At 38.3% G+C, this 72,089-nt stretch overlaps 1 protein-coding gene across 1 annotated transcript; it reads right to left on the reverse strand.

Moving 5' to 3' along the window:
- Nucleotides 1–9,019: 9,019 nt before the first annotated feature.
- nppc (natriuretic peptide C) lies at nucleotides 9,020–13,649 on the reverse strand. Its single transcript, XM_067398506.1, has 3 exons — nucleotides 13,453–13,649; nucleotides 11,589–11,887; nucleotides 9,020–10,238 (listed from the first exon to the last, which is right to left on the reverse strand). Coding segments are annotated over exons 1-3 (393 nt in total). The 5' UTR covers nucleotides 13,546–13,649; the 3' UTR covers nucleotides 9,020–10,237.
- Nucleotides 13,650–72,089: the final 58,440 nt, after the last annotated feature.

Here is a 72,089-nt window from a genome sequence, read left to right on the forward strand (position 1 = left end):
TTTATTATGTGTCTTGTCTTGTCGCTGTTACTCTGTTGCACTGTGGAGCTTCTGTCACTAAAACAAATTCCTAGTATGTGTAAACAACATATCTGGCAATAAAGCTCTTTCTGATTCTACCTTGTTCAGTTGGTATCACTTCCTCGTACAAAATCCTGCTGTATTTTGGCAGTACTTTGGCTTGAAGTGTTTAGCACACACAAGCAGGTTTTGCTTACTGTTTCTGGGGTATTTCCATTGAAAATAAAATAAATTCACTGCTCTCTTGTCTCCTCTGAGGCTGGGGCTTTAAATAGTGTAAATAGTCTAAATAGTTCTGTGAATGTCTGTGCAGCCAATGACAGAACAGTTAGCATGCTTTGCTCAAACTTTTGCCATGGCGTTAGACTGGTAGACTGTTGTCACATGCAAAAACAAAATGGCAGCGCCGTGGGTGTAAATGTGCAGATTAAGGGGTGGTAATATTATGATAAGATCCCCTTCCTACGTCACTAGGGGAGCGAAATCTTTTCTGGGTTGATAGAATTGGATTTGATTATAGCACTTAAACATGGAAAAAGTTGGATTTTCATGATATATCCCCTTTAAACATTATAATTACAAATATAAATAGTTTTATGTTTTTATGAATTGATCGTGCTTGAAGCCTAAACGAACTCTTGTTCTTCCAGGTTCCCCACTGCTCTTCTCCCTCTACACCAACGACAGCACCTCTAAAGACCCCTCTGTCAAGCTCCTTAAGTTTGCGGATGACACCACACTGATCGGCCTCATCCAGGACGGTGACGAGTCTGCTTACAGACTGGAGGTTGAACAGCTGGCTGTCTGGTGCAGTCTTAACAACCTGGAGCTCAACACGCTCAAGACAGTGGAGATGACTGTGGACTTCAGGAGAAACCCCCCTGCTCTTCCCCCACTCACCATCATGAACAGCACCGTGGCAGCAGTGGAGTCATTCAGGTTCCTGGGCACCACCATCTCCCTGGACCTGAAGTGGGACAACCACATCGCGTCCATTGTGAAAAAGGCCCAGCAGAGGTTGTACTTCCTTCGCCAGCTGAGGAAGTTCAACCTGCCACAGGAGCTGCTGAAACAGTTCTACTCTGCCGTCATCGAATCCATCCTCTGCACTTCAATTACCGTCTGGTTCAGCTCAGCTACCAAATCTGACCTCAGAAGATTACAGAGGGTAGTCCGGTCTGCTGAGCGAATCATTGGCACAACCCTCCCCACTCTCCAATAACTGTACTAATCCAGAGTGAGAAAAAGTGCAAAGAAGATCACTCTGGACCCCTCACATCCAGCACACTCCCTTTTTGAACTGTTGCCATCAGGTCGACGCTACAGAGCCCTGAGCACCAGAACGACCAGACACAGGAACAGTTTCTTCCCTCATCTCATGAACACTTGACAAACACAGAACACACAACACTATTACACTTTATTTACTTAACCTGTTAACTGTCACGCCCATTTTTGAGTGTAGACCTGCAAAGGTAATGTTGAAATTCAAATGAATATAATTCTGGAACGCTTTGGAATATAAACCTCATTCTGGTCTTGTTTTAAAGAGGACACTCTTCTCACTGAAGTTTATTACACAAGTGTCTGAAGTTTAAAAAATTAAACAAAAAAGTTATAGCTGTTTAAGTTTATTGTAATAAAAAAATAAAAATATTTTTTATTAAAATAATATATAAATAAAAATTTGGTTCACCCTAAAAATTATATAAAATGAAAGCCATAAGTCTAAAGAAGTTGTGTTCCAAATTTAAGACAGATATCACAAAAAAGATGAGCTTTTTGTGAGCTACTATACCAAGAAACCAATACCAATGATGATTCCTAAGGGACACTTGTCTACCGCTTGACCTCACACCACAACAAAGATTGATATCTTTTTTTTTTATTCAAAACACTGTACTCAGGATGTAAATTATTTTAAAACAGTATAAACAGTGCATTAATTGTTTTTTTTTTCCATGAACATATACAATAAATACAAAAATATACAAATATACTAATAAAAACGACTACCATTACTACTATAACTATTCATACAACTGTACATTGCTATGTATAGCTATTTACAACATTTCAGTAATAAATACTACAAGGTATTTTCATCATGCCAATTGTTGAAACAATATCGATGTGGCAAGAAGCAGAGGGCCACATTACAGAGCAGATGACAGGGGTTTTCTTGTGGCACACTCTGCATTTCCTTCTAGAAGCACGTTTGGCCTGTGCGATGTGCTTTGGTCTGTGGCATGCAGAACGGTAGGAGGCAGGAGCAGCAGGTGGAGCAGGAGCAGGAGCAGCAGGTGGAGCAGGGGGTGGCATCCAGTCAGCAAGCTCACAAACTAGAGCTTCTCGAAATTCTTTCTGATTCTTTGCCCTCTTGTTCTGCATTCCAGCCAGCTGCTGGCGGATAATGAATGCATTTACCACCGCAATGTCCAAAAAGTGGTAGAAAAAAGTGTGGTACCACTTTCTAGTTTTGCGCAGTGCTGTGTAATACCCAATGAGGGCATCGGATACATCAACTCCACCCATGTTCCTGTGTGTAAAGTAAACATACCAATGATCAATACATAAAATATTAACGTTTCTGCATTTCCAGCAAATCTGCAATTCTAGAAAATAAATTTGACTCACTTGTTGTAGTCTGCAACTGCAGCAGGAATGGGAACAGTCTTTTCTGTCCATTTCCCATCTTGAGTTTTGACCCTCCTTTGCATATTCTGGTCTCCATTGGCGGAATGAAAGGAAGAACACATGAGGACTTCTCTTGTGTCCTTCCATTCCACAAAGAGAAGTCTGTCATCCCATCACAGAGTCGTAGCTCAGCCCCTTGTTCTGTTGGCTCTTAGCTATGGGGGATTTGCCTTCATAAATGAAAAAGTCCCAGGTATAGGCATGGCGTGAGTCTGCAAGCACAAAGAGCTTGTACCCCCACTTTGTTGGCTTATCTTTATGGTACTGCTTTAGACCAATTCTTGCCTTAGATGCAACCATTCTCTCATCAATGCTGATGTTCTGGTCTGGATGAAAGAAGCTCTTGCAGCCATCACGAAGCTGGTCATACAATGGCTTTAGCTTGCAAAGGCGATCATAGGCGTGTGTACCTTTTTTATTCAAGTTTTCAGCATCAACTTTTGGATCACTGAGGTGAAGTGCTGAAGAGATGGCATGGAATTTTCTGCATGACATGACTGATGCTGGGAAGCTGATACTATAAAGCCTGGAGCCATTCCAATAATCTGTCACTGCCGGTAGCTTTACCAGACCCATGTAAATGACAACTGCCATGAAGGAGAACAAGTCCTTCTGACTTATGTCTTGCCTTGGTCTCCTTGTGGTATCCAGGTGCTCAGCATAGGCATTTGAATTTTTTATTATGGTCTGGCACACAGATGATGAAAAGAACAATTGAAACAGCTCTAGAGGACTGTAGGACTCTATTGAATTAATTTGAGGCCCAGGAGTTCGAGCTGGTCTAAACAATGGTTCATGTGGTGAAATATCTGGCTCATCTTGGGTATGCCATCTATCTTCAGTGCCAGATGAATCAGATTGGATCAGTCTTCCTAGCCCTCTGTCTCTTCCTCTCTCAGTGCTTCCTCTTCCTCTCGGAGTGCTTCTTCCTCTTCCTCTCTCAGTGCTTCTTCCTCTTCCTCTCTCACTACTTCCTCCTCTTCCTCTCCCTCTTCTTCTGTCACTGCCTCTGCCTCTTCTTTTATTGCTTCTCCCTCTTTCTCTTTTTCTTTCACTGCTTCTCTCGCTTTCTCCTCCTCGCTCACTGCTTCTCTCTCGTCCTCTCCGTTTCACTGCTTCTCCCCCTTTCTCTTCTTCTTTCACTGCTTCTCTCTCTTTCTCCTCTTCTCTCACTGCTTCTCTCTCGTCCTCTCCCTGTTTCACTGCTTCTCCCCCTTTCTCTTCTTCTTTCACTGCTTCTCTCGCTTTCTCCTATTCTCTCAATGCTTCTCTCTCATCCTCTCCCTGTTTCACTGCTTCTCTCTCTGGTTCTGGCTCTCCCACTGTCTCCGAAATTACTAGCTGGTTGGCAGGTTTGTTCAGCAGTCCAGTCCTCATCAGAAGCATTGTCTTCACACCTATTGCAATACAGTATTTCACAATTGCTAAAACACATTTCTTGAAACCATCACTCATTTTCTCAAAACATTAAACACAAATCCAATCTTCAAACTAATTTCACAAAACCTCTGACTCTTATGGCAAAATCAAACAAAGCTTTCAGATCATACACACATTAAACAATATATAAACACATACAGATCATTCATTAGACACTACATTAAAAAATGGAAAACAACATCCAGAACACGGTTACAGAAAAAAAAAGTATATTGTTACACAGTAAACACATTTTGCCATTACATAAAATGTATAGAAATCACAAGTAATGTGAATTTAAAGTATACTGTATGTACTGCAAGTACAGTATTATATTCAATATTATATAGTATTGAATGTCTGTATATACAGTACTTACATACTGCAAACATACAGCAGTCTAAATGCAAATGACTAAAAGGTCAAAGAAAACTCTAAATGAAAAGCATGATACAGTACACACACACACACACACAAAACAAAGTTTAGAGTCAGTGAGAGATTCATTCTGCATCAGCATCACGTCTTCATGTTGGGTCCGGCCTAAATCAAGTCAAGTCACCTTTAATTCAATTGCAATTTATACACAGATACTAGTCTAGTCTAGTCTAGTATAGTATAGTATAGTATAGTTTAGTCAAAGCAGCTTTACAGTGATAACAGGTACATGATGATCAGTAATGCAAAGAGGGTTCATTTTGGCTGTACAGCTCTAAAAGAAAATAATGTCATTGTTCAGCTGAAGTCAGTTCAGTGTTGATTCACTTACATTGTAAAGACCATCAATTATTATGTAAATTACTGTAATTATTTTCCTCTATAAAGCAGAAAACAGTGATGTCATCATCTAGGCTAGCTTAGTTCAGTTCTCATCCTATAATGTCAGTTCTGTCAGATCAATAATATTGTTGAATATTATTGAATATTGTTGAGGACATTTTCCACATCATAGGCAATGTCGTCTCTTGCCAGGCAAAGGGAAAAACCTGTGCCGGATCCAGCCTTGACAGCCTTGTCTCCGCACCCCTTGCTCTTTCTCCTCATCATCCTCTTACACATACTCTTCCTCCTCTACTTTTCAGATTGTTTCCATCTATTGTTGGTATCATCATTCAGCACCTGTGTCACCTGTGCACTCTGAACTGACCTATATTTTATACAGTTGATTTGATCACATCATTAGAAATAAGTGTGAATAATTTTGAGTCATTGTGTTTAAAGGATGACAACTGTGTTGTAGTTGTGTTTAACTTTTGCCACATGTATTTACCATTTTGCAACACAGTGCAAAATGTGTTTTAGTGAGTAAGAATGTGTTTAGGGTTTTGCAAAAAGAGTGGATGAGATTTGCAAACAGTTTCTTAACTACCTGAACTTGTTTAAGGTTTTGCCTACAAAGTGACTGATTCGACAAATGGGTTTAGGCCACTGAGCATTGGGTTCAGAGAATGGGGTTTAGTGTTTTAGCAATTGTGAAATACTGTAATATGCATATATAAATGTTTATATATTATATTATATATATATATATATATATATATATATATATATATATATATATATATATATATATATATATATATATATATATATATATATATATATATATATATATATAGGCATATAAAAAGCAAAAACTACAGCAGTGTATTTCAAGAGACTAAGTATAATACATCATGTCACACATGTGCTTTTCCATAACATACATTAGTAATGACTGTAAATAAAATGTATCAAACTCACCAAAAATACATGATTACACATTTTGTCACATTTACACACTGTTCCCTAACATACTGCATATTAGTAAAGAAAGACTGTATATAAATGTATGACCTTACCGATCTAGAGAGGTGTCTGAAAAATCTTCTTCTGGAAAAAGCATGTCTGGCTCGTCATCGCTGGAATCATCCCGCTCTTCATCCCTAGACTTGCAAAGCTCATTTACAACTTCTGAAAGTGTATAAAATGTCCTTTTTTGCCTCTTCGGATCCATGTCATGACCATAAAGTGTGGAGTGGTGAAGTGCAAATAAAATGGTTGCTCCTAACCCTTGCAAGTTTACTTTTATGATTGTTGATAAACGTTCAGCAGCAGTTTTCAAACCACAGGTGGACATGTGATGAGCAACAAGAGCCAATTTGCTTTTGATTGGATAATTGTTTTTCAAAGTCAGGTTTCAGTGGCTGCTGAATTGCTTTGAACTCATGAGGGTTAGATACAGCTCTCGCTGTTCTTTGGTTGAGACTTACTTGAATGACAACCATGAAAAATATATACTTTCAATATAAATTCAATATAAACTAAAATACATATATATTTTTTCAGTAATATTCTAAATATTTTAGACAAATACTAGAAAATATTTTGTTTGACATTCAATTCTCTTAGCGAGCTCCTCCCCTTGTGTGTGGTGTCAGGTTTCGTATTACAACATTTATTTCAACTATTTTATAATAAAAACCTTTTCTAATCTTGACAAAATGCATATCGTCGGAAAGGTCTGAGTCTCACGGTTACATATCTGCCAACTGTTTGGTGATATTTGGACTGAAATGTATACATTTGTTACAGAAGTATGCATTAAAAAAAATCAACAGAATGTCAGTGACACTCGGAGGCTATTTTTGGTACATCGCCTAAACAAAATCTCATGGGAACTTCAATTTTTGTGATATCAACTTAAAATTTGGAACACAAACTGGCTAGATATATGGCTTTAATTTGAAATTAATTTTAGAGTAAACATTATTTTGTAAAATGTATATTTTATATAAAATATTAAATATTTAGTACAGTACATTTGATTTACATTATATTTAAACTTCCATAACTTTTTCATACTTTATTTTGTAAAGTTGACTTGTAATACACACTTGACTTGTAATCAGCTGATTGTTTTCTTAAAAACGATACCAATCTTATGTCTATACTCCAAAGCATTCTTGAATTACAACCATATAAGTTTGGATAGTGCAATAGTATATTGGATAGTGAATATTTTCAAAAAAGGGGGGTGACAGTTAAGAGTTTAAAGTACCATTTTCATGGTAAAGCAAGGTCTGATTTCAAAAGGGGTTTCACAGCACGGATCTTGAGTTTGTAAGCGTTCAAATGATACATAGATTGTCAACATTAGATCAAGTTAAGTATAGGATATAATTGTTTAAACATGCAGTGGCAAATGGGCCCACCGGTGGGCCAGTGACAGTTAACAGGTTAAAACACTTATTTATATCTCAATTTGCACACATAATTGTACATACAATTGTCTATAATATATATTGTCTTTTGCTTTTTTTGCACTTTGTCTATCTTGTAAATTTGTATATTATTATTTTATTCTTTTTATTATGTGTCTTGTCTTGTCGCTGTTACTCTGTTGCACTGTGGAGCTTCTGTCACTAAAACAAATTCCTAGTATGTGTAAACAACATATCTGGCAATAAAGCTCTTTCTGATTCTACCTTGTTCAGTTGGTATCACTTCCTCGTACAAAATCCTGCTGTATTTTGGCAGTACTTTGGCTTGAAGTGTTTAGCACACACAAGCAGGTTTTGCTTACTGTTTCTGGGGTATTTCCATTGAAAATAAAATAAATTCACTGCTCTCTTGTCTCCTCTGAGGCTGGGGCTCTAAATAGTGTAAATAGTCTAAATAGTTCTGTGAATGTCTGTGCAGCCAATGACAGAACAGTTAGCATGCTTTGCTCAAACTTTTGCCATGGCGTTAGACTGGTAGACTGTTGTCGCATGCAAAAACAAAATGGCAGCGCCGTGGGTGTAAATGTGCAGATTAAGGGGTGGTAATATTATGATAAGATCCCCTTCCTACGTCACTAGGGGAGCGAAATCTTTTTTGGGTTGATAGAATTGGATTTGATTATAGCACTTAAACATGGAAAAAGTTGGATTTTCATGATATATCCCCTTTAAACATTATAATTACAAATATAAATAGTTTTATGTTTTTATGAATTGATCGTGCTTGAAGCCTAAACGGACTCTTGTTCTTCCAGGTTCTTTGGTAAGTTCAATGAATGCTTTTCTCTTCTCCCCCCCCTTTTTTTTTAACTGGATTATCTGTCACAGCATCTCTTCCTTTCCTTTGCAATAAATAGACCCAAATGACCTAGTGTGAGTCATATGAACCTAGCTTTCAAGGACAAAACAGTTTTTTTCTCTTTCCTTGTGTAATTCTCCTTTAAAAGCATATATATATATACAGCATTAATTCAGTGTAATAAATCTGGTACTTTTCCCACTTAGTGGGTCAAACTTAATTGTAGCAAGCAATGTTCTTGAACTCCTTTTTGCCATTTTAGATTTAGTTAAAATTCTGCAAAATGCCTCCCTAATGTTTCAGAGATTTATCTAAATGGTTGTCAGAGCCTCAGTAAGCTACTGCCCTCTGATGCTCCTCCTCATTCATTCTAGCGGCTTTATTAATCAAATCTTCAATGTAGAGGGCGTAGTCTTTTATGGCCCTGTTTCAAATGGCACACATCATATGCACTTTGTAGACTTACAAAGTGATTGTGAAGTCCACTAGATTTAGGTTTCAGAAGTGTGCTCACGAGCACCCCTTTGCGGCCGTTATGCGCCCTCGATATGCACTTTTGCCGAGCCATACTGAAGCGAGCGCATCAAAGCAGCATTGCATCACAAAAGTGCAGACTCTGAGGAAGACCGCAAGTGTTTAGGGTGCCATTTGGGACAGTCACAGGGCCTTACTCGCTTTTCTCAGAGGAAATCTCTTTCTAGAAAATTCGCAAAACAAGATACATTTACTACATTTATTTTTTTAGCGCGTGTGTATTTACAGGATTATTTTCAGAGAATATATGTTTTATTAAGTAAATTGGCATTAAAAAACAAAACAAAACAAAAGATATTATAATTTAATGAGGCTGATGCTTACAACAAGAGAAAATGCATTCTTAAATTCTCTGAAAACAAGTAGTTTTTACACAATTACACAATATTGAATCTCACATAAATTGATCTTGTTTTAAGGATGTTTAGATATTTTCACAGGAAGATGACAACAATGTTTTGCACTTGGCCAGGGATGTGTGTGTGTGTGTGTGTGTGTTTGTGTGTGTACAAGTTTTCTCATCCCAGTTGGGACTTCAACCTGAAGGCACACAGACTCATGGGGACTCGTGCCATTGTAGGGACCTCAATTAAGGTCCCCATGGGGAAACAAGCTTATACAAGCGTATAAATCATACAGAATGCGTTTTTTTGTTTGTTTTTTTGAAAATGTAAAAATTTGTTTGATGGGTAAGTTTAGTGTTATGGGATAGAATATACAGTTTGTACAGCATAAAAACCATTACGTCTATGGAAAGTCCCCACAAGGATAGTAAACCAGACGTGTGTGTGTGTGTGTGTGTGTGTGTGTGTGTGTTCAGTCTCATTTAAAGGATTAGTTCACCCAAAAATGAAAAACTCTGTCATAATTTACTCACCCTCAAGTTGTTCCAAACCTGTATAAAAATTTTGAGTTTGTAACCAGTTGATGTCAAAATATCTTCTTTTGTGTTCAACAGAAGAAAGAAACTGAATAAATGATGACACAGTTTTCATCTTGGGTGAACTATCCCTTTAAGTAACATAATCTGTTATTCAAAAGTAACATTTTGTTGTTGTTGTTGTTTTTTTTTTGCATTTATGCATTTTTTTAATGATTTTTAAAACATTTACAACTATTAGAGACAAAATAGTTACAAACAGAATTGACCTGCAGTTTGCATTCATTTCAAAATGTTACATAAATAAAACTCATATTTATAAATATCTCTTTTATAAACATATAAATAGTTTTTTAAACATAAATACATTTATGCGCAAAATGAAATACATGAATGTACAGCAGCAGCAACAATATACAGCTTTTATCCACATCATCCGCCATTTTTTTTTATTATTTTGCAAATAAGTTTTATCCATTTATTTTATTTCAATTGTACGTTTCATTGTCCTCACAAATGGTTGTCGTAGTGGCTTCGTACCATTAGTCCGACTCTTTATGTTCTTCCGCAGAAGAAGAGCAACTAAGTCTGTTCTGTCCAAAATCCATGACATCCGTGATACGCTCTGAAAAAAAGAGGGCATATTGTTAGATGGATTCACTCAGACATCTGTCACGTCACTGCAGCGTTGTACGCGTGTTTGTGCGGCTGACGTCAGATTCTTTGACGACAGTCCTGCATCACAGAGTCACATACTGTTCTTATCAATTTGACACATGACTCATTCAAATAAAATCGATGCTTTATTGTTAGTTATCTAGTACACTACACAACACACTCCAAATCTATTAAAACAACTATTTCAGAAGTCAAATGAAGTTTTACACAATTATAAAGCTCCCTGTAATCATTCAACTCCTGTTAACGTCATGTAAAGCCTTTGGCATCGATAAACTCAGTAATTGTCAGGCATTCAGTGCTTAATATGATGATAAATAGCATAGACATAAAAAAGAGGATAGCCATGCAACAAATGCAATGCCAAAATTAGGGATAGTTCACCCAAAAATTAATATTGTCTCATTTATGACAGAATATCATCATTTATTCATTTTTTTCTTCTTCTGTTGAACACAAATATATATATAAAAGAATGTCAGTAAACGGACAGTTGATGGACACCATTGATATCCATAGATTTTTTTTCCTAGTATAGAAAAAGTTGATGGCTACGTAACCGGTATAACAACATTCTTTAACATATCTCCTTTTGTGTTCAACAGAAGAAAGAAATTCATACAGGTTTGGAACAACTTGAGGGTGAGTAAATGATGACAGAATTTTCATTCTTGGGTGAACTATCCCTTCACTTTGTTTGATTTCATCCATTTGTTTAATCAATTTGTTTAATTAAGTAGTGAAATTCCCAAAAAGAGTTCAACTACAAATATATATTTATTTTATATTTTTATATATATGTTTAAAATACAATAATGTATAATTTATATATGTATTTAAAAATAATATTTAATTGAAATATTACGTCTACTAATATAAGTTTTAAACAGATACTCTTAAATAAATTTTAAAATAAATGTGATATATATATATATATATATATATATATATATATATATATATATATATATATATATTTGATTAAATTGAAAAAATATTTTTTATCACAATTTAATGTTTAATATTTAATATTTTGTCAGTGTTAATATTTAATATTATTTTATTTTTTAATTTATATATATATATATATATAATATTGAATAAAAATATAGCTGTAATCATTTAATTGAAATGATATTTCTGGAAAGAATATATATATATACAAATATGTCATTTGTATCAATATTTATATTAATATTGATATTAAAAAATATAGCTGTAATCATGTAATTGAAATGTTATTCCCCAAAAGAGCATATCTAAATATGTAAGATGTCTGATCTCTACAGACACTCACCATGAGAGATTATTCACGGAGGGGTAATGAGATGGTTGACAGCCCATTCCGCTCATGGTCCCTATCCTGTCCATCTTGTGTCCGAAACATCCGCTCCTAGCTGTCGTTCCTCCCTTCTTAGATCCGGCTCTGTTTCTGCGTGAGCCGGGCTGCTCATTCAGGATCCGAGCCCAGGGGCCCTTGGCCCGAGTATCCATGCGGAGGTCCCGGAGAAGACGTACTCTGTTCTCCAACCTCCTCTGGCTCTCATCTGATGCCAGGAACTCGGACAGCTCCTCTCCCAGCAGCATCCTCAGGGACTATAAGATACATGGATGCAAAATTTCAAGAATCGAACACAAAATACTCTCACCAACGCTTCGAAATATACTATTCAATTTTTACTCAGTAGTCACATTTGTCCTCAACTGTCCAACTATTAACTGTCCAATGTAAATACACTGTAAAATTCTAAACTGCTAACTTAAAGTGATATTTCTACATGTTTCCAACCTTAAAAATGTTCTTTTATTCACATTATTTCACAACTATTGATTCACAAGATTTTTTTAGGTTACCTGACAAACATGTACCTTCCTAAGAAGCAAAATCACGCATTGAATTTGAATTCCTTGTGGAGGAACTTTAAACTCTTACACGAAGATCCATTTTTACATTCTAAAATGATTTATTAATATCATTACAGAACCCTTTTCATAAGTTTTAAAATGTAATGTGTAACACAGTCTTCAGTAACAGAGTAACACAAGCACATGGAGTAACAGGTTTGGAAAGTCTTGCAGTCCAATATACTAGACTACTAGTTTATTTTATAATGTATTAATCTCATGCTACAAAGTATTTATTAAGGCTTTTAGGCTGTTAATTCAGAGGTTAAGAGATTTCATGGAATTCTCATTTATGTTTAATGTAAATAGCCTATATGTAAAAAAATCATTCTTATGGTTCCATCAGCACTCATGGTTCCATGAAGAACCTTTAACATCAATGAAACCTTTCTATTCCACAAAAAGGTTCTTTATAGTGGAAAAGGTTTTCTTTGTTATCTTTCTTTTTTTAGATTATTAAAATGTTCATACTGAGAAAAAAAAAGCTCTTTATGGAGCCCAAAAAAGTTCTTCCAAGGCATCGCTATGAACCCCCCTTTATTTTTAAGAGCGTGGGAGAAACTAAAACGACACAGATAAATCAATAGTCTCAGATCATTTGATTTCGATATAAGTTTATGTTAAGATCTCTGAGTTTAATTGCAAACTTGGGACATTCGAGCTCTGTTTTACGTTGTCTTCTGAAACTTTCCTCAGAAACGAGAACCATCTGAAAAGTATGAGACTTAAAAGTTTAAATTCGCTTTGAATTGAATCTAGCTGAATTCTATAAGTAACAACTAAGATATCAAAGCGAAGGTTGTATTTATGAGTCTCACAATGTGTCTTAAAAAGCGCGTTCACTTTTAAATGTACTTAATATCTGAGATCGAGAACCTGTTGATATGCCATAAATGTAAGTCACGAAAAAAAAAAAAAGTATTTTGCTAAAGAAGTCCGAAAATCTCCATCTTCTGCGATTTAATAATGCTCGAGTTGCTGATGAGCACGTAGTACTGATAAGATGAACAACAAAAAAAAAAAAATCAAAATTGACCTCAAGGTGATGTTTTTTTTTTTTTTTAATCAAACACTTATACATTTAAAACAAGCATGCGTAAATTTGCGCGTATCTGCATGTCTAAGCTTTAGCGCGTCTTTTCATACAAGTTATAAATATCCTGTAAACCCTGTATAAACTTTTTTATGTATATACATCTGTCTAAATATTAAACAAGCTGTATAATTTGTTATAAACATCTATATACCAGACTCACCCTCTGTTCTTCCTGCGTTAATGGTTTTGCCTCCGCGCTGACTGATATGAGAGTCAGAATAAGTCCACAAGCCACTAGATGCGAGATGATCATCGTGATGATGCTTCAATGCAGTTGATGTCAATAGAGAAGATCGGTTGTTTAAATATGTCAAACGGAGAGCGCGCAATCACAGCCCTTCATTTACTCCCAGAGGTGTCGAGCTCAACTCTTACTCGGTGCAATTTCTGCTCATGATTTTATAGCCAATATGACATCACTCCGGTGACGTCATGACGGCTCCCCTCCCTTCTGTGGTTTACCTTGCCAGATTGTCCGTTGGGTGTCTGCGTCACGGGTTACCGTTCATTATCTGAGTGACCAATACAAACCAATACGCTGTGTTTTTGTAACTGACCAGAGGATATTCGTACTGGATGTTTAGTTTAGTCATCGTTTGCAGTGACCTCTTAAATATAGGTGGGAAAAGAGCATCACATTTAAATTGATTCATGTTAATCACCGGTCAGGATTAAAACAATAACTTTTTAGAGCGGAAGTAACGATGTATGAAACGCCTTTGTTTTTGAATGCCATATGCAGTCGTGTTACATTTATTTAATAGATTAATGTTACTTTTAGTAAGCAAATAGCCTATCTATCTATCTATCTATCTATCTATCTATCTATCTATCTATCTATCTATCTATCTATCTATCTATCTATCTATCTATCTATCTATCTATCTATCTATCTATCTATCTATCTATCTATCTATCATCAACTTATTCAGATAGACAGGAAGAAAAACTAAGTTCAAATATACAAGTATGTATTATTTGCGTTTGGTATAGTAAATTGAATTTAAATATTTAACTAAAATAAAAATTAACAATTATAATATATTAAAATGCCTTTTTTAAAAGTACATCACATAAAATGTTTATTTTAACTTACCCTGGAGGTCAAGCTGGAGGTAAAATGACACATATTTCATAAAAATATTATTATTAATAAGTATGATTATTACTGTATATGTGTTATCAAAGGATGAAGGCATATAGAGCATCAGTTGTAGCATAAGTGAGAATCTCCTACGCTTGACTGCGGCACATTCTGATTTGAGACACTGTGTGGCAGTATATGCTGACTTGAAATGGTTTCAGCAGCAAATGCACCGCTCCATCAGATTTCAGTTTGCATAGCTAGGATAATCATTTACAAATAAGTATTTTAAAATGAATGCTCATACTCTTGTTGTGGTGTGAATGAATGTTCAGTTTTAACACAATAAAAGTACTCGGACATTTAGACATTATTCAACTATAATTAAGGTAGATTAAACCAAAAGATAGCCTAATCTGTGTTCTTAATGTCAGAAAGTTGTCACATATGGAGTTGGGGAAACAAAAAACAAACAAACAAACAAAATTACTGGCAATTCATCTGATTTGTGATTTTCAAAAGTTCAGCCTACCAATAACGTGAGGGTCCCAGAAGTTACATAGCCATCGCATCCTGAAAGAGGAAAGAATTTACAAAAAAAATATTTCAAACCTTCTTTCAGACCATCTACATAATGTGTTTTAGAAAAAAAAAAAAAAAAAAAAAATGAAATGTTTACTTTTCGTAAACTTGGTATACCAATGGAGTCAGTGATGGAGCATGTCCTCTACAGAAACAGGTCAGTGAAATGCAAGGTGCCAGACAACCATGCAAAAGAGATGGTAGCATTTTGTTTGGTGGTCTCAAATGGGTGATTTTGGGGAATCTACTGGGTCCACATACACTACATAAATCTTATCATACACTACATAAATCTTAAACTACATAAAATTATCATTTAAGAGACCTTTTTTTTTTATTTATTTTTTTTACCCAAAGTGAAGGTCAGTTCTTTGATTGTTGGGATACAGTCTAACTGAGGAGAAAAAGAGAGATAGAAAGCTCTGCAGTTCACAGGTCACAAGTCTGAATGAATACCTCTTGAGGCAAGCACAGATGCATTTATGATTGGTTGTCTGTTGCTAAACAACTCATCATAATATTCTGCACCAAATTGTCTCATATTGTGTTGTGTTAAATCTGTTACTATTTTGGATTTTTTTTTTTTATCATGACTACAACATATGATTGCAACTATCCATTTTATAATAGCAGTTATTGTTATAAAAATAGAAAAGGAACAAAATATGGCTTTTAAGGATATGATCGTTTCCTTTCATAAAATAGTTACGACTAAGTCCACTAAAATTTGTGACCTTTCGAAAAAGCCGCTGCCTTATCCGTAAGACAATTTCCCAGATGTAAAAGGCGGTAGAAGCTTTTCTACAGTTTCAAATTGGAAACACAAGAAATTTGGTGGTCCTATTAAACAAAAGGAAATCATATGGGTCACAGATTTTATGTTAAACTGTCATAATATGAAAAAAATATCAGCTTACTTCCTCAGTTCTGTAGAAGTCCTATCAAGCCTGACTGCTCTCGTATTCCATGATGATAATTATCCCTAAACAACATCCAATTTAAGATATAAGAATGCAAAATGCAATTAGTTTATTTTAATTAAAAAATATATATTATTAAAATATAACTTCATGAATTATTAGCATTTTTGAAGAGCGGCAAAAGCATTTGTTGATGATGTATATAATATTAAATATTAAAAACAATTATGATAGATTATAAATATTTTAGTTAACATTTATTTTATTTCAAGTGACAAAAATATTTTATGTAGTTTCAGGTTTAGCTACCTATTAACAAATTTACACAGGTGGCACAGAAGCGCTTCTGAAGTGACATTTAAGTGTCTACACAGAATGTTTAATGCTGCTCAGAGGTGGCATAAATGCATTTACAGAACAATTTTAACTGCAAAAAATGCATATTGTTATACTAAGGGCTGAGGTGGGTCAGAGTAGGCATAATTTAGTCTGGCTTTTATGCTGCATTGCGTCTTTACGCAGAATTTTTTAATCTTTAATTACTTAATAATTAATATTAATATACTAATCAAAACAAAAACAACATATATATATATATATATATATATATATATATATATATATATATATACATATGTATAAATATATAAAAAACTATATATATATATATATATATATATATATATAAGAGCAATAAGGTACAAGAGGCTGTGCTGTATCACGAATAAGTCTACAGCACTAGCCTCGAGTACCTTATTGCTTATATAAAACGGTTACCACACAATACAAAAATTAAAGCCAAAAATGTATATCAATGCAACTTTCATGAAGTAAACTTTCACTAAAGCCTTCCTTGTGCCGGAAAAAATAGTCCCTGATCGTGAACCGCAACATAAGTTACATTATTACGCCATTAGATGGCGGCAAAGACTGTCTTTATGAGTGTGTCAGACAGTAGCGAAGACTTTTACATTGAAAAGACTGAATTGTTGTGAACATGGAATAAGACGCAACTGACAAATGCTTTGACTAGTGCTGTCAATCACGGGAAAACCCCTTAAAGTCGTTATGAAATTAAAATTGACACTATTTACTTTGTTAGCGCATATTACTAGTCTTGTGGTGAGCAATTAATCAGTGCAAGTTAATACACAGAAAAAAAATGTTTGTCGTGGTAATCTTTAATCAAAATCTGAAAAGTTACTTCTGTTCTGGAATGGCGTTTCTTCTCTGATGACGTCGGTTTGATGGATTAGGTTGAAAATGCTTAAAGCAAATGCTCCAACCGTTAGTCTCCTATGAGCAAGAGATGGAGAGGAGGAGCGTTAAAGTAAAACTCTGCCCTCTATTCAATATTCCGTTTCACTTGGAAATACGTCACAACACTGGAGAAAAGTTGCTTGCAACTTCTGGTTCACGGGGACTTTAATTGTTAAAAGGACAGGATAATAGATCGGACATTTAAACAGATTTTTTATTATGAACAAAGGACTGACTTGAAAATCTTAAATCTGAATGCAGGTAATAAAGTCACTCACTCAATCTCTTTCTCACAATACTCTTCTACATAATACAGTAAGCTTCAATGAACAATATCAATCGAAAACATACAGTTTACATTGCTAAGAGCGGTTGCTAAGGGTGTTGTGTAGTGATACACAGAACTGTTGGGTCAAGCGGTCATAGCCGTGTTTTATCATGAATAAGACACAGCTATTAACCAATCAGAATCAAGGACAGGAACTAACCATTAAATATATTCATATTTATTATTTTTTTAGTTTTTATGGACTTTTAGTTTTGTTTCCCGCCACTCATCTGTTTCCATTGACACTAACTCATCATTACAGCTGATCATCATTTAGTTTGCCACCACTGTGTATTTAATTTCCTCTTTGTTCACTTTTCAGTTGTCGGTTGTTTTTTGTGTTTATGCAAGCTGTTACGCTCTCTAGCCTTTTGTTTCAGCAGAGCCACAACTTTTCAGAGGACTTTTTCCGTCTCGCCATCATATGCCCCTTCGACAATGAGACCCTGAAGTCATTGTTCTGGATCAGGGCGAATTACAATCACCCTGTGGACCTCTCAGACACCTCCGGATTAAAATGGAAAGAAACTATCATCATGTGACTGGAGATCGTCCGTCCCCAATCCAGGACACAGCCAGACCCAGAGCCTGAATCACCACCTTCGACCGCAGAGAACTTGTGTGTGCCCTCCGCAGATGGAGAGCTACCACCGGCTCCGTATCTGGCCTCGCCTATCTTCGCTCCATCTCGGCCTGTCGACCTTTCGGCTCCATCTTGGCTCCTCCCACCTTCGGCTCCACCAAAGCCTAGTGGCTCCTCTGGGTTCCCTTGTTCTGCTGGCTCCCCCTTGGTCAGTCGTCACACCACTTCCACCACAGATTTACGGGCCATTCGCTGCACTCCATCCCTCCACCCCTATGGCTGCAGCAGGTTCCTTCTTCCTGTCAGCCTTGCCTCTGTTCTCGGTCACACTGGCATCGCCCCAGCCCTCAGGTATACGATGCCGCAACATTGTCAACCACCAGCTCTGTCTCCGTCGGTCGTTGCCCAGATGACGGGAGCCAAGCCAGCAACATCTTGGCTCTTCCCTCCCTCGCCTCCACCATGGGCTGTCGACACTGGAGAGGTCTGGATCTGTGCAATCTGGGGCATTCCATCTTCACTGCCGTGGTCTTGTTGTCATCCTCTCATCACCTGGATCCTTCCACCATTGTCACCTCCCTGGACTTTTCTGTTGGATCTCCTCCTGGTCATCCGTCCACCTCCAAAGACGCCTCCTACTTGTTTGTGCCATCCCTTTGCCAGCCCTTCGTTACCTCCCCATCCTCCTCACCTTCTCTTCACAGCGTGTGGACATGCTTACCGGGAGGGGGCACTATGTCACAGTTATGTTCTGTTTGTTTTGGATTTTCAGTTTCTTTTCTTCAGTCACATGTGTTCCTTTGTCTTTGCTTCCTGCCACTCATCTGTTTTCATGGACACTAACTCATCATTACAGCTAAATATCATTTAGTTTGTCACCACTGTGTATTTAAGTTTCTCCTTGTTCTATCTTCAGTTGTCGGTTGTTATTTGTGTTTATGCAAGCTGTTACACTCTTTAGCCTTTTGTTTTATAAACATCATTCATATTTTATAATCTGTCACCCCCCTCACAGCAAAAGAACTCCACAGTGGATCGGCCGCGGAGGTATCGCGGCTTCCGGAACGTATCCGCGAATGGACCTGTATCGGCGTTTACTTGTGCGCAGTGATGGATCCGCAACGAAGATGGATCACGGACCCGCCGTGGCTCCGCGCTGCATCCACTCCGCATCCGCGATTAAAACCTTACCTCCACGGCGGGTCCGTTTGGGACCTGCAAATTGATACAACCGTTACAGTAAAGGTGCATGCGCGTCTGCGGATCCGACATGGGTCCGCTCAGGATTCGCTGATTGACAGTATAATTTAGAGCTGATCCTCCGAGTGGCGCCAAACGAATGTGACAGTCACGCGGGTTTGGCGACTTGAATGCGGATCCGCATAGGAGTCTCCTGCTGTGTGGGCCATCTTCTTTAGACCCCATGTGACATATATGTTATTATTGTTTAATTGATAAGTACATTAATATTTATTATTCATTTGCAAAAGCATTTGCTGATAAATGTAAAACTATATAGTTATAGCAAACCCCTTTCTTCAGTACACTTTAAGTACTTTTTTAACCAGCTTTAGAACTTAGCATCACAGCACTTCTAATGTAATTTTCCACTCAAGACTAATCGCTTTTGTAAATCGCTTTGGATAAAAGCATCAGTAGATGTAAATGTCTTCAAGGACACTGGTTACACTCAGAAAGATTGTGGCCATTACTCTTGGTTATGTAGCTTTTTCAAAGCATTGTGGTCGAGCCCACTGGAGCGTCTGCAGAATTATTTTTGAATGGGCATTTGGAGAGATCCAGGAGGTCTGTAATACCTGGAGAAAGCTATCCATTAGCATTCCCATTCACTGGCAGTTGCCTGGCCATGAATACACAGGAAGATGATGTCATGCCAATGCTGATTGGCTGATGGCACCGCAAGAATGTGCTCAGTCACAATCCATTCACTAGTGACTAGCCTGAGCGGTGACGTCAATGGGAGAGGACAGGGAAACATATATATTCATTTCATGCTGGCTAAAGAAGCACTTGCTACACATCTACTATAATATAATTAAATGTTTATTATTTATATGTAGCTTATTTCACAAAATACACAGATTCTTTTGAATGGTCGTCAATTGAGAAAGAGGCCTTTTGACAGCAGAATGGTGCCGTCGCAAGTCGCAACTTGCCAAGTTGATGTCAGAAATATCTAGGACATTCACATTGCAAATTAAAGTAGGGAACATCTAAAGAGTAATTAAAGAAATATATTATTTCAGTATATCGGTTATGATGATGTGGTTCAGTGGTTATAGATCTTGTCTGTGTCTGAAAGCTTGGAGGTTCAAACCTGCAAGGTTCAATAGATTTTATTGTTTTCCCTTTGCCAGACCCAGATTTTTAATTTTAAAATATGAAAATCCATCAAGTACAGTATTATGTCATATTAACTATGAAAAAGCTAAAGTAAAAGTCAAACAAACATAAACTATTTCACTATTTATTGTGTGAAAATAATTTTGTGTAAATAATAATGAGTGTTGTCACATAATTTCCACCAAAACTAACAATTCTGACTCTAATAAAGGTTTTATTATTTTCGTTAATTAGTGTAATTGGTTAAAAATAAGACAAAAGTGTCACTGAAGACTGTTTGAGATTTTTGAAATGAGATATTTATCAAAGCTTTAATTTCAATGATGTAAAAAATGTTAAGAATATTTGTAATTTTTGGATTTATTATTTTGTATCCTTTGCCAGACCCAGAATCTATATATTAAAAAAACAAAAACAAAACAAAACAAAACAAAAAAACACTACAAAAATTACAAAAAAGCTAAACAAAAACTACAAAACTACTAAAATGTGAATTTGTGAAAACGGTGGCGTCATGCTCATGCGTATTACATGTTCAGTCTATAGGCACATCGTATTTCTTTACAAAGTGACATAGCCAACTAGTGGCCTGGCATGAATAATGCAGCGTTTTTAGTCATTTTCATTAATGTCAGTAGGAATCTACACAACTGGAAATTTCATGTTTGCAACATCAATCTGTCGACTTCTGAGTGAGCTTTTCTTCATTTATCGCAAAACTACAGACATTGGACCTATTTTGCCTGCAAATTTTTGCCGAATTGTGATCTTGAGTGAATCAGCAAGTTTACTCCATAAATATAAATTAAATAGAAATATAAAAATGTTTTTTATAAATGTGGTTTTTATTTACAAATGTGGTGGAATGACACTATGGTGGAAATTGTCATTACATACATAACAAAAAAAAAAAAAAAAAAAAAGTGCTCTAAGTGCTCGAGTACAAGTCCTGTGAAACACGTCAAGTCATAATAAAAGAGCTTCTTTTACCATGACTTGACGTGTTTCACAGGACTTGTGCTCGAGCACTTTGCATCGTAAGTGTACTGCTGTACAAGGTGAGCTAAAAGAGCAAGTTTACTATGACAGAAAAGCCTGATAAGTCTATTAATTGATAATCTGCCCCTGAATTCATAATTTTGTGTGAAAGGGAACAAAAGTTGTTGGTGTTTTACTGCCTCTAGTGCGAACTGCATGTAATGGTAGTACATTTTGAAAAAAACTGTAGGCAGAGGCACGTTTTTTTCCAATGAGCCTGTTTTGCTAATTTCCATTACAAATATGGTGACATGGTGGGAATTTTCATTATGTTCATAAAAAGTAAAATTGTCCTGTGATGTACAGTATGTGATCTGTTGCACATTGTTTGTGAAAAAATTCAGTACATTTGTAATGCTTGCCTGTTGGTGGCTGCTAGTATGTTCAATTCAAAAGAGTCTAAAAAAGTTTCTTCAATATTCTAGTCTTTGGAATTTTTTTTTATTTTATTTTTTTTTAGGTTTTAATGAGCCCTAGACACTTTTCTTTGCCATGTTGAAAGTTTGGCATAACAAACTATACTCCTCATATTCTCATACATTTAATGATGTTGTAGATTTTTCCCAATGACATCATAAAAAATATCCAAGAACATTTTTCTGCGTCTTTTTTAACGTTGACCACAAAATGTTATATGCCTAATTTTTAATATACTTTTCAGCTTTCATGTGGCGGAAAAAGCAGAGAAGTTTAGATCAGTAAGCATGGAGGATGTGTGCCGTTGAGATCCATGCTAAGTGTTTCAGCAAAGACCGAGTGACTGTGCTGCCCGTTTGGAGCCAGTTCAAGACAAACTACATGTCTGTTTGAGTCCTATAAATAACAGTTTTATTACGCCTCTTTTTGAATGCTTTTCGCAAAGTGTGTCTCTGAAGGCTTTCACATGTGGGATTGTTCAACGGCCGCTGCGTTCAGTGATGTAAGGGGTCAGCACAGCGGTTGCGCTGTACCAGTGCTGAGGATATTTTCATAGTGTGATACAAAGCACATGGACATCCCTGCTTTACTGCTATTCACATCACTATCACAAAGTAAAGGTAACGGATGATGTCATGCCTGCATTGAATAGACCGACGTTGACTTGCTTTAAAATGATATAATATATGATAATCATGCCATTTCGGTTGTGTTCTCAAACATATATGGAAGATTTAAGTACCAGAACTGGAACATTTCTAAACATAGTCGACAACTGGGAGATCCACAAATGAGATGAGTTGTTCAAAACATCCAGACTTTTGCTCCTTATTGTATTTCAGTACCAGTGGTTCTGAAAAAATCTGTAGAAAATATATGAAGCATTTGTCTGTGCATAAAACACAGTTATAATATATAATGCTAAGTTTTTCTGGGCAGTTGCAAGGGTGTTGCAGTTTAAGTCACCATGAAATCAAAATGCTTGTTTTGTTTTTTTATGGATTTTTGCAGCATTATAAATTATTTTTTTTTTTACAGGTATTTACTACAGGTTTTTTTTTTTTTTTTTTTTGGTGCTCTCATAACCTTGAATCAAAATGACTTCCCCTCCCTCTTGCAGTGACATATTTGCTGCATCTGAAATCGCATACTTCCCTACTATATAGTAGATGAGAAACAGTATATGACAAAAGAAGTATGTCTGAATTCACAGTACGCATAAAAGAGTAGGCAAAAAGAACCTGGATGAAGTAATTACTTGATGGCATCTCATCTTCTATCAAGGCGTGAAGGCAGCATAAACTCATTGTTTTGGTTCAAGAGGAACTGTAAAATGCGGCTGCTGTTTGTTTATGTCGCTCGTTGACTGTCTGTCTACAGTGAGCTGATAACGTGTGATGTCTGTGTGAGCAGGTGTTTGGATGTATGGAAATACACAGGCAGGTAGGACACTGTATCATTGCATTCGGACCAAATGCAATTATTGGACGAACATTTTTTGGTAATAAGACTTCCAAAGAAGATATACATTTTTAAATATTTAGACCACTTCTATTATTGATTACTATCAGGATGTGAAGAGAGTTTCAACCAGTATAACAAAAATAGTAATGTATTACTAAGTGTTTATAAAAAAAAAAAATTGCCAAAACTATCTTTAAGCGTGTTAAGTCATGAAATATACCTTTAAGATATGAAGTACACAATTAATGTACAATCAATACAGCTAAGTGCCCTTCTTTTTCACAAGGGTAAAGATTTGATCAAAAGATTTAACATTTTACAGTTTTTGATTTGTTGATACTGTACGGTTCAATCTGCCCAAAACTTACAAAATAAATGTGTTCCTTTTAAAAGAAAAAATACAATGTTTGAACAATTTAACTTATATATTTTAAAGTATGTGAATAAAAGGCTAATATTAGAATATTAGCCTTTGGATATTGTTAAAGTCATTAAACTTTGTGTTATGAACAAATACTTACTTCTGTTAGTGTTTAATGAGGTGTTTCATTGATTTGTCAACCGAACTTGAAAAACGTCACCACATGATGAAAAACTGAGGAACGCTTAGGTCAACAGCTATTCCAGGGCAAATATTAGTTTGCCTGCTGCATCATAAGAAGAGCTGCCTGGTTTTAATATTAGTGTGGTTTGTGTTTAGCAGTTTGCAATAACTGTAAAAGCATCTGTTACAGCTAACATGGCTGTTTTAATGCAAATGGTGTCGAGAAGTACACTAGGGAAGTACCATCAAGGCTTCAATTTTAAATAAAATGTCACAGCCAGTTTTACCACATCATCATTTACCGTTAAAAAAAAAAATAAAAAAAATCAACGCATTACCAAAGAGCATTTCGAGTTCGGCATCAAACAACCCATATTTTCGAGGTTTGGGTGAGACATGTTGTTGTAAAACTACATGCAAATGGAACATTTTCGAGGATGTATGTCATTGCAAGTGAAAGAATGCAATAATGTGTTTCATGGTGATATAAAAGTCCCTTTTTAGAGGGACAAGACTTTGCTTACTCACATTCAAATAATTCCACATGGTGCTGCGGCCTGCAAGGAAAAACATTTACTTTAGTGGTTGAAGTAGCTGATCAAATGATCTAATTAAACAGTGGCTCTCATAGGGTACTTCTGTTTCCGAGCTTCGAAAACTAGACAATTAGCATAAAGTCTGGTGCATATTGTTACATATTCTGACCAAGAACCACCCACTTTACTCTTTCCCTGCCATTGGCAAGATTTTCCATCATCTATGACAAAAAGAAAGTTTTCACAATTATATGGTAGGATGCGCTGTTACAGATATTCTAAAGTGCAGCATCTCCGGATACAAAAACAAGCCAAGAAGAAGATCTGCGTAAACCAGAAGGAGCGGATAGAAAGTTGCTTATGCACATTTTTCATTCAAAGAACCCCTGTTGTGACTTTTTAATGTTGTTTATATGTCTATATGGTGTTTTTAATATGCTTTAATACAAACCATGTGCAAATATATCAGTCAACAATATTGCTGAGTATTTTCTCCTTAAAATTACAATGTAACAAAGACACTCTCGAAAACGAGGTTTGAAACCACCCCTGTTTCCTATCATCACAAACAAGTAACCAGTCCTGTGAACATGCAGGGCATGTTACAAACAAAATACAAAAACAACATTAAAGGGGTGGTTCAGTGTTTTTTTTCTAGGCTTGATTGTGTTTTGGAGGCACAGTTTAACATGTCTTAATGCTTCGTTTTTTTGAAAACGCTGTTTTTTTCATATATTTTAGCTTTATTCTATACCTCTGTTTCCACTGTCATATGAACGGCTCATTTGACTTCCTGCTTATATTAAGCCACTCCCTCCAAAATACGCAATGTGCTCAGATTGGTTGGCAGGTTGGTAGCTGGCCCAGTGTATCATGATTCGCTGAAGCGTCCGGAAATGCCACGCCCCTTACCATTTGTAGTTACGCGCTAAGTTGGAAATGTAAATAATGGTGTCTATATTGCTATATCAAATTGAGCTGAATCAGACCCAGATGAAGAGGGTCAATCGCAATCGCGGCTTTTAAAGGACGTTTATTAATGGTATTTCATTTAGTATTTGTGTCAGTGTTTAGATATGCTGTCACTGCTGTTTGTTAGCTTTCAATATAGTTTTATCATGATTAAAGCTTTACTGTAGCCGAATACATGACTGAGTAGTCGCATTTTTGTAAAGGTATCGTTTAATTTATAGCATGAACAACTGTTGAACATAGATATTTGTTGCACTAGAACTTAGCAAACTGGCTAGCAAAAACAAGTTGCTCTTTGTATATGTCCTTGATGCATTAAAAATAGCAACAGAACTATAACATTACGTTTAAAAGACATGTACAAACAATACAATGTACTTACAGTTTGAAGCCAATAAACAGCAGCTTGTGTTTTTAAAGTGGGAACTGCTTCATCTTTCAGTAATAGCTTTTGTGCAAATCCAGCATTGAACTCGTGTAGATTATGGAAACTGTCTTCAGCGCTGCATCCAGTGTAGAAAATATCACAGATTATAATGGGTTCTATATCTTTTGACGCGTCGCGTCCGGTGTACACAACTCTTCCACTTCCGTTTTGCTGCGCCACATGGCCTCCCCCACTTTGTTGCGTGTTCCCGGGGGCGTGTTTATATTAATAGCAAGGGTTTATTATTATGTCACCAACCCAGGAAGAAGCTTGTTGTAGTCCAAACCGGCCGGTTTTGTAGGCAATAAACTGCCATAACTTTAAAAGACAATATCTCTGTTTGCATTAAACGTTCAGTGCTGTAACTTTGCAGATACTGTTTATGCTCAACCTGCAACATTACACACTAACTAAAGTTAAAAAAGTGAAATCGCATGTAACCACCCCTTTAAGAAGGGATAGGAAAATCAAGTATATATAGCAATATAACGGGTTAATTATGCACATAATGTGTATTACAATATTAAGATAAACTATATTGACTTTGTGATGTTCAAAATGTTTTCTAAGGAAGGCAGATGTCTGACTCTGAGATAGTGAAAGGGAACATGGCTTGTGTAACATAAGTGTAACCCATTCGGTTGTACTCACCCCGTTAGTACAAAGTAGCACTTCTGGCATGGGAGGCAGGAGCACTAACAAGGACAGTAAAGACCGCAGTCTTTAGTGTCTGTCGCCAGTGTACTTCTTGAGGCCAGGAGAGTGAGGTTTACCCACCCCCCGAAACCTCACTCCCATCTGGGTCATGGCTCCAATGTAACCCCTGGTTCACTCAAACAGCTCTAACTTACTGGCCTCCATTACAGTTAGCAACAAATTATTAGGTGTTTGGTAATGTCGTCAAGCCAGAGGCTAATCATATCAATTACAGCTATTTGTCCTACATTGTAGAAAGCGATACATAAAATGCATTACCATTGTGATACAGCAGATTGTAGGTGACCCTGTATAATTTGCTCTTCCTCTTCTTTTTCTTAATCAGTTTCTGGTTCAAACATCTATGGCTGACTCCACTTGCTATTTTGTAGCATGTTCTAAAGTTCACCAAGTGGTAGTCTGAGCTGATATGATTTAGAGGAGGTGGGGGCTAATTTGAATATTCAAATTGTATATTCAAATACACTCTCCAGGTTTTTTAGTAATTTCAAATCCAATCATTCAGTCCAGTTGACCCAATCAATATCCCACATTATGTAAGTATGGGTTGCATTGACTTTGTAATGAGAAGTAAAAAAGGCTTCAGCCCAGCTTCTGAAACTTCTGTTTCTAATTTATGTTACATACACAAAGCCTTGTGTGCAGTCTGAAATCTGCATACAGTCCCACGCAGAGCCTACAAACAATCATAGAGATCACACACTGCGGTTTAGTCAACATAAATATTTGCACTTGTGTCAGTCTGCCTTGTGTGATCTTAATTCATGTCACGCTTCTGCAGGAACCAGTGAGGTTTGTTCTCGCACATCAAATATGCACGATTGACCTTCTGTTTACCATATTTAATGTACTCTATGTATTTGTGTTGACCAATGTTTAAATGTGAATAAAAGCCTAAATTAAATCTGTTTAAGCAATCATGTCTCATCAGAAGACTTGAGTTAAAATGCACGATTCATATGGATTTATGAATGTTTTGAAGCTTGAAAATGTTGATTATTTAGACTTCCAATGGATGGCCAAAAATGATGAGAGAATGTCAAAAATAGCTTCATTTTTGTTTTGAAGATGAGCAAAAGTCTTATGGGTTTGAAATGACATATGAAGTAAATTATGACAGAATTTTCATTTTTGGGTGAAATTATCCCTTTAATAAAAATTAGGAGTTTGAAAAAGGTTGAGGGTTGCAATCTAATGTTGATTGACAGGCTTTAAGTACACGACATGAAAAGCCAAAAGTTGTTTTAAAATATTATAAGTTGTGGAGGAATTCCAATGAGGAAAGAAAGTCATGTCATTTCTCATAGCAAATATAAAACAAACACAACGCTAGCCTAGAATATAAAGGCTATTTACACAAGCACGTTTAGACTAAAGGATTTATACTTTTATTAATTCGATACGCTAGTCCACATAGGAATAAGGGTTTTACACAAGCTAACGTGAAAAAAGCAGAGCAGCCAAACATCTGCCCCAATGTCTCTCAATTAAAGTCTGCTGCAGTTCCATTTTCAACCCCATATTTTGTTTTTTAAAATTGTGGGGAGCTGTAGAGCTGGGGAGGGCTCAGGCACTCGCTGGCCCACTTAGTATAATAATACACGCATGCCGAAGCTATATATATATTTGCTGCAGAATGCTGAACACATTTGCTATTTATTTTTGATTCAGCTTATATAGAGGTCTAAATTTTGGATGAATATTTTGCCTCTGTCCCATCTGCCCATACAGACGAGCTGCGGCTGCCTGTAATTATTAATATATTTTCTATGGGTGTTCAAAATACTTAGTTTTGTGTTTTATATTGTTTAGGTCTCCAGCTAACTGTTTAACTCACATCATTACTGTCTTACTGAAATAATTCTGCTAATCTGCTGTGGGCCCACTATTACATAAAATTGTGTCCATTAATGCAGATTGTCTGTCATTCTTTTTACTTAGTGTAATGATAAAGGATGGAGCAAGATTTGTTTTATAAACTTTAATGTTACATCAGTCATTCATGTTAGTGCTTGGCTAATGTTATGTGCCGTTATTGATACAGTTAATGATACAGTTCCCACATGTGCACTGCAATAAATTAGAAACTTGCAGTTTTTTGATGGACATACACTTGTTAATGCTGATGTAGAGGAGTTACAGTTGCAACACCTCATAATGTACAACAAACTGAGTAAAAACTTATCACTGAGAAATGTCCTACTCAAGTTGTTCTTGCAATAGAGTTTCGGGTTGAATTACTAGCTCTTCCAGTGTTTCATCATCGGTCTTCCGGGCAATTTAATAAGTTCATGTGACCTAAAAGTGTGCATGAGCCTGTATGTTGCAGGTTGAATGTGGCACTGGAATGGCATTCATAAAGATGAGAATAGAGTTGTGCCTGTTGCCTAAACCTCAATTTTACAGTAGGAAGGACTGAAACATCTGGAGGTTAACCACTATGCTGGGATCACCAGTTAAATGGTGGCAGGTCTGGGCCGTGGTTCAAACCCGGCATCTCTTGGCCCCTTTTCTGCACAGGGGTACCGGAGCAATTGCATGGAAAAGCAGTTAAAGTGGCAATGGCAATAGTGATGAACAAGTTTCCATCAGGTCTCCCGAATAAGATGGCTGTGTTGCCAAGTTGTAGTTCATTGAATCAGAACTCAACATGACCTTTTTTTTTTTCCCAAGAAAAGCAGGATCGGGATCCCAATGTTAAATCCATTGTTCAATCTTGCGGTAAACTCTGCAAAGCAGGTTGTTTCTTAGGATGCTTCCATTCACTAAGTAGTTTTCACTCAATGTCAAAGTTTTGTTCACCTCAAAGCTGGATTACTTTGCATCTTGTAATGCATTTAACATCTATTTTGGGACATCATACACCAAAGAATGAACTCATTGGATTTTTTTTTCCGTTATTAGTGGGGCCGGGAACTGACAACCAGTTCTATTCATATCCACTTAAAAAATGCTTCTGCTAACTGTCTCTCTTGTGCATTGCTCCACTAATTCTGAATGAATACTCAGATACTTTAAGTTTCTTGCAATATTTATTCAACAGTGCTACTGAATGTACAGAACAGATAGTACATCCATTGATTTCTGAATGAATGACTCTTGGTTCTTATTAATGAATCAAACGCACAGCTTTCAACTAACTGACTTTGGTTAATTCTTATGACAACATGCAGCTAAAGATACATATTACTTATAAAATACACATACAAATAATACAAATATACAAATACAAATCAGAGAACAGATAGGATGAAAGCCTATGGAAGAGTCGATAGAGGAAGGAGTCATGATGGATAAATAGCTAACAACATCCAGGAGACGACCAATAGAGATGAAGCTGTTGGAAGTGTAGCCCTTGGCACAGACAGAAAGCCAGTGGGACCTAGCAACACTGATGGCACTGGAGACCTAGGTGGAGCCATAGCGACGAGTGTCCAAGGCAGAACCAGAGTGCTCAAAGGTGGAGTCAGTGCGATCAAGGACCAAGGTGGAGACAGAGGGAGGGCAGAGCCCACCGAAGGGGTGGAGAGATGGAGTGCAGCAGATGGCTTGAAAGTCCATGGCACAGGCAATGAGATGGCTGACTAAGGTGTAGCCGGAGGGAAGAGGGAGCCCAGTGGAGCCGCAAGGCCGAAGGTCTCTGGTGGAGCCGATAGAGGGAGGAGCCAAGGCAGAGCCGGCAGGTTGACGGGCAGAGGCGGAGCGACGGGATCAACAGCCAGAGGCCGGGGGATTCACTTGCTCAGGCGAAGCTGGCGGCCATAAGACCCAATGCTTATCCACACAGCAAGGCATTTGTGGAGAAGACTAGTGGCTGAAGGGAGCCAACTGAGGTGGGGCTGAAGGACTGGCTGAATTTTGCAGAGGAGTTGGGAGAGGGAGGCTGGGCGGGGTCAATGATGACAATACAATTTCAGTATAGGGTGATGAAACAGTCTTTATGGTGGTCAGGACCAGCAGTGATGACACAATTTTAGTATAGGGCAACAAAACAGTCTCTGTGCTGGACAGGACCAGAAACGATGAGGGCATAGATGATTCAGGGCAGGGTTGGGTAGGTAGCACAACCTCAGATTCCCAATTGATCAGCCAGTTCTCAGTGTCCAACTCCATCAAATCTCCCACTGTTACAGTTTTTGCCGGCTCACACACCTAGTCAGACTCACTGTTGGGCTTCGGCTCCGGGTCGATGGTTGGTTCTGTAATCCTCACAAGCTCCTTTGTCATGGGGGGCGGAAGCTCCCTGTCTGTGGTGGGCTCTGATGACAATTTCATGCCTTGGGGTGATGGTTGGTTGGCTGGGCTCTGGGTTCGATGATGTGGATGCTGGTGTGGACTGGGGGTAGAGACTCTCCAGACAGCGTAGGATGGCCTCCCTACATTTTCCTTTCGACATGTCTGGAAGGTCTCTTTGTTGGTAATAGTTTGCCCCAATTCAAAATAGTGGTTTCAGGGTCCCTTCTGTGAGTGAATTATTTATCTTAAGTGTGTGTATGTCTTTAAGAAAGGAATGACTGGCCTGTCATACATATGTATAACGAGAGCAGCATGGCAAACATACAGATACTCACTAACAGTCACCAAACATAACTTTCTGGATTGCAGAGTTTCCAACCTGTGGACTCACCTTTTCAGACACTTCAAACTTTGGATTATAACTACCGTGGACTTTTGTATACACTGGTGGACACTCACATTGGGACTTATCTTGAACTGTTTTTAGGGTATGGTGAATTGTACTGTATGCTTTTAACAGCCTGGGTTTTCCTGGTTTTATTGTGTTGTTTTAAAGTCTCATGTGAACATTGTAAATACACCATTCTTATTTAAACGTATCTCTGTTATATGTCTCATTCTTTTAACACCTAAAAATCTCACACAGTAAAGTCTGACCCATTTTTGCAACCTCAGTTCATTTGACTAGTGTGATCAATCTGTTCCATGCCCAGGCGCAGTTCGCTTAACCATCTCTGGCCCACTTGGAAGAGGTTGGCCAGAGCACGGTTCATTTGGACTCGGGAGCGGTACACATGCAGTGTGAGTGCTAACCGTGCTGGAGCACAGAACAGCTACTACTCATCATTATGGATAATTGCACTCAGGGTTCAGGGCAACCATGCCTAGTGCGAGTACACCCTCTTTAACCTGGCATACACATAACACATTATCACATTTCTATAATTCATATCCATTAAAGGATTGTTAGGCTGCATAAAGTAGGTCAACTGGAGCCAGAAACACTTCCCACAACATCCAATGTACTTATTACATGGCAAGAACAATGACATCTACATTATAATATTAGTCTGTCTGTCTGTCTTTCCCAAGGTAACTGTAGGAGTAGAAAGTATGGTATGACGTCACTTTGTAGGCCAATAGGCAGTTAGCATCACACTGGTTCCCTCAACAAAAAAACCAATAGGATTTTTCCATAGGCTTTTGGATTATCGAAAAAAAACAAGCTCTGTGATCAATAAAAGATTATGATCCATCAAGGCAGATGAACACAACTTTTATGAATTTTGAAGCCTAAATGCAGTCACCAGAAGTAAAAAGCTTGAGGTAGGTTATAAACGAACTACACCACGGTCCCTTGACTTCAACGTCACCATCACTAAGCTTTTGACAATGCTTTCTTTTTTTTTTATCTAAAAACATTTACGTTTGAGTTTGAATAGTTTATAAGAACACAATTATAAGCGTAACAAGGCTGTAAAAGCAGAGTGAGTTTACCTGTTCATTGTGATGATGTTTAATGTCCACGACAGCCTCTATAGTCCCATTTAGCCACTTGTTAGTAACTACCTTTTTCAAGACACATAACAGCTTCAAAAATCACAAGTAGGGTAATACGCATGTATTTTATGTTGTAGAATTAAATGTGAAAGCGTATTGAGCGTGTGTTCACCACGTTATTTCAGCCAATTAACAAAAAACCCATTCAAAAAACCCATTGACTTTGAGACAGGAAGTGCCAAAATGCTAACTCGTTTCCGCATTTTGGACTAGAAAGTGATGTCATACCTACATCACTCAAATGATTAGTATGATAGAGGTACACTGATGTATAGCAATTAAAGTAGAACATATATTTTTGTAATTTCGAATGTGCATACTCCAAATGTTGCCAAAATGAGGATGACTATATTAATAGGCTTGCTTTTATAAGTATAGTAGGGGATATGAATGCTGATATATCTGACAATAATTCTTTATTTGGTAAACATCTAATCAGGTTTTGCCAAGATAGAAAGCTGTTTTTTTTTTTGTTTTGTTTTTTTCTAGCAAAGTATTATTGCCAGTAGACAGCATATATCAGTGAAGCATGCAATACAATATTTTGTATTTTTATTTATTTATTTATTTTATTTATTTATTATTTTTTTACATGGACCTTTGGGTCTGAAATAAAGAATGAAAAGTATAGCAATTTACAGAAAATACTATTTCAGGCTTTCTACTTCAAAATGTATACTTTCTTTGTAATTTTACTAGCAGTGAAAATGGTTCCAAAATAAATCCTGCACAGCTCACACAGAATTAACTTTCAATCAAAGCAGCTTTCTGTTGGTCAACTTGACGAAAACTTGAACCTATTGGAAAATCTGCATTGGAAAATCTTTTACTCTAAGGCAAAATTCCTGATCGCTTAGATTCCTATTAAAATGAATGGATTTCCCCTGCAAAAAAATTAGTGAAGAGCAATGTTACTGCACCTTTACACTAAAGGAGGGACCTGAGTCTTGGGCATCTTTTGACTTATACCACTAGGAAACTTGAACCTGAATCTGGACATCTTAGCAACTACATTACATCACCCTGGCAACATGCTAAAATCATGTCAGTGAGTTTTGCACAGACAAGCACCATTCATGTTTTCTTCAGTAAAATTAGTTATTAATATGCCCTTTAAGGTTGGCTATGTCTACCAAATTGACATCAGACAATGTCTACAGTGAAACATCGCGATGGACGATGACGAGCAGGAGGTCATAGTTAGAAGTTGGGGTTGGGGTTAGGTTTGGGGTTGGTTTATGGTTGGACCCAACCCTTATGTCTACAGGATGTGTTAGAAACTAAATGCCCATTGCCATATCTGAATTTTAGCTCTGAATCTTGCTCAGTACTTGATACACAGTGATAAGAACAGTAACAATGGCATCGGTTTTACCATATCAATTCAAGCCCAAGTCCAAGTCCTTTGGAACTGCATCAAGTCATGTCATCATGTTGACAGCACATACCATTCTCTTCCAGTCTCAACTGCAGTATTTGAGGGTCAAAGTAGAGGATGTTCTCGTTCAGCCATTGAAGACCATGGGCTGGCATAATGCACATTTGTTACAGACCCACATATGTTTGTGCAGGCAGTAAAACTGGAATTCCTCTTTTTAGACAGTTCAGACTCAGTGCACAAGCAGACCATTTATGGGACAATCCACCAAAGCATTTTTATCTTAATGTATATATACAAATGTTGCCATATTCAAATAAATATTTTAAAATGTAGGATAAGTGTCACTAATTAAAAAGTATATGTTCAGCTAATTGTCAGCCTCTTACAAATGATGTTTTATTAACAAAGTTCGGGTGGAGCACGTTCAAAGGTTCTATCTAATCAGCTCGAGAGGAGGCATATAAAGAATATTTGAGCTGATTCACCCGGACACCTCGACAGTTTTCTGCATCCCTCCACCACCCCAACTCTTCACTCTCGTCTGGTTCCTATTCCCAGTCCGGGATACGGGGCTAGGCCAGGCCATCACTGTCAAACACTTTCAGAGAGTGTTGGGGCTTATGGCAGCTGTGTCCAACGTAATACCTTTTGGCCTGCTGTACATGAGACCCCTGTTTTTTTCCCCAAAGCGTCGTCATTTGACACAGCATGAGTTCCCTCGAAAGGGAACATCTCGAGTTATGACTGTAACCCTTGTTCCCTGAGAAGGGAATGAGATCCTGCATCTTTTTGACATAATTCCTGCATTCCTGGGAGTGGCTTGCTTCAGCCTATCAAAAGCTGATGCTGCTGTGTTGCCAGCTCTCTTTGTAGCTTCCGTGGTACAACATCACATCACAGGTGACACAGCGCCAAACAGGACTGGACTAGTTGCATGTACTTCAGACGCTGTCACACTGAAGGTGTTCGCCAAAATGTCATCATTCAGTGCAGTGTCTCATTCCCTTCTCCAGGAAGATGACTTTAGTAAAAATATCTTCATTTGTGTTCGGAAGATGAACGAAGGTTCTATGGGTTTGAAACGACATGAGTGTGAGTAAATGATGACAGAATTTTCATTTTTGGGTGAATTAACCCTTTAAGAGTTTTAAATCAGTTTACAGTTTGGCTTTTGTGGATAGAAGATCAATATTTCGAAACCAATTTAGTCATCATTCCCAGTGTCTTTTTTCACACCAGCGCTTCATACAAGTTAAAACAAGCGCATTACAGAAATCAAAAAAGATATTCCATCAAACAATGCATGTTATTAAGAAATCACATCCTGCAAGAATGAGTGGTTGCACCTTAACTCTAATTTATCTTTAAAGACATTAAAGGAAAGAACATTCTGTCATCATGTCTTTCCACACCTTAAGACTTTCCTTTCTCCATGAAACGCAAGAAGAAAAATGTTTATGCTGCTCATTTCCATCAGAAAGTTAATGGGGATAAAAAAGTAGTGTGAGCAATCTTCAAAACTTCTTTCATGTTCTATGCTTTGAGGTTATAAAGATGACAGGGTTTTTTTTTTTGTTTTTTTTTTTAGGTGAATTATTGCATTTGTTCACTGGAATGTTTTTTCAAGCTTCACAGGTATGTAAAGTATCAGTATTGTATAACTTGCTACTGTTATTTCTGTTATTTCTGTTACTCATACATTTAGCTTCATTCTACTCATTTTGAAAATATGTATTCCTCATTAATGGGCTATAGAAACAATCTTGGTTGTCTTCAGATACTTTTTTTCTATGTTTTTTAGATTCATATATTCCATGAGACACACAGTGTGTCTGACAATAGCTCAAATTCAAGAAAGGAAAAAAAAAGAAAAACGGTCTGTGTTTTATATGTTTTGCCAGTAAAGTATATTGAGTAGCGGAAGGGAGCCCTTGCAGTGACCGGGAAAGGGGGCTGCTATAAACCAAGCGTTCTCAGCTTTATAAGACTCGTGGCCAACATCTCTCTAGAAGGAGATTTTTTTTTTTTTTTCTTTTTTTTAAATTATTACCGTCATTTGTCATCACATTAGAGACTGGCTCCGATCCTGGGAAGTTGAGCTTTTAAAACAGCACTGCCACAATCAGAATCTAGTCCAGTTAACACTCATGAATCTAAAAACTTCAGTCTTTTAAGCATGCGTTGTAGTCACATTGTTCTATATATAGCTCTCTTACCTCATAGAAAAATCTGCCATACTGTACTTCCTTTTACAAGTGCACTTGATACAGTACAACACACAATGCAGTACACCTACCTCGGCCTGATCTTCACTGCATTGGGGAGTTTCAGCATGGCAGTGAATGCTCTCAAACATAAAGCTTGAAGAGCTCTATATGCCATCAAAAAAAAAAAAAAAAAAAAAAATTACTGATTCCAATTTGGTGTAAAATCTTTGATAAGTGTAATTCAGCCCATAGTGCTGTATGGAAGTGAGGTCTGGGGTCCACTCAGTGATCAGAGCTACACTAGATGGGACAGACAGCCAACAGAAGCCCACACACAGAATTCTGCAAACTCATTTGAAAACTACATACTAAAAGACCCAATAATGCATTTAGGGCAGAATTAGGTCATTATTAATATGCAAAAAAGATCCCTCAAATTCTGGATGCATCTAAAATCAAGTCCCACAGAATAGCTATATTTTAAAGCATTACAAACTCAAGAACTGAACCCCAAAAAAAGTCCCCTCAGTCAGCTGGTTCTGTGACTTACTAACCAGACTAATCCTACGAACACTAACCAGTCTCAGACCAGCACTGCTTCTCATCCAAACATTAAAATATACCAAATAAGACAAACAATCTAAAAATACATATCTGGAACATTGGGATCAGAATTCTATTGAACTCTAAAATCAAATTATGAATTGGAAGAATATCTCCAGAGTGTCAGAGACACAAAGCAGAGATGGATCCTGACCAAGTACAGGCTCAGTGAGCACAGTCTAGCCACTGAGACCGGCAGACACCGAAAGAGCAGGTTTTACCCAGAGAACAAAGGGCGTGTGCTCACAGTAGGACAGGAGAGATCGAGACAGAGATGCGCTTCCTCCTTCACTGTCACAAATACATATCTATAGGAGACCTCTACTTAAATTCATAATCTTAATAAAGAACTTTACAGCCATGATTGAGAGGGACAGATAGCAGCACTGGCTGTGAGATATGTGTGGATGTGCCACAGCCTGAAAGACAGCAGGTGAATGTGTGCGTATTGTGTCTGACCTCAGTGTGTTACCCTTCTGTCCACCACAGTGACCCTCAATATGAGGTCACCAGCATGGCACTGTCCATGTTGAACATACACACTACATATTTTTTAATTGCTTTGGTGCAATTTTCACAAACAACTGGCAAATTTTCCAAACTCTTAGTACTAATATCACAACAGATCATCAAAAGTGTACATTTTTCAAACATTTCAGCATATTTTCAATTGTGTTAGTACACAAGAGAGAGAGAGATTTGAAATTTGTGAACACAGAGCAGGACAGTCAGTGACTGTATAACATCAGATTGATCAGAGATGCATCAGAAGGAGACAGATGACATTATTTTACATTATAGTATGCATGTTATACTGTAAACAGAGGCATTACCATGGTAGAGACTGCCACATTACTGTTACTCACCCTTCATCTGCAAAGGTCAACTATATATTCAGTCATATGATACAGTGAGAACACTGACTGTAATGGCAAACTCTGTTCTACACAAAACTTTACACCTTTTGATAACACACTGAATAGATACAGTTTTTTAATTGCTTTGGTGCAGTTTTACAAGCAATTGGTAAATTTTCCAAACTCTTAGTACAACTATCACAACAGATCATCAAAAGTTTCAGCATATTTTCAATTGTGTTAGTACAATATACAAAATCACAAAGTATCCTTTTCACAACACAAAATAGGCGTTTCATCTATATAAATGTCTCATTCACAGTAACTTTTCATTTTCATCTCTTTTTGTTCACTGTAAAAATAATTCCATAGTTTTTACAAAATAATTTTGGCAGCTGTGGTTGCCAGAATAATTTTGGAAAAAATACAGAAAAACTGTAAACACATTTACAGAACAAACTGTAAATTTTACAGTATAAAACTGTAAGAAAAATTTGAATGTAAACCAATAAATTCAACAATGCACACTGCTACTAAAATATGTTTTGTACCTTTAACATATGACAACCACCTAATGTAGGTGGTAAAAGAGAAAGCCACATGAAGAATCAGAGCTCATCACAAGTAGCTTTTCCACGAGCTGAAGTATATACTAATATAAAGAGGTGCAAAAGAGTCATTCACACAAATGAAAAACACCATCACGGTAACCCACAACACTTATATAATGCAATAAACATTCATTAAACAACAGAAGATGTATCATAAAACCCTAATGTACATAACTGATAACAAAAACTATTAAGAAACATGATTATCTAAACTAAATACTTTCAAATGTGGAGTGTCAAACAGGGAATTGTGGGAATATCAGTTTTCAGATCTTGACTGTAAATTATACATTGATTTTGTATTTTTTACTTATAAAAATTGTAAAAATTTTACAGCATTTTACTGTGAAAATTGCATAAATGTCTGGTAAGAGCTTTTACAGTTTTTCCCTGTATATAATATGGGAACTTACTGTTAACCTATTTACATTTTTTTTTCCCGTAGCATTTTTACAATATTTTACTGTTAAAATCACATTCGTTTTTTACAGTGTTCAGTTTAATACATTTGTCTTCTATTTAATCCAACTGAACTTAATTCTTAATCAATGAATCATTTGGTACACCTATAGATTTCTATAGATATTTATTCTATATGCATAGTTTAGAACTTGTTTGCGATTTCCGATATGGATAACATATCTTTTACATTATAAGCATTTGAAATTTGTGAGGACAGAGCAGGACAGAGTACAAGGGAAAAGAAACTGTATAAAAAATGTCAATGACTGTATAACATAAGATTGATCAGAGATGCATCAGAAGAAGGGAGACAGACAGATGGCATCATTTTATAGCATGCCATGTGAAACTGTAAACAGGGGCATTACCATGGTAGACTGCCAAATAACTATAACTCACCCTTATAAAGGTCCTTAAATAACTAACTCATCTCTTTCGTGAGCACTTAACCTCATCTTAAAATAAAAAAATAAAATAAATAAATAAAAAACCTTCTTATTCCTATCCTTTCACTTCCTCTAATCCTTCTCTATTGTAGTTTATGATACTCTGAGCACTGCCTAAACTTGTATTGTAAGCATTTCTTGTGTCTATTTGCCTCATCATGACGAGTCGCTTGTTGTATTCCTCACTTGTAAGTCGCTTTGGATAAAAGCGTCTGCCAAATGAATAAATGTAAATGTAAACTACAATATAGATTCAGTCATATGGTACAGTGAGAACATTTACTGTATTGGCAGCAAACTCTGTTCTGGCTAAAAACCTCATGACCGTGTCGTACTTCATCACACCTTTTGATAACACACTGAATAGATTCTATTACAAACATTATAGATTTTATGTCAATTATGTCATTTAGGTAATGTAAGTGTATTTTCTAATGTAATCTGTAGCCTGTGTAATCATTTCAGCAACAAGGGTGATTTGAAACATGTATCTTGCATTGTTTGCTTTTGAATGAACTGAATGAACTGTTAAAAGTATTAAACTGAAAGAAGATACTGTAATGTTTCAGTGATTAAACCAAATGTTCTCATTACATATCACAATGATCTTGTGTTTTGAAACAATGATTATTAAATTAAAATGAAAATATGTACAACTAGATTGAAAGCATGAGACCATGTTTTGAAAGAATGACTAGCTGTGTTACAAATGTGTAGTTTTTTGAAAATATGCACCTTACTTGTGAAAAAAGTATACCAGAGCAAATTAAAAAAAGAAGAAGCTGTAAACACTGTGGTATCAAATGTTCACGTTCTAATTTGTTACACTGTTTAATTAAGTTTATGTTATGTTATAATATTTTCTTCTATTATTTTGATCTTTTTACTATTATTTTATGTATATATATTCCAAGCTTTGACAATATTGTATTATTTACATTCATGCCAATAAAGCAATTTTGAATTGAATAGATAGATAGATAGATAGATAGATAGATAGATAGATAGATAGATAGATAGATAGATAGATAGATAGATAGATAGATAGACAGACAGATAGACAGACAGATAGACAGACAGATAGACAGACAGACAGAGACCGAATGACTGACAGTCGTATTGTGCTGCTGTGTAAACGTAGCCTTTGTCTACACGTTCATAATCATAGAGATGTTCACCAAAGTTTTCTTGGATATTTTCCACAGTCTTTCTTCCCCATGTTGTGTCCTGCCTGATCTTCCTACAGCTACTGATTGACTTTCCCGAGGGGCGTTTCATCTCGGTATTGTGATGACAGTGCAAATGCCGAAGCTTTAACACTGCCAAGAGTCACGCTTTCTCACAATGCTTCCTTGTTTTAATCTTCTTAATCAGTGATATATGTTTTCTGTCTTTCTTTTTTTTAAAGTTTTTTCTTTGATGCCAACATGCCTCCAGGTTTTCTCCCATCTAACACAATCCCAACAATTTAATTACTAAATCAGTTTGTCATCAATGTGGTTTTTGTTTAGAAATCAAATAAACCACTGAACGGGTTTTGCCTTATCTTGTTTTCATTACTTGATCAGCGGTTTAAAATCTCAAGTGGGCATCGCAGCTTCAGGGAGTCGCTCCAAAATCCAGACGTTCATCATGTGTGGTCAATTTACAACATCGTGTAAGTACAGGCTGGAAACTAAATAATGCTTTTTAATGAGAGGAAAATTCTCTTTAAAAATGGATGACTGGAACACACATAAAATTATCATTTATCATAACTGAAAAGAGTGACAGTTAATATATCATATAATATATAAAATTGAATCCAAACTGAAACCCATCAAAGAAAATATTTTGAGAGCTGGTAAATGTCGGTAAGCTATATTGATATATCAATAATCAGTATCTTAGTGACAAAAACTACAAGCTATATTTGGTTTTAATGAGAATATATATTTTTCCTGTTCAGTTATGCCTGCCTTTCTTAAAGTGACCCCTTGTGAAAGAGAAGTGCACTTTAGCATACTTTTAAGAAGAGTACTTATTACGGACATAATACACTTTAAATGATATACTAGATATACTTAAAGGGATAGTTCACCCAAAAATGAACTATCAAGTCTGAACAGAATGTAATGTTTTCAGCATGACACACACAATTGCATGTTAAATGTAATTAAATAAAAATGTATTTTAACTGGGGGTTAATACAGGATATTAACATTTAATGTAATACTGAATAACACTACAGTTAAAATGATAATAAAGTGCTTTACACGTGCAATAGTATGTTAGTCATCACATCAAAATAAGTGCACTTGTGCATGACAAAATATTATTAAAATAATGATTTGAAAATGTACTTTACAGTAAAACTCATGAAAATCTGACTTTTTCCATTTTTAAGTGCTATAATCGGGTCCCCGGTGCATCTACCAACCCAGAAAATGTTAAAAAAGGACAACCCAATAACTTTGTTTTGGTAAGCCTTTCTCTGCAAGCATGTGAAAAAATGAACCGCTCAGATTTTGCTCCCCTAGTGTCATAGGAAGGGGAACTTATTCTAAAATTACCGCCCCTTAATCTGCATGTTTCCACCATGGCGCCATCATTTTGTTTTTGCAAGTTACAAAGGTGTACGTTACCAGTTATGCAAATTCGAGCAAAGCATGCTAATTGTTCTGTCATTGGCTGCACAGATGAGTACAGAACACTATTTAGAGTCCCAGCCTCAGAGGAGACAAGAGAGCAGTGGATTTATTTTATTTTCAATGGAAATTCCCCAGAAACAGTAAGCAGTACTAAAGTAAGCAAACAGTAAACTTGTGTGTGCTAATCACTTCAAGCCGTATGCTTTTTTAACCTGGGACAGTACAAAGCAGGATTCAAAGTTGTACCTGAACAAGGGAGTGATACAACGGAATGAGGCAAACATGCAGATGAAGAAAATGTAAGTATTTTTAAGTAATGCAGTGTGTTTCTTTGGTTCAGGCAGTTCCACTTTCTGTGCATTTTCCTTTAGCCTCCATACACTCTATTACTTTATGCTAGCACAAACAGAAGTTTTGTTTGACAGAAATGTCTTTTTAAGATGGACTGCTTCATAAACGAGGGTCAACTCAAAAGATTAACATGATGGCACATGCTAGTCGATAAGCTAAATCAACGCCACAGCAAATTTATCCACTAACTGTTCAGAAACGTCCAGTTGCATTCTAAAATTTGTACTTCTTCCTTGGTCTCTCAATCAGTGTCCGACTCCGGTTTAAACAATGTAAGGCTGAACACCAAATCATCAAAATGACAATTGTCATTTTGGCTGCGTGAGACTCTCCAGCTTTGTTGTTGTTGAGCAACTGAAGCACAAGCTGTTAAAGCTCCGCCCTCTTCTGGAAAGGGGTCCGGGAGCCGCAGCTCATTCGCATTTAAAGGGACACACCCAATAGTAGCGGGAAGTTCGGATCATTTTAATGACTTGGATCTTTGAATCTTGTTCAGCAAAATAACTTTGAAGTTGAAAATGAATTTTCAAGTCATTTAGTTCATTTCAGCAGAACATAATTAAAATTATGTTAAACTCCCAAACCCATACTAATTATGCAAACATTGATCACATTTGGAATAAAAAATAAATTACAGGCTAATGCAGCCATGAAGGCCAAATCATGAGTAAGAAATGATTAATTAATTGCTAAACAGGTTCTTCAGGCTATGTGTATCTCTCTCTCTCTCTCTCTCTCTCTCTCTCTCTCTCTCTCTCTCTCTCTCTCTCTCTCTCTCTCTCTCTATATATATATATATATATATAAATATATATATATATATGATTGTGTGTGTGTGTATTTCTCTGCTTTTTGTTGTTTTTAACTGTTTCTTGCATAATTTATGTATAGTTTTTTTTTTTTTTTATTATTATTATTGTTGTACAGCACTTTAGTCAGCCTGTGGCCGTTTTTAAATGTGCTCTAGAAATAAACAGAACTTGAACTTGAATTATACAGTGTGTTAGTTAACCACCTCACCTCCTGATCTGAGTTGTTCTTTTGTCACCTCACATTTATCAAATCTGTTCCCCATAAAGATTAGTTCACCTCTTGTGTCTTCGGGTTCGAGTCGTTAGGTCCATCGTCAGTGTCTGAATTGTGCCGTGACAGCCCCACATGCAATGCACATAGTACCGGAAACAGAAATGATTAGTTTGCCTCTCGAGTCTTCGGGTTTGTGTCATTCGTTCATCCCGTCACAGCCACATGAGCTGAATGCAGAAACAGAAATGATTAGTTCATCTCTCAAGTGTTTGGGTCTGAGTCCTTCATTCTTTCATTATGTGACCGCCTCCTGGCTCACTGTCTTGCAACAAATACAACATTACATGTATGTTGCATTATATTTAGTAATTATCATAATTATCAAAAGATATGTGCAATAAACATTTGTTATACCACTATGTCCCTTCTGATCAATCCTGTTGTAATATTAGACTTATATGTCCAGTCTTCATAGGAAAATCAATTATAAAAAAAAAAGTTCAACCTTAATTTTATGAAGTGTCAAGGATACGTTTTGTGCGCAAAAAACAAAACAAAAATAAAGACGTTATTCAACAATCTCTTCTCTTCCCTGTCATTATCCATACGCAGGTGACGCAGTAAGCACAATGAAGGCATCTGTGTTTACATCCAAATGCCGGCTCAGAATTGGCCAAAGCTGCACACGTGAGCAGCAGAAATCAATAATGAGTTGGCATTCGGATGTACAGTAGAACCTGGAGGCGCTAGATGAAAACAATGTATGAGAATGACACAGAAGAGAAGATATTGTTGAATAAAGTCATTATTTTTGTTTTGTTTTTGTGCACAAAGTATTCATGTCGCTTCATAAAATTAAGGTTGAACTACTGCAGTTACATTGATGGTTTTAACAATGTCTTTAGTACCTTTCTGGACCTTGAAAGTGTTGATTATATTGTTGTCTATGGAAGAGTCATCTTAATTTGTATTCCGAAGATGAACAAAGGTCTTGGGTTTAGAGCGAGGGTGAGTAATTAATGACAGAATTTTCATTTTGGGGTGAACTAAGCCTTTAATTACATTATCAATCTAGTACTTTAAAGTTTTACTTGAGTACAAGTAAGAAAGTACTTAATTTTTAATGTAGTAGGGGTGTAATGATACCCTCATGTCACAATTCGATACACACCACGAAACTGAACTCACAATACTATATTATTTGCGATACTCCAGTAAATATGGTAAAAGCTAACATAAGACATTTGGCATTATCAGGACCCACAAATTTTTCCCCATTGCATTTTTATACATTATATTCAACATTATATATAGTAGTTTAATGTAGTAGTGACACAAAAAACTCTGTAAACTTGGATTTTTTCTCACACAGTAATTTTAATTTTGGGTCAACTATACACAACACATATTGTCACTATACACGATACGATATTGTTGCATTTTTGTATTGTGATATTTTGTGACAAGATATATTGTTACACCGCTATATTATAAGTATTAAAGGAAAAAAACAACAACTTTTATTTATGAAATGTAGTGCAGTAAAAAGTATGACATTATGTTTTGTAGTGAAGTAAAAGTTTTCCAAAGAAAAACACTGATAAAGTGCAGATACTTGAAAAGTTTACTTGAGTAAAGTAAAAATACTTCACTACCATCCACCTCTGGCATTATTGCAGTTATCACATTATTTGACATTATTACAAAGTGCACTTTGAAAAAGTTAATCAGGTATGAAAGTGTCTTTAAGTACACTTAAGTGGTCTTTTATTTCATTAATATTATATTATCGGCAAGCATATGCTTTTAAGATTTTAGGTATACTACAAGTGCACATTCAGTACTATTAAGGACACTTATTTTTTACAAGGGCCCCTGACATTTGAAATGTACCTTTTTTTAGTTTTAGGAAATAGTCTGGAAAATCAGTGTGAAAGTACAAAGCGCATCAAAACAAACTCTTGTATTTTACCAGATGTGCCAATTTGGCTCTTGTGGTTTTTAGTGGAAATATATGTCTGGATCTCAGCAGAGGTTTTGAACAGTCATAAAGGGGTACTTCCTTCCTAGTGGTTTGTTGTACAGAGTTACTAGGACTTAATTGTCTATTAATCCGTTCCATTTGTGTCCAAGATCATTTGTATCAGTGTGGCGCATATCTACCAAAACTTAGTACCACGTACCAACACTTTTGACTATAGGTATAAAGTCTGGTCCACATTGCAGTTCATTCTAGTCAAGAACTGTCCACTTAAACAGGAATAGACCACAGTTTTTTTACCACAGTGTCATTTATGTTACATATTCCCTGTGTTCGTTTGTGGACTTGTATGTTACCTCCTGCCTTGTTGTAGTTCTTTGTAGTTTTGCCCCTTGATTAGGCTACTTGTGTCATGTTACCTTCTTGCCTTGTTAAGCTTGTTTGCACCTGTGTATATAGCCCTTGTCTGTCTTTGTTTTGATATTTGGAGTTTTATGTGTTTGGATGTTTCTCATGTGTTTTGTTCCTTGTGTTTCTCTTCCTTGTTTTGCTCCCCAGAAGGGGTCTTCAGCTTCACCTGGCCACCTGCTCTGCCTGTTTCGCCCTGGCCACCATCCCTGGTGCCCTGCTCTATCTTCTGGATCTCTCCACGGACCTGGCCCACCATCCCTTCCCCTGGTCCGCCTCCACTCCACCACCCTCCTGGACTTTAGTTTTTGTGGTTATGTTTTCCAGAGAAACAAAAGTAAGCATGAATGTCCTCCCCTAAAACTAACCTTCGGTGCGGCATAAGCAGATCTTATGAAAATGCACACAAAAAAAGATTGTATGAATTGTGTTGCACAGCACATAAAATATACACTTTCCTTTACACATTCATAGAAATGTTAAAAATAATAACAATAAAATGTTCATGTTCATTCTTTTTTTTAAACAATTTTGAAACGTCTTTTTGGCTCAGAGATGTCTTTTTCCTTGTTCTCTTCAGCGCTCACCATTTAACAAAGAGCAAAGCAGCCCCTCAGATAGTTTGGGGTTGAGCTTCTGTTTTCTGTCAGCAATTTTCCATGTACCTGTTTCAGCTGAACTTGACATGCAGCTGCAGAATGAATCATACAGGCCACACTCTGTACTAATGTGCAACAATTGTATAAATTCAGATATAAGCGCATTTGGGAAGGTCTGGTGCTAACTCCAGCTCAACATGTAGGAATATGACTGTTAGAAAAGTGAAACATAACTTGCTAAAGGCTGATGGGTATTTTAAAAAGTTGTAAAAACTGTCCTGCCCAAATGAGAAATACATAGAAACAACAAAAACACTTATGTTTCACTCAAATAAGCAATATCACACGAGTAGCTGTGCTCTATATCCGCACAAGGCCGCAGGTAATCACAGCTGTGCTGATATAGAGCCATATCACACATCTATTTGTGTGATTTTGCATTTATACAACAGTTCGATGGCACAAGTGTCTTTAAAAACCCTCTTTTGTGAGGAACTACGTCCTTCCACCACAGATTTAAATCTCAAATTGACAGTTTAACAGTTGAGCCCAAGCCTCCGTTAATTTAAAACGTCGCTTTAGAACTAATAACGAAGGAATGCTGAGTTGCTTCATTGAAGCTTATTGTATTATGTAGATTAGATTATTATTATGAAAGAGAGACACAGAGAGAGAGAGAGAGAGAGAGAGAGAGAAAGCAAGTGCATAACCTGCATCTAGCTGATATGAATCTGATCTGAAGAATAATCACAAAATTAGTTTGAATGTCCGCTGAGGAAAGTGATATTGTCTTTTTCCTTTTAACATTTAAGGGGATTTCCCATGACAGCGCTATTCAACGCATGTCAGTTGCATCTTGTAAGATGCTGTTTAAAGTAAACACAACATTCTTGTTTATAAACTTTTTACAGTCCCTTTCAATATAAAAGTCTTTGCGACTGACTCACTCACTGTAATGTTTAGTCCACTGGAAGCGAGTGTAGCGAACCCAAGTGCAGTTTATTGAATAGAAACATGAAATAAATACACAACATAGACGTGGCTTGACTTGAAACAAACAAACTCACCAACAGCCGATTACACTGAAACATGAGGGCTATTTATACAAAGGAACTGACAAACAAGGAACAACTGCAAACAAACAAGACAATGAACCAGTCACAAAACAGAACTGATAAACTACATGACTAAATCAACCAATGACGACATGAGACTAGGAAAGCACATGACATGATCACATGAGGACAAGGGAATCACATGACATCAGGGAGCACATGGCAAACATAAACAAAGCAATGAAACAAAGCATGAACTTGAAAAAATGAAAAAAACATGAAACATAACACCAAAACAAGACTACAGAATCCCCCCTTCTAAGGGCTGCTCCCAACTCCTAACATAAAGCAAAACAAGACAGTCCAGGAGCGTGGTGGATCGGAGGCGGACTTGGGGGAAGGATGGTGGGCCAGGCCTGTGCAGGGGAACAGGAGAAGGACCTGGGCATGGCAGAGGCGGGCCTGGGAAGGTGGTGCCGCAGCTCAGGTGCCGCAGCTCAGGGTGCCACAGAGGTGCAGGCAGTTCAAGGGACCATGATAGTTCAGGCAATTCAAGGGACCATGGTGGTGCAGACAGTTCAGGGGGCCAGAGAGGCTGTGCCTCCATGGCGTTAGCCAGGTACCTACTGAAGTCCCCTCTGGACACTGGTCAGGAGCTGGAGTCCCCTCTGGACACTAGTCAGGGGCAGGAGCCGATATGTGTGCAGCCCATACACATAAAATGGCCGTGACCATAATGGTCAGCACTGCATTTTCTGTAGACTCTGGTGTGGTAGCCGTCTTGGCTGAGGGCTCAAGCGTGACAGCTAACTTGGCTGAGGGCTCAGGCGTGACATCTATCTCTGCTGATGGCTCAGGCATGGCAGCCATCTTTGCTGAGGGCTCAGGCGTGGCAGCCATCTTGGGACAAAGTTCTGGAATGGTGGGCATCTTAGGATGAGGTTCTGGAATGGCGGCTATCTTAGGATGAGGCTCTGGAATGGTGGCCATTTCGGGACGAGACTCTGGTTGGGCAGGCATGACATGAACAGTCTGTGGCTGAGCAAGCATGACGTGAACAGTCTGTGGCTTAGAAGGCATGACGTGAACAGGCACTGATCTGGCTGGTATAACATGAACAGTCTCTGCTGTTGCAGTCGTGGCATGGATAATTCCATACATGACAGTAGGGGCATGGAGATACTCTGATGTGGAAGGTAATGTGGGATTGTGGGGCTTCTCATCCACAAAACCCACAGTAAATGAGGAGCAGCTCAACAGAAGGGCATAGTTGATGTACTGGGCCTGCGAAAAATAAGTTTTTTCACCCGGAAACATGGAACGAATGGGTTCATTGAGTCCATGGCGAAAAATGTCCTTTAGGACAATTGAATTCTACCTGGCAGCACAGTCCACAAAATTCCTCTACATAGTTTTCTATGGTCCGATTCCCCTGGCGAAGACTCAGGAGGGGAACTGCTGGGTTCATTTTAGAGGTCTAATATTTTGTAATGATTAGTCCACTGGAGGTGAGCGTAGTGAACCTAAGTGCCGTTTATTGAACAGAAACATGAACTAAATACAAAACATAGATGTGGCTTGACTTGACTTGACTTGACTTGAAAACAAACTCACGAACAGCCAATTACAGTGAAACATGAGGGCTATTTATACAAAAAGACTAATGACAAACAAGGAACACCTGTAAACAATCAAGACAATGAACCAATCACAAAACAGAACTGATAAACCACATGACTGAATCAACCGATGACATTAGGTGTGTTCAACATCGGCTGTGGCTAGATGCAACCAATCAGCGAGAGTAGCCACATCCAGGCGAGGAGGAGGAGGAGGAGATCGGACTCACTCGGACACTTTCTGCTTTTCGTAGTGACGCTCAGACTGTATTTGCATACTTTATCACAGCTGAAGTGAAATAAATGCAATATTTGGCTAATACACTGATGTACTGAGACATTTACTTCAATGTACTGCTTACAGCGTCTGTTTTTACAAGAATAAAGTTCAACATAAGCATATATTATTTAAATACCAATGTAGTGGGGTCTATGTTTTTTTTTATCAGTTTTATTTTGATAAACATGACACAATACAACATTACAACTACATGAAAAGAGCTTTAACTGTTATAAAAATACAGATTGAGCATTAGTGGAACTAAAGGCATGACAATAAACATGAAACATACGTGATCATTGTCATGCGGTGAATCCGACCAATCGTGAAACAGCTGTGTTGTCATCAGAGCTTGTGCAGCTCCTCTTGAGGAGGATATACCCTGAAAGAAATAAAACATGAAACATGAACATGAAACGTAACACCAAAACAAGACATTACACTCACTAACTCACTTATAAAGACAGTCTTTGCCACCATCTATTGGCGTAATAATGTAAGATTCACTGAAGTCGAAATCGCAAATCACTAATGGACCCTTTGTCAATATCAAATACGGCATGTTATTTATATAAAATATTATTTATTGGACAATAATATTTAAATGAACAACAATAGCCATTATAACAGTACAAGAAGATTGTACAATTGGAAATAAAGTAAACGTACAACAGCACTCTAGTTAGTGCAGGATTTAAGTTCAATGTAAATATAATGTGATGAAACTTAATATAGCCCTTAAAGCTACAGTAGGGAGTTTTTAGAAAACGTTGACTTAGCTGGAAAATTTGAACAAGCACAACTCACAGGTCACTCCCCCTTGCTGTATGCTGCGTTACAGCCCTCCCTCCACAGCTCCTCCCCCATCACAACGGAGCCTGCCGTGAACGCGCAGGCTAGTAAGCAAGCAGGGCCACCGATGACGGCGGATAAACAGTTATGGCACATTCACTGGTACGGACGAAACATCAACAAAATGATTTACATTGACTATATGGCCTGCCCATACTTTGACTACAAACTTGGTCCTCAAAACATTACATATTTTGCAATACATGTAATTTAACTGTATGACATTGCACTATTTCTATAAGTAATAAATAGCTAGTATGATAATATAATGGTAACTAACATTACAGTATGCAAGTAATTATTCTATCGATATGTAATGCTAAATAAGGTTTGCTAGTACATTATTTCAGCAACATGACAAGCCAGTGACTTAGTAGGTTTCAATAGTTGCTTTCCTTCTGCGTGATGTCGTCACTGAAGCACTCATGTATCTAACCAATCGCGTAGCGAGATGTCAGAGACGGGTGACGTCACGGACCAGAAAACTATAAAGCATACTCGGATGCAGAGAACACTAGCTTCTTGAAAAGTCTGAAGCAAACACTCACAAGTATGCAGGGGGTACGGCAAGAGACGCAGCGTCTCGTTCCCTACTCAGGGAACCAGGGTTACATCTGTAACCTGAGACGTTCCCTTTCGTGGGAACTGTCGACGCTGCGTGGAGACTCATTGGGAACGCTATCCCAACTGTGCCGTAGCTTCAAATACTTGTCAAAGTTATCTTGACAGGACAGAGGACCCTGGAGAGGGGCCAACATGAAGGTTATAAAACCTGAAAATTGGGTGCTGGCATGACCATCCAGCTGCATCACAGATGTATTTGATGGAAACACCTGACATCAAGGCTTTAGATGCCGCCATACCCCTGGTAGAATGCGCCCGGATATTTAATGGAGAAGACTGACCTGTCGCTTCATAGGCAAGTGAGATGGCCTCGATCACCCACTTGCTCATCCTCTGCTTGGATGCTGGGCCCCCTTTCCTAGGGGACCCATAACAGACAAACAGCTGATCTGACTTTACGCCACAGGGCAGCTCTGTGCACATAAGCATCCAAGGCCCTTACTGGGCAGAGCAGATTTAGTTTTTCCTGATCCGAGGATTGAAAGGGAGGAGGATGAAAGGCCTGAAGCACAATAGGGCCTGGAACATGGGTAGGGACCTTTGGGACATAGCCCGGTCTAGGATATAGGAATGCTTTTACCATTCCTGGAGCAAATTCGAGATATGTAGGAGCAACAGAAAGTGCTTGAAGATCTCCTATTCTTTTTAGAGATGTGATAGCCAGCAGCAAAACAGCTTTTAAGGTGAGGAACTTCTCAGGAACCTCCTCCAGTGGTTCAAAGGGAGCCTCAGCTAACCCTTGTAAAACCACGGCCAAGTCCCAGGCCAGAACCCTTGTGCACACTGGAGGCCTCAACCTCAGTGTGCCACGAAGGAAGCATGTAACGAGGGGGTCTCGTCCTACTGAGGAACCCCCCTCAAGAGGAGCATGATAGGCCGATATGGCCGCCACATACACCTTCAAGGTTGAGTGAGATAAAGCCTCCGAGAACTTTTCTTGGAGAAACCTTAGCACGGAGCTAACAGAGGAATGGACTGGATCCACATTATTTTGTCTACTCCAAGTAGCAAATAAATTCCATTTATAGGAATACAGCTTCCTCGTGGCAGGAGCTCTGGAGTTAAGAATGGTCTCCACAGCCTCGTTTGGGAGACCAACGTCTATGAGCCTGACCCCCTCAGAGGCCAGGACCACAGCTTCCACATTTCTGGGTGAGGATGAATTATCGTACCGCCCGCTTGTGACAGGAGGTCCTGTCTGAGGGGAAGCTCCATTGAGGAGCCGTATAAGAGGGACACTAGATCCCAAAACCATATCCTGGTTGGCCAGAAGGGGGCAACCAGTATCAGGCTGACCCCTTCCCGGCGTATTTTCTCCAGAACTCCTGGGAGCAAGGCGATCGGGGGAAATGCAGCTTCGGCCACATCTGTACCATGGCATCCAGCCCCAAGGGTGCTGGATGTGTGAGGGAGTACCAGAGCGGACACTGGGTTGACTCTCCTGAAGCAAACAGGTCGACTTCTGCACGACCAAAATTTTTCCACAGGAGGTCCACCACTTCTGGGTGAAGCCTCCACTCCCCAGGCCTCGGCCCCTGCCTCGACAGGGCGTCTGCTCCCACATTTTGATACCCTGGGATATATGTTGTCCGTGCGAACCAACACATGGTGATCTCTCAGGTCTGGGAGAAAGTTTTTCAAAGCCAGAAACACCGCCATCATCTCCAGCCGATTTATGTGCCAGGAGACCACTCATGATCGCCCCCCAGCCCGTGAGGGAAGCTTCTGTCGTAAGCATTACACAACACGGGTCCCTGGGACAGGAACCAGGGATCTTTCCACATGGCCAGAGCACGACGGCATCGCCGCGTGACTTTGATCATGCGAAAGGGATTTGCCCTCTGAGAAAACCCCCTGGTCCTGAGCCACCACTGTAAGGGTCTCATGTGCAGAAGGCCAAAAGGTATGACGTTGGACGGAGCTGCCATCAGAACCAGCAGTTTCTGAAACTGTTTTACAGTGAGTGACTGGCCTAATTTCACCCCTTTCACGGCCGAGAGAATGGAACTCACATGAGCGGGAGACAGATGTGCCCGCATCGTGGTGGAGTCCCAGACTACACTCAGATAAGTGAATGTGAAGGGACATAATGATAGGCCAAATGGAAGAACCTTGTACTGGTATGCTTCGCCCCCGAAAGCAAACCTGAGGAACTTCCTGTGTGAAGGATGGATGTACACATGAAAGTATGCATCCTTCAGATCTATGGCCACAAACCAGTCCTCGGACCTGATCTGTGGAATAGTTTGTTTGAGTGTAAGCATCTTGAACTTGAGCTTTTGAATTAAGCAATTTAGCACATGTAAATCTATGATAGGTCGTAGACCTCCATCCTTCTTTGGAACAATGAAGTAGCGGCTGTAAAAGCCTGACAGCTTACTGGGAGGAGGAACCCTTTCTATAGCTCCTTTTCGCAAAAGTGTCATAACTTCTTGTTCCATAACCAGAGACTGCTCGGGGGTCACCTCTGTGGGGAGGACCCCATTGAACTTGGGCGGGCAAGACCCGAATTGAATTCTGTAACCCTTTTCTATGATGAGCAGCACCCACTTCGATATATTCGGTAGAAGTTTCCATTCTGCCATAAAATCTACTAAGGGAACCAGTCTCTCGAGTCTGGCCTCTGGTGAATTTTGAGCACTTGACTCGCTGCTCTGACGCGGCGCCGGCAGAGAGACGAATCAAGTGGCAGGCCCTCCTCGGAGGGTCGGCGGAGACCGCTGTGCCCTGACGCACACTGGGTGGCAAGGTTAACAGACCGGTCCCCTGAGGGTGCCGAAGGCCGCCCTGAGCGGTTCCTGACCCACAGACGACAGGACTGCTTTGAAGCTTTCCTCACGATTCCTCCTGCAGGTCCGTCTTACCCTTGGAAGGCTTCTTTTGAGCGGACCGACCCGATCCCCAAGAACTCTGCGGGTGAGCACGGGTGGCCACGCTCAATTTTTGTTGCGCTCTGTGGTGCGCCGAGGAGCTCGTAGACGATTGTCTTGTGCTTGTGTTCACCATTCACCTTATTTTAGCCATTTAACTAAAATTCCATTAAAAAAACCTATTGACTTTGGGACGATGGAACTGGAAATGCTAAAATGCTAACTCCCTTCCATGTTTTGGAATACAAAGTGATGCCATACCTGCACCACTATATTGATGTCCATTCAAATGTAGACATGTATTTTAAGTACATTTTAACACAGTAGCTCCATCTCATTTCGAAGGATGCGTCCTCTGGAAGTTGCAATTGTCGGCCGCATACATCATCGAAGCAAACTCATTTAAGAAAAGTAACCGTTAGATTGCAAAGTAAGAAGGAAAATACAGTATTTTACACCTCATGAGGAACAGTGTTGCGAATCAGCTCAAAGGGGAAATATTAATAATTATTCATAACTCATTATAATTATTCATAATTAATTATGAATATTTGATACAGTTACTCTGATGTAGCTATTAACATGATGTAGCTATGCTAGCATTACACTTAAAGTAGCTCTAAGTGATGTCACGCTTTTTAGGCCAAAACACAGCAAACATCTCCTCACTATCCGCTAGCTGCCTATCCCCTGAGCACACTGTAAAAAAACACGTGGTCTCTGTAGTCGCCACAAGCTCCAAAAACGGCAATAAAAACAAACTGGTGCAGCCTGGACCACAAAACATAATAAACACGCTCCAGCCAATAACCAACAACAATGATTTTAAATGCGCATTCATGACTGTTTCAGGAAGCATGGAGGGGAGGGTGAAGAGGAGGAGGAGGAGGAGGGAGGGTCTAGCTAGCCTCTGTTTTGTTTGACAACACTTCGAACGTCAACAGGAAGTTACTCCACCCAGGATCACTTAGAGCACCTTTAATCAGTTCATCCTGTGAATACTCAGTATTAATTATTAATTAATTCTTAGACAATGGTATTTTTCATGGCCACAGAAAAATAATTATTTCTTAGCATTTACAGTGCTTAGAGCTGGTAATAAGATAATTTAAGAGACTATTTATTGCAGACAAGGAGTCAGAACAGAGAGTGGAAATGAATTGGAACCGTATCATAACAGGGGTATGGAGCGATGAGAAAAGTCAATTAAACAAGCTGGAAGGACCATCGGTTTTCTCAGTAATAAAGCACCTTTGCTAACAAAAGGTGTTCACAAATTCATTCTAAATTGCGGTTTAGTTTTCAAATGTACAATACTTGCAAAATGCCTTTAACTGTTGAGGAGCATCGAATCTGCAGGCTGAGGAGAAATCATTGATGGTTCCGTCCAAAGTTGTAATCAGTATCTTTTGCATTGGATGAAGAAATATGAAACAACTTAAGCTGTTAATTTGACTCTTGTAGTAGGAAAGAGTTCTTTCTCTCTGGGTTAAGCACTGAGAAGCCACCAGCCTGAAAAGCTACCAGCAGGAGTTGTCTTGGGGCAGTTTAAGATGCAAGAGAGAGAGGGAGGAGCATTGTGCGCTGGCTATTAAGGTCCGGGAGAAGTCACACCCCTGAGAGTTGACCTGACCGATGAGATGGGTAGGATTTCACAGCGGCAAAACTCTAAGGGGGCTTTTACGAGCCTTTGTGTTTCTAGCAGGGCATCTGCATATGAAACTGGCTGAGTTGTTTTGAAAAAACTATTAAATATTCTTGTAATACTGCTGTGTTGCACAGGTATCAATATATCATATACACAATCAATTAAATCTTCAAAATACAAACTTGTAGACTCCAAACTTGGTGTAGGTGTGGATACGTTAACCATTGGTTCTTATCATAAATGAATTATAAAAGCATACAATATATATGCATAAAAGAAAAATACCATCCAAAAGACACTACACAAAAAATAATAATCATAATCATAAACACAATGCATGTTAATTTATAAATCTGTTCATCTATAAATGAATGCAGGAAAGTCTGTTTTGAGGCATTGTATGTCTTTCCTATGGGCCTGACTCACAATGACTTTTGATGCAGAGTTCTGCATAGTTTCGCACCATGAAATAATTCTTATCTGATGGTGTCTATAGTAACTGAGGCCTTTGCCCAGGCTGGTCTTCTCGGGGGATGGGGAATGGGGACAGACACCAGAATGAGTTTTAAACATTATTAAACATTTGTTAAATATAACAAATAATTGTGTCTGATTTGTCTCAGTTGTTGCAATTTTATGACGGTTACTGTTCTTAAATAAGAGATCCTCGATGACGTATGCAGCCTACAAATGCGACCCCTGGAGGACGCAGCCTCCAAAATGCAACACAGCAAGTGTTTCCCAACCACTATGCCGTGGTACAATAGTGAGTACAGACTGTCAGGTGTGCCATGGAAAATTACCAAATGCAATAAATACAAATAAATAATAAAAAAATTAATGCTATACAATTAAGAATATATTGTCACTGTCATGCGGAAACCTTGTATCTCTACATTTTGTCTTTTTTGTTTTATTTTATTTTAAAAATCAGTGCTACTGGTCATCCTTTACGTCTGTATGTGGGTTTTACAAATATTTAACAAATGAAAATGATTTAAAAGCTCTTGTGACTTAACCTCATAACTCCATTGGATCCTCAAACTGTCAGTCAAACCTCATAACTCAGGCCCGCCTCTATCATGAATGAAATGCCGAACGCAGTTTGGAGATCTCTGCTTATTTGCAATGCAAAGGTAAATAAAGAACTGATGTTTGAATAAGTACAGTCTTGTTTTTACTAAAGATAAACTATGGGACGGTTTCCCGGACAGGGTTTAAATTAAGCCAGAATAGCCCTTAATCTAGAATAGTTAATCGTGGTTTAAAAAATGGCTTTCTGAAACACAGATTAAGTACAGATTACTAAAACCTGGACCATGGAGTCCTGAATTAAAATAAACCAGATTAATTTAAAACCAACTGTGCAAATCTGAATTAGCATTAGAGGTTGTCTGTAAAACATGGAATGAACCAAGAAAAGCTTAAAATTGCATGGAACTTAAAAAAGCAAATTAAAGGAAAACAATGGCAGAAAAAAGACGCCAATATATAAACTTAACTAAACAAGAGACATTTCTTTTAAAGCAAGCAAAATTCATCAGCTGTGAAAAAAGAAATGCCTGGAAATCTGTTTGTAATGAATTCTATAAATGGATGAATTCATATATAATAAATTAGAATGTCATGGAAAAGTTCATTTATTTCAGTAATTCAACATGCATTAAATAAATTCAATGCACACAGACTGAAGTCTTTGGTTCTTTTAATTGTGATGATTTTGGCTCACATTTAACAAAAACCTAGCCTGGTAATACCAGACTCTGCTACTTCACTTTGCTTCATAGACAGAGTCTGGAATGGCATAATAGAGAAGTGTTTTCTCTCTCGCTAGGGGGCGCTTGTCTGAAGTTTAAAATCATTGGTTACCCGTAAGCCAATCAGATACGTTTAGTTATGACGTATGTTATGCGCCTGTACAGCCGCATCGAAGCACAGACATCATGCATCGAACTCAAATCTATGATTGAATTTCCACTGTAAACCTGTTGTAAAACAAATGTTTATCAAACACTTTTCTTGTTCTGGCTTCAGTTTGAAAAAGAGTTGAATGTCAAAATCTTCCTCTTGACAAATCTTTAGGGTTCAGGTCTGGTGAGTTTGAAGGCCAGTCAAGCACAGTAACACCATGGTCATTGAACCAGTGTGGGCAGGTGCCAAATCCTGCTGGAAAATGAAATCAGCATCTCCATAAAGCTTGTCAGCAGAAGGAAGCATGGAGTGCTCTAAAATTTCCTGGTAGATGACTGCCTTGACTGTGGACTTCAGAAGTGGACCAACACCAGCAGATGACATGGCAGCCCAAATCATCACTGACTGTGGAAACTTCATGCTGGACTTCAAGCAACATCGTTTCTGTGCCTATCCACTCTTCCTCCAGACTCTGGGACCTTGATTTCCAAATAAAATGCAAAATTTACTTTCATCTGAAAAGAGGACTTTGGACCACTGAGCAACAGTCCAGTTCTTTTTCTCCTTAGCCCAGGTAAGACGCTTCTCACGTTGTCTTTAGTTCAGAAGTGGCTTGGTACGTGACTGCTGTAGTTCATTTCCTGAAGACATCTGTGTGCGGTGGCTCTTGATGCACTGACTCCAGCTTCAGTCCACTCCTTCTGAAGCTCTCCTAAGTTCTTAAATCGGCTTCATGACAATCTTGTCAAGTCTGCAGTCATTCCTTTCACTTGTACACCTTTTTCTACCACACTTTTTCCTTCCAGTCAACTTTCCATGAATATGCTTTGGCACAGCACTCTGCAAACAGCCAGCTCTTTCAGCAATGACCCTCTGTGGCTTACCCTCATTGTAGAGGGTCTAGATGATCGTCTTCTGGACAACTGTCAAGTCAGCAGACTTCCCCATGACTGCTGTTGGGATTATTGACCTAAACCCAGTATTAATACCCTGAGAATGGTAATTAAATAGAACTTAAAATTAAATATTCTAATAATTTGAGATACTGATTTTTTATTTTATTTTGATGAGCAGCAAGCTGTAATCATCAAAATGAAAACAAAAAAGTCTGGAAATATTTTACTTAATGTCTAATAAATCTAGAATATATTTAAGTTTTACTTTTTGAATTAAATTACAGAAAAAAAAGAAAAAAAAAACTTTTTCATGATATTCAAATTTACACATGTGATATTCGGTGTTAGCAGTCTAAAAATTATACTGGTTTGATACAAAGCACTATCATAGTGGTTGCTTCATTATATAAAAAAGGCAATTCTTGTAAGCAGGTCCTCAACCCAAGCACAAGCTCAACACTTCACCACAACGGTAATCTCCAAAAACACTAAAATAACAAAAACGTATACATAAAAGAACATTATGTAAAAGTAATGTCTCTCACGTCACATTTGAACCAGAAACAATGTTTGTTAATTTGTTAAATCAAAATAAATGGTTATAAAATAAAGTGTAAATAAAGTGAACAGCATAAAAAAAAAGAAAAAAAAAGAAATTACAATGTTGATATACAAGTGTGTCTTCTTTGAAACACAACATTAATCTGAAGTTAAACCTGCATCCTAGTAGTATTAATTTAAGCCTCAATTTAGTCCTGGAGTAGCTCTAGTCATCCTCCAGGAAGTTAGCTTATTAAACTCCGTACTAGGCTAAGTCTAGGACTAGTTTAAACCATGACAGAGAAAGCAGATTTCTGTTAATCTGGTTTAAAGGACCATTTTATTCTAGGTCTAGGCTTAATCTCTGTCCGGGAAACTGCCCCTATGTCTATAAAGTTTAATGTTGTTGTATTTAAAGAGCAGAGAAGATGATTGGTCGGAAAGAATTGTGTAGTCTGACATGTTTGTTGTCCACAACAAGAATAGTCAAAAACACATAATCTGACACAGTGACTATCGTAACAGACAAAAATAGTATAACAATGTGAGATTTAGGGGAGTGAATGTAATGGAAGTAAGATAGTAAAGGCCCATTCACCCCTAGAACAATAACTATAAAGATAACGATAAAGATATAATTCTAAAAATTGTTCTACGAATAGCACTGTCCACACCACAGCTATAATACAGAGGAACGTTATTGTTAGGATAACTTTCAGAATGTTTTTTTTTTTTTTTTTTCATCTGTTGAATGATAAAAAACTGACAGCCAATTAGAATCAATTCTAATTTAAGGGCTTGCGCATTTAAAATGGAAGACAACATTGCAGACAAGTTAATTGCCAAGGTCCAAAAAAAAGATACTGTAAAGAAAATGGATATATGGAAAACAATCGGTCATAACTTCAGAATAAATGGTGAGAAGTATTAATGATGAGATCATTAGCCTATGCCAGGCTAGCAAAAAGTGTAACATTAAATTACCTCAGGTATCCAGTGCTAGTTTCGACAACATTGTCTTGTTATCGTTGTAGTTATCATTATAGTTATCGTTCTTGGTTTGAAGAAGTCTAATATCTGGTATTTCCCATGTTTGTAGCCAATATAGCCTACTGTTTTAAATATCCCACTTCATCTGCTAGCTATATCATGAGATTTTGTCCAAATGTATTAAAAAAAAAAAAACGCCCATAAACTTTATAATCTTTAAGTTGATGAAAATGTAATGCGATGCACTTACTGTCTCAGACGTGGCTGTTCCAGTGACAGACAAAACACATAGGCCTGTCTTTGTCATTCACTGATAAAAACCTCATAACTCCATCTGAGCTTGATTTTCATCAATTTTAATATTATAATGACACATGTGTTTGACATATATAAAGCCACAATACCAACTTTGATGACACAGTGTTTAATTATTGAAAAAATACAAGGCATTTCATTATATTGCAGAAGTTACTGCTATGCATGTTCCTACCTACGCATTTCCAGTTCATTCACTTATGAGTTTCCATTTTGGTTTTAGTAGGTTGTTGCCCTTTTGACAGTAAGTCAGTTGACTAAACTTTGAAACAGAATGATTCTTTCCGTTCAGTGTTAAATGTCAGAGTTTTATTGTTGTATCTTACTGTCCAACATTAATGCTAGATCCAACCAAAGTGGATTTTGAGATGTTGAGGTTGGGTGGAGTGCAATCATGTTTTTGCTTAAAGCAGAAGCAGTATCCATTTTTCCAGTCGACTATGAATCACTCTCTTTAGCTACGTTTGATAACAAAAATCGAGATGGCAGCAATATTGGTTTCTGTGGAAATGTAAAATCAAGGGGCCAAATTTGGACCTGCATTACATATTGTTTAATCGCAATTGTCTAAATCTAAACCAGCTCTTTCTCCACAAATAATTTTGAGACTTGGAGACATCTAACCTTAGGTCAAAGCTATAAAACGATGTTGGGAAACTTTTATACATAAGGACATCTACGAGCGCAGGCAAACATCATTTATCATTTATGTATTATGTCGTTTTTGCCTACAGGAATAGTTCACCCAAAAATGATTATTTACTCACCCTTATGTCATTCCAAACCCGTATAACTTTCCTTCTTCCATGGAACACAAAAGGATTAGTGGAATCTCCATAGTGCTTACACATATAATGAAACGTAATGGGAATGATTGTTGTTGCACACCAAATGAGACATAAACACATCAAAGAAGCAATATAAGAATCTCATATGACTATATTGAAGTCTTCTGAGGCTTCCAATCCACAGTATCTCACAAATCTCATCCGCGCTGAAATTGATATATATGGTGCGTTAATGTGTTGTGAAGATTTTGCAGCCAATGATAGTTTAAATTTGGGTCTGTTCTTGACAGAAAGTTATGGTTTTACTAGTTAAATCTTAAACTTTGAGTACTTTTATAAGACTTCTGAAGCTCAACCCCATTCACTTTCATTGTGTGGGAAAAAAGCACTTTTGAGATTTTCCCGAAACTCTTCCTTTGTGTTTGACACAACGTCACATGGGTTTGGAACAACACGAGGGTGAGTAAATGATGACATAATTTTCATTTTTGGATGGACTTTTCCTTTAATAATAACTAAACCTGCAGTCTTTTTTTTTTTTTTTTTTTTTACTTAATCCAGTACTTCTACTTTAGACAATACAAAACAAAACTTTTTTTTTCTTTTCTTTCTTTTTTTTTTCAAACTGAGTAATTAGGTTTGAGTTACTTTGAATCACAGTCACAGAAGTAAAAGGGTTTTCCTGGGCATCCTCCATGCAACAGCCACTCAAGCACACCAGGCACTTCCTGGCCACTCAGAGTCTGCCCCCTACACAATCTTTCCTGAACAGCTTGCTGGTAATCCCGGCCAGCTATTCAAAAGGGATTTTGCTTGTGAGATAACACAGAACTGCCTAAATGTTTGCCAATTTATTACAATGCAGGGAACAGTGTGATAGGGAGGGGTGTTTTAAAGCCGTCATCCACACAAGTTATATGCCGTGGCCTCAGTAGCAGAACACCCTCGACGTTACATCACTGTTGTTTAATTCATATGCATCATTACATCCTGCATGTTCTTGTGGTGTGCTAATGATGAAAATTAGAAATTTTGCATAATACACTATCAGTCTCAACAGTCCATTTTTCAGATATATTTTGAAGTTCATTAGAAACGGAAGTTGCGTAGTATTGTGATGTATTTTAAGTAAACTGAAAAGAAAAAAAAAAAAAAATAAGTGAGTGCATTGATATGAGTGGCAATGCTAAAATATGCCAGATATGAAGTAAAACGGGAATGCTGTTTCATTTGACTTTAAAGTACCCCAGTGGGGAAAATCAAGTTTTTAAGTGTCTTCAAGTGTTTATATGTCTATGTGGTGTTTTTAATATGCTTTAAGACAAACCACGTGCAAACACCATTGCTGAGAATTTTCTCTTTAAACTGCAGTGATCTAAGGACAGTTTCAAAAACACAGTTTGAAATCGCTGGTGTTTCTTACGTCGCAAACTACCTTTTAACCAATCATGTCAATGTGCCAATGGGTTATAGCATATCATTAACTATGACCGTTCTGAAGCTGGAGAGTCTCAAGAGGAGCCATGTTGTACTGGTATATTTTTCTGTTGATATGAAAAATCGGGTAGATTAAGCAATATAGTGAGTGTATGTTGTATATTACAGTGTTATGATGAACTGTGCCTTTCTCCACTGATGTCCTAAGTTGTTTAAAGCGTGATGATTTTTAGGACAATTTTTAAAAGACAGCTGTCTGAGATGGTGAATGGGAACATGCTTTGTATAACATCAGCAACACATTATTAGCTGTTTAATACCATAATCAAGCAAAAGGCTGATCATATTAATTACCGTTATGTGTCTTATGTTGTAATAAGCGATACCATCGTGCAGCATTTACCTCAGTAAGATGATTGAGTGATCTCTGAGCTTGTGTAAGTGGAGGTGGGGCTAATTAATTAGCATATTCATAGATCCACGTATACTAAATGAAGCAAGGGTGTAGAGTTACATTCAAGCAATTTTAAGGCATGACAAATTTTTTTTCACAGGAAAAGAACATTCAAATATATCATTTTGGTGATCAAAGATGAGTTTTATGGGATAAAATGATTGTCTACAGGGGGATTTTAATTTTTGTTTAATCACATCAGATTGTCTTCATAAAGTGCTTGCCTTGGCTCCACTTTATTTGACCATTATTACTCATTGTTGAATAAACTCCATTTAGTTTAAAAATACAACAAAGCAGCATTAGTGGAAACTGTGGCCTGTGGTTCCAGTCCTAATGGATTCAATTTAAAAAGTCTGTGTGAAGAAAGTAGCCGATTACAAAATGAAAACCGTCTGAAACCTCAATTGTTCAATTAGATGCAGGTTTTGTTCATTACACCAGCTTCCTAAAATGCGACTTTATATATGATATGCTATTCTGACTCATGTTCTCAAAGAGTCATCAGGTATTGATATTTTTTGCCATGAATAGGCTACTACATAGATTCTGCAACTCTTTGGAGAATGCTGTTTTTTTGTTCAGCAAATGGTCAGTGAGAGAATATGTTATACGTCCACTTAATGTTTTAATTAATATTGATTTAAAATGAGGTTTTGAATATTTTGCAGCCATGTTACTGAAATTTTGATGTAGATCTACATAGTTTTAAACCCTGACTGATTTTATTTTCTAGGAATGAACATAAAATAAATATCTTGTTAAGTCATAAAACTCTAGAGTCTAGAGAACGCAGGCTGATGGTCCTTTATATGTGTTGTGAATGGAGACTCAGGCAGGGGATCCAAGTGCAGCGTTTTATTAAATATAAGCGTGGTCGTACAGGCAGGGTAAATCAGGAGCAAACAGGAACAGCAGAGGGTAGACAGAATCGTAATCCAGGTACAGGCACAGGTCGGGACTGGCAGATATCACTTACAGGTCGGTATACAAAGCAAGGGTCAGGACAGGCAGCAACGGGTCAATAAACAGGGAACAAGCAGGAACGGTAACAGCAAAACAGGCAGACAGAAAACACAGGGGAACGCTCGGAATTGCAACAACAGTTAACAATACTTCGCGGAGAGGTGGTGTGAGTGAAAGTCCTTTATAGTCCTGTTAATGTTCTGCAGCTGGGTGTGGTGATTAGTGATAGTGATTGGTGGAGTGAGTGCAGGTGATAGGCAGGGAGGATTGTGGGAAGTGTAGTCCGGGAACTGACAGGAGCAGACGGTGATCATGACATAACGCCCCCCTCCCGGAAGGCGCGTCCTTGCGGCGTAGATGACATCAATAGGGAGGGGGGATGGGTGCATTGGAGCTCTAGTAGTGGACAGGAACGGAGTCTCCAATGCAGATTCCAGGGCCGCCATGGCGGGTCAGGTGCTACGGGCAGCCCTGGTGAGTCCGGAGTGTCCGAAGGCCACGGGGGATCAGGTGGCTTGGGTAGCCATGGCAGGTCAGGTGGCCTGGGTAGCCACGGCAGGTCAGAATCCATAAATGACCCCAACGGGTCAGAGTCCATCAATGGCCATAACAAGTTGCAGTCCACAGGTGGCCATAAAAGTTCAAAGGCCCATGCCTGTAGTGGCTGTAGTGGTCCCCACCCACAAGCTCCCCACCCCTAGGTATACTGCCCCCCCCAAAAAAGTTCTTGGGGAAATCAACAGAGTACGTAGCGGGTTGATGGGCAAGGAGCTTGGATGATGGCCGCAGGGCGAGGAGCTCGGGTGGCGCCGACAGGGCGAGGAGCTCGGGTGGCGCCGGCAGGGCAAAGAGCACAGGTGGCGCCGGCAGAGCAAGAAGCACAGGTGGCGCTGGCAGGGCAAAGCGCTTGGGCAGAGCAGGAGAGACCTCTGGAATGGTCTCCAGGCCCACAGCGGCCTCTTGAAGGGCGTCTGTGTCTTGAGGACAGGAGGACGCCTTCCTCCTCCTCCTCCTCCTCCTCCTCTTCTGAGGGTGAGGCGATGGTTCACTGGTTGGATCGGGTTCTGGAGCGGACTCAGTGGCTGGAACGCCCCCTGCATCCTTACGCACCGCAGGGGTGGCCATCTTGCCCGTGGGCACTGGCAAAGCAGCCCTTTTGTCCATCGCGTCCAGGGCGCCTGAGTCCATAGCGACTGGCGAACTTGAGAGCGTTGCAACCGGCGAACTTGAGAGCGTTGCAACCGGCGAACTTGAGAGCGTTGCAACCGGCGAACTTGAGAGCGTTGCAACCGGCGAACTTGAGAGCGTTGCAACCGGCGAACTTGCGTGCGAAGCGTCCGGCAGACTTGCATGCGAAGCGGCAGACTGGCTTGAGAGCGAAGCGGCCGGCTGGCTTGAGTGCGAAGCGACCGGCTGGCTTGAGTGCGAAGCGACCGGCTGGCTTGAGTGCGAAGCGGTCGGCTGGCTTGAGAGTGAAGCGGCTGGCTGAGGCTTCGGAATGCCAGCTGCTCAAGCTGAAGTCAGTGGAGGATCAACCACACTAGAACGTAGTCCTCTGCGCCCTTGGACAGATCCAGAGACGTGACGTGGCTCTGGGCGATCAGCGGAGGCGTGACTTGACTCTGGAAGATCTGGGAGGACGTGAGTTGTTGTTGCGGCCGCCATTTTGTGCGTGTTCTCGGGCGTGGCAGCTATTACGGGATTCACCGTGGTTTCGGAATCCTCCGCGACACCCACGGGTAAAACGTGAACCAACTGTTAACAGGGCAAAGTCCAGAAATTCACCGAACGATTCTCGGGGACTGTTGGTGATTAAATTGTTCTTTAGTGGTTCGTTTAACCCATAACAAAAAAAATCAATGAGGGCACAGTCCGGCAGATCAGACAAATGAGCGATATCTAAAAAGTTCTGAATGTGCACCTCGAGGGTACGGGTACCTTGGCGAAGGCTGACCAATTGCACCGCTGGGTCCATGTTGAGACTGGACACGCTCGAAAAAACTGCTGGATCCGGGTTTGGCGAAGTAATCTGTTGTGAATGGAGACTCAGGCAGGGGATCCAAGTGCAGTGTTTTATCAAATGTAAGCGTGGTCGTACAGGCAGGGTAAATCAGGAGCAAACAGGAACAGCAGAGGGTAGACAGAATCGTAATCCAGGTACAGGCACAGGTCGGGACTGGCAGATATCACTCACAGGTCGGTATACAAAGCAAGGGTCAGGACAGGCAGCAACGGGTCAATAAACAGGGAACAAGCAGGAACGGTAACAGCAAAACAGGCAGACAGAAAACACAGGGGAACGCTCGGAATTGCAACAACAGTTAACAATACTTTGCGGAGAGGTGGTGTGAGTGAAAGTCCTTTATAGTCCTGTTAATGTACTGCAGCTGGGTGCGGTGATTAGTGATAGTGATTGGTGGAGTGAGTGCAGGTGATAGGCAGGGAGGATTGTGGGAAGTGTAGTCCGGGAACTGACAGGAGCAGACGGTGATCATGACAATATGCAATCTGCAAGCATTCACAATGTGAACAATATATGTCTAATTTATATATGCAAGTTATAAAACCATTATACAAACATCCGGTATGCTAATAGGATCCATATATGAAATACCCAAAGCAAAATTAGTATTTCTGTCATGACAACTCTCGGAGTGTTTGGCATGGTAATGGGTATTACAATGTTGATATGTTTGGTCTTGGCGGAATAGATCTGCTACGCTGCTGCCGCTTTTATTGCTGCTGCTGCTGCTGTTGATTATTGCTGCTGCCGCTGCAGAGCAGGTACGGGACTTGCTACTGCCAATACACAACATGCTGCTGTGAGCAAGTATGACATGCTGCTGCTGTGCAATATAGCGTACATGAATTACCCGTAGCAGATCTATACTGGTGGTTTTTATTTTTTTATTTTTTAGAAAATGACCAATTGTTTCTCTAGATAAGACCCTTATTCCTCGTCTGGTATCGTTTAAAGCCCTTTGAAGCTGCACTGAAACTGTAAGTTTGACCTTCAGTCGTTTGGGGTCCATTGAGGTCTATTATAAGGAGAATATTCCTGGAATGTTTTCATCAAAAAGCTTAATTTCTTTTCGACTTATGAAAGAAGGACATGGACATCTTGGATGACATGGGGGTGAGTAAATTATCAGGAAATTTTAATATGAAAGTGAACTAATCCTTTAAGAATGTAGAATAAGGTCATGCAGAATAAGGCATTAATATGTGCTTAATAAGTAGTAATAAATAGCCAATATTCTATTAATATGCATGCTAATAAGCAACTAGTTAAAAGACACCTAAAAAAAGTGTTATCATACAGTTTTATAAAAGCAGTAAGCTCTGTGAAGCCGTGGTTTATTTTATTTTTTTAATTTATAACAGCTAAGGGGGCTCCACTCTGCATCATGACTAACAACAACCCTTATCTGTTATAAATTCACTGTAAACCACGGCTTCTTGGGGCTTATCACTTTATTTTGACAATGTCTCATATATGAAATATGCTATTATGCTCATATAGAGTGAAAACATATGTGACTGTGTGTGTTGGATGGAGCTATGATCAACTTAGACTTACAATGCTTTTGGGAAACGCTGCCCAGATCATTAACAAACTCTTCATCTTATCGTCACAAATAACACATATTTGACTCAACTAACACAACTAGGAGCTGACAGACAAAATAAGTAAATTTGAGTGTAGTTTAAAGTTCAAACTTGGGCTTGAAAACAATCCAAACTTAGTTATTAAGATGGAGCAATCATTGATGTGACTTACCAGCAGGACAAGATATGCGACGCTGTTGATTACATAGCTCCGCCCCGCAATATGTGCACAACATGAGTGACACAACAGCCAATGGTGAGTTCCCCCAATTTATGCTGAATTTAACAACCATTATTTTAAACTCCGTTACACGTATCACCACATTGTTCAATGATTGTCCAATGACTCGATGGATGAATCAGTGGGGGCTTCTTAATATCCCTCCTCGCTCCTCTGTCCTCCATCCTATGACCCAGAAACCGATGAAGCTTAGCCATCTTGAAGGACATCTCAATTCTCTAATTGCACCGCAAAGATCGAGGAGTGAGGAAGCTTCCTGAGGAGTCATGAGCGAGGATACACAGGTGTATCCTTTGCGGAAGTCTTTCTCGTCATGAAACGTGGCGCATGTGTACATTCTCCTCTCCCTTCATATCTGTCACAATAATTTAAATGTATGCTTTACTTTTTCAGTTTAAATAAACTTTTCATCTCACATATTTCAACGGGGCATCATGCTTTATTAATATATTATATATTTTTTAAATAACCAAAGTTTAACAACATGTGGGCAGATCCCTCGAGTGCATCTGATGACGTTTTGAAGTGATGCTAAAAGTAGCAAGGATATCATTACACTTGATTCAATTCCTCCATCCTCGCATCTTTTCCTTGCGTCCTTCCCTCGCATCCTGAAGGGGTGGAGCTAAGTCGTGAGGAAAGGAAACGAGGAAAGGAAATGAGGAAAGGAAACGAGGATGCACAAATAAGAATTGAGTAGCACCCGTCTCTCTAAATCTCTCCTTTCCGAGAGCCTGCTCTGCTCTGATTTGCCAGACGGCCCATTCTGTTGTGATTGGTCGGCCACGTACAGCGCAAGTCGGAAACAAACGCCCATTACCATAACTGATTCAGCTCCGTATGCTTCCTAAAGCTCAGCGATTGTACACACTGTAAAGACTGTTATGATGGCGTCGATTTTACCATATCAATCTAAGCACGAGTCCGATGACAAAACATTTGAAGAAATAGTTATTCAACCCGAGCCTCCATCACAAGAACAGCGTTTCTCAGTAATACACTACTCAGTTTGAGGTACATTATGAGATGTAATTCCTCACTATCAGCATTTACTAGTGTATGTCCATCAACAGACCTATGTGTATACTAATTTATTTCGGTGCACATGTGGGAACTGTATTATTACGGTATCAATAACAGTGCATATGTTAATCCAGCAATAACGTGATTGACTGATTTAACATTAAAGTTTGTAAAAAAAAAAATCTTGCTCCATCCATTATCATTACTCAAAGTAGTAATAACGACAGACAATCTGTATTAATGGACACAGTTTTATGTAATAGTGACCAACAGCTGATCTGCAGAAATATTTCAGTAAGACAGTAATAACGTGAGTTAGCCGGTTGGCTGGAGACATACTTTTTGAAAAGTATAGTATGGTATTTTGAACACTTGGTATAAAATACATCAATAATTAATCACACTTACAGTTTATGATTCTGAGGAGCAAGTTGGTCAAAATAAAGCAGGCACTGTCCCATCTTTAAAGGGGACCTATTATGCCCCATTTTACAAGATGTAAAATAAGTCTCTGATGTCCCCAGAGTGTGTATCTGAAGTTTTAGCACAGATAATTTTATAGCATGTTAAAATTGACTCTTTTTAGGGTTGAGCAAAAATGCGCCATTTCAGCGTGTGCCCTTTAAATGCAAATGAGCTGCTGTGCTTTGCCTGAAAGGGCGGAGCTTTAAGAGCTGATTCTAGTCAGGAGTCAAATATATACTGCATGGAGATAGAACAGATATAGTTTAGCTCAAGTACGGTTATAATTTATATTGTCTTCTTGTTTATCCACTATATTGCTAAAAGCCTGTTGTACCAGACCCCGTTCGACTTTACCGGTGAGTTTTATGATATTTATTGTACTTAACACAAAAGATGAAGTGTCTGTTTTCACTTTAGAAAAACACAGTGCAAGTGTGCAGTAAAATAATATCCATAAACTCTCTCTCTCTTCCTTGCATTATCATCAACATACACAGAAATACTCCTTACAACTAACAGTAAACAAATATATAAAGACATTATGCCTTTTCGGGTGTTACTTTATAAACTGTGTAACGAATTGATGTGATCAAAATGCTTTAGGCATCATAAAATCACAAAACATTTGGTCCACAGACTACAGACAAACTTCCAAAACACTTTGGAAAAAAGACATTGACTCCATTTCTACCCACAATCAAACTGTCCTAACTGTATATAGTATTTTCCCTGTGTTTCATGTATGTCTTTGTTATATTGACCTAATTATGATTCTTTAGTTATGTCAGGGTAACTTCAAATGCCCAAATCCAGGTGTACGTATTACTGCTTGAATGTCTTTGAATCCCCCTCTTTTCATTTCATAATTAACGGTATATAGTACGCTATGACAAAATGCATCAGAATATTTTTACCATGCTTTTGTGTAAAACTGCACAAATTCTCCAGACCAACATAAACATGCAAATACAAGATAGAACAAAGACTTTCTCTTGGTCAGTTTTGATTGGTCACCTCACCGAAATGGGTGTGAACTGATAGGGCATTTAAGAGTCCTCAGATCAGGTACACTCTCTTTTGAGGCCATCATTTCCCATCTCCTTCCGTCAACTTTATCTTCAAGTTAACTTTGTTGGATTCAACGTGGACCACCCAGAAGAACCCAAGCAAGCGCTTCAGCGCACTCCTGACAAAATCATCAAGAATCTCCGGAATCTACCGCATCTGGACTTATTCAGCAACCAAAGTCAATGCAAGTACCCGTTTGCAGCCTTTAGACTGGTTTCCAAGTTATTGTGCCCCTTTTAAGGTGACCCTGATTCTTTGATGTTTCTCGCAGGTTGTGGTTAAATGTTGTAATCTTGCCATTCTCTTCTCTCTCTTTCTCTCTTTACTTTACTTTCTTTATTCTGTATATAATCTTTGCTTAGTTTAGTTGTGCGTGTAGCCTAACGTAGTTTTATTTATTAAACCATTATATCCACGCTTATTCTCTGTGTTGATGCTCACAAATCAAAGTCTCTTAAACGTTTTGATCTAGCTACATGTTATTACCCTGCTAGTACTTTATATTGTTGGAAAAAGTTATTCTTTTTTGTCCAGGAAATAATTTGTTTCCTAGAATTGATAACTGATTATGCTGCCTGTTTGCCTGGATGAGCTCATTAAATAATCGTAAAATTATTTCTGCTACAGTCTGAAACTGTAAATATGTATAATTAATTATAATCCATTTTAGTTAATTATTCATATTTCTTTTGAGCTAATTTGCTATGGTACAATTGATTTCTGTAAATCAACTCAGATGAACTGTAATAAAGTGCTCTCACCTAAATTACTGCTGTATCCAGTATCACTCTGGAGACTGTAAGCTGGATCACGAACAGTTACTGATCTATTTTTGAGTAACAAATTTTTAGCACAACCTCTGTTTTGTATTGTCCCTTTGAATAGACATTCTTTCACAAAGCAGTCCGGTGTGAAATGATTCGCGCAGACATAAACGAATTTTGGTAGAGTTGAGGGAGCATTTTCTTCAAAAACAGAATTAATCCAACTCGTCTTCAGCTGCTCAGATTTTAGGAGTAAAAAAAGAGAGTTATGTAGATTAATCCATCCAGCTAGAGAACACCTAAAATGCTTGGGAGACATTCTCGTCAGTGCATCAGTGGCTGTGTAAACTCTCTGTGAACTCACTCAGGGCGGTTCTGTGTTAAAACGGCAGTGTCTGTCAACATTCATGGGTGGGGCCTGTGGCTAATGTGACGTCACATTGCCAGGGATCTGGAAACGGCTTGTTCTGAGACACTGCTTATGATTTATGGGGATTAAAAAAAGGAGAGGTTGGATTATTATAGGCTTGTTGTGTACACACACTACCAACACACATTTATGTCTAAACACCATGCAAAAGTGAAACTTGCATAATAGGTCCCCTTTAATGTCCATGCAGAACATAGGCAGGCATTATGCAAATGTGTTAATGTGTAACGTGTGAACTTCGCGAAGTGGGATTCGAACTAAAAATGACTCATTTAAACGGTTCAGAGTCAGCTCTCTCTGTTGAGAGAGAATAATTTTATTTATGATGCACTTTCAGCTTTAAAGGTGCCCTCGAATGAAAAATTGAATTTATCTTGGCATAGTTGAATAACAAGAGTTCAGTACATGGAAAAGACATACATTGAGTTTCAAACCCCATTGCTTCCTCTTTCTTATGTAAATCTCATTTGTTTAAAAGATTTCCGGAAAACACGCGGATCTCAACATAACACCGACTGTTACGTAACATTCGGGATCATTAATATGTATGACCCCAATATTTGCATTATGCAAGCCCATGTTCAAGCATTAGACAAGGAAAGGCAGTATTAACGTCTGGATCTGTGCACAGACAAGGTAAGCAAAAAAGAACAACAGCGAAAAATGGCAGATGGAGCAATAATAACTGACATGATCCATGATAACATGATATTTTTAGTGATATTTGTAAATTGTCTTTCAAAATGTTTCGTTAGCATGTTGCTAATGTACTGTTAAATGTGGTTAAAGTTACCATCGTTTCTTACTGTAGACAAGAGAGCTTCTCACGGAGACAAGAGAGCCGTTGCTATTTTCTTTTTTTTAAACACTTGCAGTCTGTATAATTCATAAACACAACTTCATTCTTTATAAATCTCTCCAAAAGTGTGTAATGTTAGCTTTAGCCACAGAGCATAGCCTCAAACTCATAGAGAATCAAATGTGAACATCAAAATAAATACTATACTCGCATGTGTTACAGATCCCTTGTTCTCCTAGACTCCATTTCCCAAGATCCTCCTGTTCTCCACACCTGCACTCACTTCCCTCGTCATCTCCCCATCATCACGGATCACCTGCACCTGGACTCTATTGTTAGCACTCCCTTTATATGACACTCACTCCCTTCACTCCTGGTCCGTTCTGAATGTTGTTTGATGTGTATGTTGGCGTTCCTTACCTTTGTTACATTAAAAGCATTATATAATTGTGGAAATCCGCATCTGCCTCATCTCTCTACCAGTACACGTAACAGAAGAACGGACCAAAAACGACCGGATTTTCCACAGGGAAAAAAAAAAAGAAATAATGGAGACTTT

This window comes from Chanodichthys erythropterus, chromosome 10 (genome assembly GCF_024489055.1).
Source record: "Chanodichthys erythropterus isolate Z2021 chromosome 10, ASM2448905v1, whole genome shotgun sequence".
Classification (NCBI taxonomy): Eukaryota; Metazoa; Chordata; class Actinopteri; order Cypriniformes; family Xenocyprididae; genus Chanodichthys; species Chanodichthys erythropterus.

What these genes read in the sequence shown, in the direction of transcription:
- nppc (XM_067398506.1), bottom strand. Translation starts at nt 13,545, where the DNA reads ATGATCATCTCGCATCTAGTGGCTTGTGGACTTATTCTGACTCTCATA. An exon ending in TAACGCAGGAAGAACAGAGG is followed by an intron (nt 11,888 to 13,452) that starts GTGAGTCTGGTA and finishes TGTATCTTATAG; the next exon opens with TCCCTGAGGATGCTGCTGGG.